Source organism: Callorhinus ursinus, unplaced genomic scaffold (genome assembly GCF_003265705.2).
Source record: "Callorhinus ursinus isolate GAN/ISIS: 27379988/994484 unplaced genomic scaffold, GSC_fseal_2.0 scaffold40, whole genome shotgun sequence".
Classification (NCBI taxonomy): domain Eukaryota; kingdom Metazoa; phylum Chordata; class Mammalia; order Carnivora; family Otariidae; genus Callorhinus; species Callorhinus ursinus.
The window spans coordinates 109,821-181,909 of record NW_027397102.1 but is presented as its reverse complement, the minus strand read 5'-3'; the positions used below and the strand labels follow the sequence as shown (position 1 = coordinate 181,909).

Sequence of the window (72,089 nt, the reverse complement as noted above, 5' to 3'; positions counted from 1 at the left end):
TCACTGACCTGTACCCCTGAAACAAATAATACATTATATGTTAATAAAAAGATTTAAAAAAAAAGAAAACCTAAAAAAAAAATAAAGTGCCTCTGTTGCACATTTCTCAATATTGGCAGTGAGATCTCTTGGCTTAGTTGATATTCTACATAAAGTAGCCTTTAAAAGTAAAAAAAAACCAAATACCTATGTTAGAAGTAAAGGAGGCATTATCACTACTGATTCTACAGACATTAAAATTATAACAAGGATGCTATGAACAACTCTATGTTCACAAATTTGATATGTTCAATAAAATGGACCAATTCCTTGAAAGACACTATTACGAAAATTCACTCAAGGATATATAGATCACCTGATTAGTCCTATATCTATGAAATACATTGAATTAAGTAATTTAGAAGTTATTTTTTTAAAAGATGAAAATATCTAGCCTAGATGGTTTTACTGGGGAATTCTAACAAATATTTAAGGATCAAATATCACGGGATGCCTGGGTGGCTCAGTCAGTTAAGCGTCTGCCTTCAGCTCAGGTCATGATCCCAGGGTCCTGGGATCGAGTTCCACGTCGGGCTCCTTGCTCAGTGGGGAGCCTCCTTCTCCCTCTGTCTGCCACTCCTCCTGCTTGTGCTCTCTCTCTCTCTCTAATAAATAAAATATTTTTAAAAAGGATCAAATATCACTAATGTTATACAATTTCTTCCAGAAAATATTTATTTTTGATATGGTATTAGATCTCTAATTTTTCATCAGCATAATTAATAAAAATGAAGAGAAGCTACAAGTCTCACCACATGGAGATACCTACCATCCACTTCCACATCCAAGTGATCTGGAGACTCTCACTGGCATATTCTTATGCCAGACATATGCCTTGTATGCATCTGTTGTATTACTCTTCCTACACTGCATTTACTTATCTGGTTCTGTGGCTGTCTCAGTAAGGTTCTTGAAAGCAGGGTCTCTTGTCTCATGTGTGTTTGTCTCATGGCATCTTACACAGCATATAATTTTGGTATGTATTTGGTGTTTAGCAAATTGTTGTGGAATGCACATGTAGGTAGTGTGTTGTTGATCATGTAAGTATTTGATGATCTTCTGGATTATGTGCAAGTAACTCTTCTCTCCAACCCTTAACAAATAAATAGAAGACAAAATGTTGGAAAGCAACAGTACAAGAGGGGTAGTTGAATATGTTTTATCTTTATCTCACATCATGATCTGTTTTTAAAAAGCCTAGTACAGTCCTTCTATGAGATTGTGAAGAATTATGGAAGTGTTCCAAAAAAATATGATGATAGTGAAGCTCACAATAGAGGTTGGCAAGATTGTCCCAGTGATCATTCAGACACCCTACCACCAGAGCGCAAAAAAGCAAAACCAATAAATGTGCTAAGGGCAGATAGAAGAAGAAAGACGTGAAACATTTCTGTAAACATAAAAATGTCTTAAACAATGGGACTCATTAGATGAAGTGGTGATGAAAAAACAATTCTACTAGGATTAACCAAATCTAAAAAGTTAAGTGGCAAAATTATTCGTTTATACTTTCTTTCAACAAATGTTTACTGGATGTCTCCTCTATGCCAATTACAGAAGAATTATATATAAGCTACAAATTTAACTGCATGGGCTCAAGGGCATATTAGACATTGCAGAAAAAAAAAACAAGTAGTGAATTTGAAGACATAGAAATAGAAAAATCCAAAATACAATAACCTTACTTTGCCCCCCCCAAATTCCAGGGTATTTGTAGGCATAAAAAGCATCTAGCACCCAACAAGGTAAAATTCACAATGTATGGCATCCAATCAAACCAGGCATACAAACATACAGGAAAATACTCCTGTATAATAATCCCTTATAATCAGTCAATTAGAAATGAACCCAAACTGACAAAGATATTAAAATTAGTAGGTTAGGACATTTAAAATAACAATATTCTGTATATTTCAAAAATTTTAATTGAATCATAGAAGACATAGAAAAAGACCAAAATTGGGCTTCAAGAGATGAAAACTACAGTATGTGAGATGAAAAATAAAATGGAAAATAAATGGATAGAATGAGCAGATCAGACCTTATAGAAGAAAAGAATAGTAAGCTCAAAAACACAGCAATAAACTATATAACTATAAAACACAGAAATAAATAAGTAAAAAAATGAACAGATTACCTGGAAGCTGCAGAACAACTTCAAATTTCCTAATATATGTGTAATTAAGATTCCTAAAGGGGGGGCATAAAAATAATGGTGTCCCAAACTTGCTGAAAATTATATACTCACAGAACATAGGAGGCTTAACAAAGTCCACTTATAAGAAACATGAAGAAAACTATCAATACTCATCAAAATCAAATTGCTCAAGAGCATTTGTAGAGTAATCTTAAACAGTGAGAAAAAAGCCAAAGTACATTAAGAGAAACACAGATAAGGATGGCAGCAAATTACCTGTCAAAATAGTGGACATGGAAAGAGAGAGAAACAACATCTTAAAGCAATGAAGGAATATGTTTATACACAAAATCTGCACTGGGCAATAAGAGCTTTCAAAAGGGAAGGCAGAATAATGTCTTTTTTACCATTCAAAATCTCCAAGAATTTATTACCAGAAGGCTACCAAAAAAAAAAAAATTAAAGAAAGTCCTCAGGCAGAGCAAAATGTTACCAGATGGAAAAATGGATTTATTCAAGGGAATAAAGAACACAGGAAATGGTAAATGCATGGGTAAATACATAAGATTTTTCTAATTATTTAAGTATCTTTCAAATACTGTTGACTGTTTTAAAAATAATAATGCATGTGCTGTTTTAACATATGTATGACAACAATAACACAAAGGCCAGTAGGGGAGAAATAAAGTATACTAGTGTAATGTTGTTATTACATATGTGAAGTTTATGTTATCTGAAGGTAGACAGTAATAAGATAAAAATGTATACTAGAAACCCTAAAACAACAGGCAAAAGCATAAAACATTGGAGGAGAAATGTGATATGGGAGTATGAGGACTTGGGGTCATGGAAGATGTCACCTGGGATGAGCCCAACAGTTGACAGGAGTCAACATGATGAATGAGTCCAATTCCGTTTGAGAGGCTGAGATCATCATAGGGAATAGGTCCAGCTGCAATTCTGATGTCATTGTTAGGGATGAGTTCAGCTGCTGGGTTAGACCATTAGGCCTTAACATATTTGGGTGACAGTGGGACCATGGTCCTCAATGTTTTTGTAATAATTTTGGGCTGAATTTAGGACCTTAAGTCATAATGCTTTGTTGGTCACAAAGTCACAGAAATGTATAAATGTAGTTGGATAAAGAGGATAAATGTAGTTGGATAAATGAGCTAAAAAATTAGGCTACGGTTTTATCATCACATAGGGGATATAATAATCCCCACATGAAGCTTTCCATTTCCCTTTCTTTAATGGTCTGACATGTACTTTCAGAGGCAATATCTGGGCATTAGGGCATTAACTCAAGAGGCTTAACAGTGAGACATTCCACAAGTGTACGTGTGGACTCCTTTGCAGTGCGACTTCTTTGTGAATTTCAAGTAGCCAATAGAGACTGCTTTAAACACTAGAAAATGTTGCCAGTGGAGTGGGAATGAAATTACCAATTAGTGGTTGGCTATAGCAGTGTTGTTGAAAAAGCCAAGTAAGTATCGGTGACAGCATGGCCAAAATATAGTCCAGTACGTTTTTTATTTCCAGGTGGGGTCCTCCCAATAACCTGCAGTTTCCCAGACCCAGGTTACTTCCCAAAGTAGGCATAGTCATGCTAGGATAAGACAGAAGTGTAACAAAAATATGCATGCTATGTGGGTGATAGAACCTGATGCACTGAGGAGCAACTGACCCGATAGACATAGTGGGGACTGATTGCTGCGTCCATTCCAGAATCTATCATATCTATGTGATAGGCAGAGCATGCGTTCCTTAGTGAAGGAAGCTTCTCGACAATAGCAATTTAATCATTATTGCCTGTTTCTACTATCCACACAGCTCTAGGTGTGGGTCCTGGAGCTATGATCTCTACTTTGTGAGTGACCTCACTATTGAGATTATTAAATATCTTTAGTAAGCACAAAATTTTGACAAAGCTTGTGATTTAGGCATATCATCATCACCATCATTATTTCTTCTCCTTCCCTTCCGTCTTCTCCTCCTTCTTCTCCTTCATGCCAGAATAGCTCTAAAATATAGCCAGAGGGGCATTTATTTAATAATAATAGAACACAACTAACAATTGATTCCTGTTCTACTTTCCATCTCAATTTGGATGGGGGAAAGAACAAAAAAGGGGTAGATGAGAGAGGAGGAGAGTTGGGGAAGAATGACTACTTTAGTGTGAGCTTCATAAATCCTGATATGCCAAGTGACACCACAGAGGACAAGGAAAGACAACTGAGGTGTTTTCATAGCATTTTGACATAGTGTAGGGGGCCCTAAAGGTGGGAATTTAGTATAATGAGGGCCAGTGGAAGAAGAGAAAAATCCATCTAGGATATCATATAGTTTTTCTTTCTTATTTCAGTGAACTTTTTTGAAACAAGTCATTGTAATACTCTAAGACTGGCAGCCTTGAGTCACAGAGAAGGTGAAAGTTCTATTGAATGCCTTGTTCAAGGGCCTGGTGTTGTGTATTTTGGAAAGTAAAGTCAGTGCACTGGACACTGTCATAAAGTCTGGAACTCCAAAGGAAATAAGGAATGCTTTAGTTGGGCCCTATTATCTTCAACAGTAGCATGTCTAGTGAGGTGGGTAAGATATTGGTATATGGGTTCACTATGATCAAGACATAATGAATGGCAACAGTGAAGGGGGATGGTGTTCCAATAAAATGAATTTGTCAACAACTATAATGGAAGGATCTCCATGAAGCGGTACCCAGCGATTATACTGCTAATGCCAAGTATTCCTGAAAAGAGTGAATTAGCTTGTCACCATGTGGGCAAAAGCAGAGGAGAGGTATACTCTGTACATTCAACCCAAGCCTCAAAAGCAAATGATCCTCTATTTCATGGGCCCATTGTGTCAAAATTAAGAGAATGGGATCTGAGGATGTTTGGTCCTAGGCTCTAAAATTTGTGTTAATCTATCAGCTTGGGCATTAAATTGGGCATCAGTAAGTTAACCCTTGGTGTGGGCAGAGATATCCATCACCTTAATATGTAGCTTTTTATTGCTGAAAGGCAAAGAATTTTCTGATATTCTTTACTGCAAAGTGGGTAGTCTTGAATGAGAAATTGTTGTTGTCAGTGGCCAAACCAAATGGCTAGACCACTGACAATACCCCAGAGAGTCTGTAAAGACGTGTACTTGGGCCAGTTATTGGTCAGGGTATCATCCAAAACCAATACAACTTCCTGGAGTTTGGTCAGTTGTGTTAATTGTCAGTGCCATCCTTTGTCTGGGGTGTCTTGGTTAAGAGAGAAAGAGCACCATACCTCCAACAAGCTCCATCACATTTGATGATGGTGCTGACATCATAAAGTAAGTGAACTTCCTTTGTTGTTCACTCTGTTGATCACAAGAAGATTCCAGGTAGCCAAGGGGTCTGAGAGAGAGGTGAGTTCCTCCAGCACTGTGGCATCTGGCAAGGGGCTGAGGACAGGGAGACCATCTCCTCCTGCCAGTGGGATAGGCTAGAGGGCCACATTTGGCCCTATTCTGTATGTGCCGTTTTTATTTCAGCAAGGAGTACTTGGTTGCAATGCAAAGCTTGTGGGGTGCTTCTTCCATGAGCCAGGGTATAATGGGCAGCTGGGTACAAAGGGCCACAAGTTCAGGTTCTGTGGGAGCCTCCATTTCCAAGAGGGCTCAGTATGCAAGCAGAAGTTGCTCTAATGACATGTAACACAGAGCTAAAATGGGCAGTCTATTGCAGCAGAAGCCCATGGTCGCAATCATGTGTAGTCCATAGACTCTGAAAAGCATAGGAGGTCATTGCCAGGGATTTCACCATAAAGGAATCTCCAGAAAGCACTAAATAAAGTGACTGTTATATGGTCCTTTGGATCGATACTAGAGCATTCTGCTTTAAAGGGCCTAGTTCAAAGTGGGCCAATTTGTGGGAGATTGCATAAATGGGCTGTAGTAGGTATGCAGATGGGGAATATGTTGCCTCCAGGAGCCAAAGAAACCTAAAAGATGTTGGGCCTTCTTGAGAGTGGATAAGGATGACAAATTTAGGAGTTTAACTACATCAGGAAATGGAGCAGCCCTCAGCAGGCTAGGCGATTCCCAAGAATTTATAACTGAGACATACGGGCAGGCATTAGCTCATCTCCTCTTGGTAAACGCAGTGGTCAGTGCTTCTATGTCCTCTGTGAGAGACTTGAGTGATTCTCCTCACAGGAGTATGTCATCGTTGTAGTTCCAAACCTGGGTATCTGAGGACAACTCGATCAGGTTAAGGAATTGCCAACAGAGGTTGTATGCTATGGCTGGGCTATTGAGGCACCCCATGGACAACTGAATAAAGGTGTATTTTGTCATTTCAAGGGTGTGAACTGAGGCCTAGAAACTGTTAAAGTAGACATTGAAAATATAATGTATTAGCCAAATCTATAGCAGCAAATATCTTGGGTGGAAGATGGAATGGCTTTGGTCATATCAATTGTATTAGGTGTAAGGACCTTAATGGGTGAGATGGTGGCATTAGGGTTGTGTTATTCCACTGTGAGGCACCATTCATTCTTTTCAGGTTTATGAAAAGACAAAATAGGGCTGTGAAACAGAAACAGTGGGGATAATTACCCCTTTGCTTCAGAGATCTTGTATAACGGGTCCCAGTACTTGAAAGTTCCATTTCAATTCATACTGGGTCACATTAACAGTTGTAAGGAGTTGGGGCAGCTGTACAGGGTCCCATTTGGTGAGGCTGATAGTATGGGCCTCAGCTATGTTATTCTAGTAGGCCACTGAGCTAGTTAGAAGTTACATCCCATTAAAGGGAAAGCCAAGGGGGGTGGTGTGTTGTGTGTGGGAGCTGTGACCACAGAAAAATGAGGCAAATTACTGTCAAATGGCTGATGTATGGCAGACTTGCTTGCTTTTCATCTTATGTCTGATGATGTCCTGAAAAACAGAGTCCTTCCTTTAAATTTAGTAGGGTTTCTGGGGATCAATGTAACTTGGGATCCAGTATCTGTTAAGGCCAAAAAGGTACTGTGTGACAACCAATGGCCTGGCATGGGAGATTTTCCTCAAGAAGGCACCGGGGACCTGGAAACATGTTCATGTTAGGAGGTAGAGCAGTTGGCCCTAATGACTTGGGGATGAGTTCCAGAGAGAAGGAGATGGGATGTTTTGTATATAGCTTGTCATAGAAGAGCTGGAGCTCCTCAGGGATATCACCCAAAATCAGATAGGTGGGGAGGCTCAGGTGTGATCACAGAGTCTGCAGTGGTGGGAGGTGGCCCTGGAAACTCTGAAATGGAGGCTTACCTCAGCAGTAGTGTTACCTTGGGAAGTGAAGACCTAGGTCGCAGAGCCCTCTTCAGGAGCAGTCAGTCGATTCTAGGGACACTTTAATAGCCCCTTGAATAATTAAAGGTAGTGGCGAAGCCCTATAACTTGGGGATGCTCCCGTGAGAAGTAACTGCCTGGCGTCGGTTTCAAATGGAACCTACCTGAGACTGGCTCTAGTCTCCCACCCATTGGAGTGCTCAGAATAGTGATATACCAATTGGAATATACCAGTTTTCCTTAATTGCCCCCACCAGCAAGTACTCCAATTCATAAAGGCATGCTAATTTTTTACTTCAATGGTATATGCTATGAATGCCCAGAGGAGCAAGGAAAAGGCCACAGGTTGTGCCCGTGAATGTTAAGCTGGGTGGACAACTTAGGTGTCTACGCCTATTTCCATAAGTCTCGTAGATCCCATAATAAATTACTAAGTTGAAGAACAGAAGATATATCAGCCAATTGGCTCTCCTTGGCAGAAGTTGAAGTTAATTTAAAGCCAGCATTATATCGGCACAGGAGCCAATCAGCACCCTCTTCACGTGCTAATTGTTTAAATCTTTAATATTTTTTGAATTTCCATTTATGTCAAACCTAGACCTCTATTCCAGTTCCCTCTTCCTTAAATTTTTTACGTTTGGGTGGTTATACCATAGGCTTCAAGGGGGATCTTCTCTACTCAGTTCATGTTGGTAAGCTCTTACATTAGTTTCATGAGGCTGCTGTAACAGATTACCACAAACTTGGTGGCTTAGCACAACAACAAATTAATTTTCACAGGCTTGGAGGCAAGAAGTCTGAAGTCAGTTGCACTGGGCGGAAATCAAGGTGTCTGCAGGGTTGTGCTCCTTGCAGAGGCTCTAGCAGACAATCTCTTCTTGCTTCTTTCAGCTTTTGGTGGCTGCTTGCATTCCTTGGCTTGTGGCCACATCACTCCATCTTTGCCTCTGTGATCACGTTGCTTTCTCTTCTATATGAAATCTCCCAAGACTCCCTCTTACAAGGTTGCTTGTGATTGCATTTAGGGCCCACTTGAGTGATCCAGCAGTTTCCAAATCTCAAGATCCTTAAGTGCATCTTCAAAGTCATTGTCATATAAGCTAGCATTCAAAGGTTCACCAATAGGATGTGTGTATCTTGGGAAGCTATTATTCAGCCTACCACAGCTTCTTCCTCCAGGGAGTCCCAATCAATATCATCAGGATTAGGAGAATCCTCCATGGTTGTTACCATATTAGCTTCAGAGACCTTGGGCCTAAGCCAGCAGCAGAGTATAGAGTATACCTTTGGCTTGTTGATATGTTTCAGCACTTAAGAGGACCCATCCATGTTCACTGTCTGACTTAAAATTAACCAGTAGGATCATGGTGTCTTCTGGTCTATTAGGAGGTTTGGGGATAAGGCATCCAGGGCCACTTTTTATAAACACTGATGCCACAGGATCAGGATGAGAATGTGTGTGAGAGAAGCATAGGGAGCATCATCATCAGAGGGATTTAAGGGTCTTAGTAAGCTGTCTGCTCTTACAAATATAGACCTCAGCATGGCTGCTTTGTTTTTTTTCACTCTTTTCCATCTTTGTGTTTTTCACTCTCTAATGACTGCTTTTTCATGAGCAACCACCTGATGGACCTGTTTATTGCACAGGGTATAAAACTTTCTTTTGAGCTCTATAGAACAGAGGCCAAGGCCTTGTTAGAAACACACACCAACCAGTCACAGGGTTAGAGTCTTTCCCCTGAACCTAGCATCAGCCACAGCTCATGCATTCAAAGATACAAACAGATAAGGAATTTAAAACACCTACAATGAATATATTAAGAGCTCTAATGGATGAAGCACCTGGGTGGCTCAGTCTGTTGAGCATCTGCCTCGGCTCACGTCATGATCCCAGAGTCCTGGTATCGAACCCCACATTGGGCTCCCTACTCAGCGGGGAGCCTGCTTCTCCTTCTCTCCCTCCTGCTTGTGCTCTCTCTTGCTATCTCTCTCTCAGAAATAAATGAATAAAATCTTTATTTAAAAAAAAGAGCTCTAATGGGAAAAACATAGAAAACATGCAAGAACAGATGGGTATTGTAAATGGAAGGATGGAAACTCTGAGAAAGAATCAAAACTAAATGGTGAAAATTAAAAATGCTAAAAGATATGAAAACTGCTTTTGATGTATACTGGACACAACTGATGAAATAATTAGTGAGCTTGAAGATATGTCTATAGAAACTTTGCACACTGACTGAAATACAAAGAAAAAATATTTTAAAAGTAAAATGCCATCAAAATATTGTAGGAGAAGTTCAAAACAAGTGACACAAATATAATCAGAATACCAAGAGCAGGAGAAAGAGAAAATGGAGCAGAAGAAAAGTTTGATGTAATGATGGCTGCGAATATTCAAAATGACAGGCACCAAAACGTGGACCCAGGAAGCTCAGAGAACACCAAGCAGTATAAATGCAAAACCAAAACCAAACAGAACAGAAGAAAAAAACTGGAATATTATATTCAGGCTGCAAAAACAGACAATGGACGAAATCTTGAAAGAAGCCAGGGGAGGCAGGGAAAGGTCATAAGTAGAGGAACAATGATAAGAATCACATTGGGCTTCTGGTCAGAAGCCATGCAGACAAGAAGAGAGTGGAGTGAAATAGTTACAATGTTGAGAGAAAAGAAAATCTACCAATTGAACAATCTACACCCAGTGAAATTGTTCTTCAAAAATGAAAGCAGAATAAAAACTTCCCCAGATAAACCCAAACTGAGAGAATTCATTGACAGGAGACCTGCTGTGCACAACATGTTAAAAGAGTTTCCTCAGAGAGGAGGATAATAATAAAGGTCAAAACCTCAGATCTACATAATGAAAGGAAGAACATAGAAAAAGAAATCAATGAAAGGGAAAGAAAATCATTGATTGTTTTTATCCTTAGCTGATCTAAAAGATAACTTTTCATTTAAAGTAATAGTAACAATGTATTCAATGATTATAGCATACTGGTAAATGAAGTGAATGACAGCACTGCCATGAGAGACAAGAGGGAGAAATCAGGAAAAACTCTGGGAAATCGGGAAAATCAGAGAAACTCTGTTTTAAGGTACCTGCACTACACATGAAGCAGCATAGTGTTATTTGAAGATGGACTTTGATCAGGTATTACAAATTCTAGGGCAATCGTTTTAAAAATATTTAAAGCATAATTGATATGCTAAAGGTGGAGACAAAATGGAATCATATAAAGTGCTCAGTTGATCCCAGAGAAGCCAGTAAAAGGGGAGAGAAAAAAAGAACAAGTGTAATGAATAGAAAACAGTTACAAACATAGTAGATATTACTCTATGTCAGTAGCCGTGTTAAATGCGAATGGTCTAAATACACCAATTCAAAGGCATATTTTTACAGTGGATAAAAAAATACAAGACCCAAATATATGTTGTCTATGAGAAACACAATTTATATATAAAGGAAAGAAGAAATGCCTCAAATCAATGATGTCAGATTCAATTTTAAGAAATGAGGGAAAATGCAAACCAAAGTAGAGCCAAATCCAAGCCAAAGTAAAGAAGAAAGGGACTAGTAAACGTCAGAGCAGAGATCAGTAAAACAGAAAACAGGAAAACAATAGAGAAAATCAACAAAATAAAAGCTATTTCCTTTGAGAAAATCAATAAAATTAATAAGCCTTTATGTTAACTCTTCAGGGAAAAGAGAGAGAAGACACAAATTACCAATATCACAACAAGGCTGATGACATCAGGACAGAACCTGCCAATATTAAAATGATAATAAGGAAATATTGTGAAAAACTCTATGCCAGTAAATTTGATAACTTGGTTAAAACGGACAGATTTCTTGAATTATACAAACTGCCAAAGTTCATTCAATAAGAAATAGAAAACCCGGGAAGAGTCTTGTATCTACTAAGGAAACTGAATTTATAATTACAAATATTCCCACAAAGAAAATAGCAGATAGCTCCACTGGTGAAATGCACCAAACCCTCAAGGAACAAATAGTACCAATTTAACATAAGCTCTTTCAGATAACTTCATTTTAATGTTCATGCTCATTCTATCATGCCAGCCTCGCTCTGACACCCAAAACCAGAAAAAGACATTACAAGAAAGGAAAAGTATAGACCAACATCACTTATGAACAAGACGGAAAATTACTGAAGAATACGTTAACAAATCAAATTTAAACAATACATGTAAAAAAAAATTCATCATTACCAAATGGGGTTTATCCTAGGAATGATGTTCACCTGACTTTCAAAAATCAGATAATGCAATTCACCATGTTAACAAACTAAAATCAGAAAAACCATATGATAGTCTCAACAGAGCATTTACAAAATCCAACACCATTTCATGATAAAATTCTTACCTAACTGGGAAGGGAAGGGAGCTTACTCAACCGGATCCTGGACACTTAGGAAGATCCAACACCTAACATTGTACTTAACAGTAAAAGACTGAATTATTCCCCCCTGAGATCAGGCACACTCACCTGATGTCCACACGCACCACATCTATGGACGTGCTAGCCAGGGCAAAAAGGCATAAAAGAGAAATAAAAGGCACCCAGGTTGGAAAAGAAGAAGTAAAATGATCTCTCTTTGAAGACGTTGTGGTCTGATAGACATAAAATCTTCAGGAACACTCACACACACATACATGCACAAACACACACACATACACCCAAGCAATTAGACTAAGTCAGTTTAGTCAGGTTGCAGGATACAATACAACATCAATATATAATTGGTGTATTTGGATATCCTGTAACAAGCAGTGAGAAACAGAACTAAATTCACAACTGCATCAGAACATATTGAAGTATGAAATACTTAGGGATGATACTTTCAAGGTATATACCCTGACACTACTGTTGGGAGGAACTAAAGGAAACATAAACAAATGGAGATATTTCATGCTCACTGTGTCAGGAGATGCAACATAGTTAACATGCCCGTTCTCCCCAGATTGACCTATAGGAGCAACGCAATCCCATTCAAAATCCCAGAAGGAATGTTTTGTAGAAATTGACAAGAATATTCTGAGTTCCACATGGGATTACAAAGGGTGTACAATAGCCAGTATAACCTTAAAAAACGAGGAACAAAGGTGGAGAGTTAACAATACCTGATTTCAAAACTTACTGTCAAGCAACAGTTATCAAAACACTGTGATATGGGCATGAGGAGAGACAAATGGGCCATTAGAACAGAAGAGATGATGCAGAAATAAACCCACCCATGTAAAGACAACTAATTTTTGACACAGATACAAAGGCAATTCAGTGTAGAAAGGAGTCTTTCAAGAAGTGGTGGTAGCACATCAGATATTCCTACTCCCCAAATGTGGGCACTGATCAATACCTCTTACTATATGTAGGCAAAAATGGACTCAAAATGGATTACAGACCTAAATGTAAGCTTAAGAAAATTCTAGAGGAAAACATACAGAAACCTCTTCTGAACTTGTGTTAGGCCAACTTTTCTTAGATACAACATAAATCTGATCAAGGGCTGTTATCCAGAATATACCAAGAGAACTTTCAAAACTCAATATTAAGAATACCAACAACCATGTAAGAGGTGGACAAAAGATTAGAACAGATGGTTCACCAAAGAAGATACATGGATGGGAAATATGCACATGAACACATGTTCAACACCTCAGGCCTTAAGAAAATACAACTAAAAACCACAATTTGATACCACATTTAAAAAGAGTCTCCATAAGTAGCAATACTTATATCAGGCGAAATAGATTTTAAAACAAAGACTGTAGCAAGAGACAAAGAAAGATGCTATATAATAATAAAGGGCACAATCCAACAAGAAGATATACCAATTGTAAATATTTATGTACCCAACATGGGAGCACCCAAATACATAAAAGAGTTGATAACAAGCATAAAGGAACTCATTGATAATAATACAATAATAGTAAGGGACTTTACCACCCCACACTGACATCAATGGACACGTCTTCTAAGCAGAAAATCAATACAGAAACAATGGCTTTGAATGACACACTGAACCAGATGGATTTAACAGATATATCCAGAACATTGTATCCTAAAACAGCAGAATACACATTCTTTTCAAGTGTACATGGAACATTCTCCAGAATAGATCACATATTAAGCCACAAAACAAGCCTCAACAAATTCAGAATGATCAAAGTCATAACCTCCATCTTTTCTGACCGCAAACTTTGAAACTTGAAGTCAACCACAAGAAAAAAACCTGAAAAGACCACAAATACATGGAGGTTAAATAACATGCTACTAAACAACGAATGGGTCAACCAGGAAATCAAGGAAGAAATTAAACACACACACACATACACACACACACACACACACACACACACACACACACGAAAACGAATGAAACTGAAAACACAATGGTGCAAAATCTTTGGGATGCAGCAAAAGAGGTTCAAAGTGGGAAATTTCTAGCAATAAAGGCCTACCTCAAGAAGCAAGAAAAATCTCAAATAAACAACCTAACCTTACACCTAAAGGAGCTAGGAAATGAAGAACAAACAAAACCCGAAGCCAGCAGAAGGAAGGAAATAATAAAGATTAGATCAGAAACAAATAGTATAGAAAATTAAAAACAATTGAGAACACATGTGAAACCAGGAGCTGGTTCATTGAAAAAAAATATCATTACAATTGATAAACCTCTAGCCAGACGTATCTAGAACAAAAAAGGACTCAAACAAATAATATCACAATTAAGAGAGGAGGAACAACAACCCACACCACAGAAATACAAGTAATCCTAAAAGGTTATTATGGAAAGCTATATGCTAACAAATCAGACACCCTAGAAGAAATAGATAAATTCCTAGAAACATATAAACTACCAAAACTGAGACAGGAGGAAACAGAAAATTTGAACAGACTTGTAACCAGCAAAGAAATTGAATCCATAATCAAAGAACTCCCAATGAACAAAAGTCCAGGACCAGATAGTTTCACAGGCAAATTCTATCAAACATTTAAAGAAAATTTAATACCTATCGTTCCTAAACTATCCCTAAAAATAGAAGTGGAAGGAAAACTTCCAAATTTGTGCTATGAGGCCAGCATTACCCTGATTCCAAAATGAGATAAAGACACGACTAAAAAGCAGAACTACAGGCCGATATTCCTGATGAACATAGATGCAAAAATTTTCAATGAAATGCTAGCAAACCAAATTCAACAATACATTTTAAAAAATCATTCACCACGATCAAGTGGGATTTTTTTCCTGGGTTGCAAGGGTGGTTCAACATTTGCAAATCAATGAATGTGATACCTCACATCAATACGAGAAAGGATAAGAACCACATGATCCTCCCAATAGATGCCGAAAAAGCAACTGACAACGTTCAATATCCATTCATGATAAAAAGCCTCCACAAAATAGGTTTGGAGGGCAAATACCTCAACCACAATAAAGGTCATCTATGAAAAACGCACAGCTAACATCATCGTTAATGGGGAAAAACTGAGAGCTTTTCCCCGAAGCCCAGGAATAAGACAAGGATGTCCAATCTCATCACTTTTATTCAACATAGTACTAGAAATGCTAGCCACAGCAATCAGACAATGAAAAGAGGCATCCAAATTGGTGAGGAAGAAGTAAAACTTTCATTATTTGCAGATGACATGGTACTATATATAGGAAACCTGAGAGCTCCACCAAAATAATGGCTAGAAGTGGTAAACAAATTCAGTAAAGTTGCAGGACATAAAATAAATGTACAGAAATCATTTGCATTTCTATATGCCAATAATGAAGCAGCAGAAAGAGACACTAAGAAAACAATCCCATTTACAATTGCACCCAAAATAATAAGATACCTAGGAATAAACCTAACCAAAGGGGTGAAAGACCTGGACTCTGAAAACTAGAAAACATTGATGAAAGAAATGAAAGATGCCACAAAGAAATGGAAAGACGTTCCATGCTCATGGATTGGAAGAACAAATACTGTTAAAATGTCTATACTACCCAAAGCAATCTACACATTTAATGAAATCCCTATGAAACTGCCAATAGCATTTTTCACAGAACGAGAACAAAACAATCCTAAAATTTGTATGAATCCACAAAAGATCCCAAATAACCAAGGCAACCTTAAAAAAGAAAAGGAAAACAAAGCCGGAGACATCACAATTTAGGTTTTGAGTTATATTACAAAGCTGTAGCGATCAAAGCAGTATGGTAATGGCACAAAAATAGACACACACAGATCAATGGAACACAATAGAAAACCCAGAAATGAATCCACAACCATATGGTCAATTAATCTTCGACAAAGCAGGACTGAACAGCTGGTGGGAAAATGAATGTCTCCCCAACAAATGGTGTTGGGATAACTGGAGAGCAACATGTAAAAGAATGAAACTGGACCAATTTCTTACACCATACACAAAAATAAATTCAAAATGGATTAAAGACCTATATGTGACACCAGAAACCATAGAACTCCTAGGAGAGAACACAGGCAATAACTGCTTTGACACTGGCTGTAACAAATTCTTTCTCCATATGTCTCCTGAGGGAAGGGAAAGAAAAAAAAAAACTACTAAGACTACATCAAAATAAAGAAAGAAAAGCTCCTGCACAGTGAAAGAGACAATCAACAAAACTAAAACTCCCAACCTACAGAATGGGAGAAGATATTTGCAAATGACATATCCCATAAAGGGCTAGTATACAAAATATAGAGAGAACTATTAAAAATTCAACTCCCCAAAGACAAATAACCCAATTTTAAAAATGAGCAAAAGACGTGAACAGACATTTCTCCAAAGAAGACATCCAGATGGCCAATAGACACGTGAAAAGATGCTCGACGTCACTCACCACCAGGGAAATGCAAATCAAAACCACAGTAAGAGGGGCGCCGGGGTGGCTCAGTCTGTTAAGCATCTGCCTTTGGCTCAGGTCGTGATACTGGGGTCCTGGGATCCAGCCCTGTGTCGGGCTCCCTGTTCAGTGGGGAGCCTGCTTCTCCCTCTCCCTCTGCCCCCACCATGCCTCTCTCTCGCTAGCTCTCTCTCTCTCTCAAATAAAAAAAACCACAATGAGATACCACCTCACACCTGTCAGAATGGTTAAATTAACAACACAAGAAACAACAGGTGTTGGTGAGGATGTGGAGAAAAAGGAAGCCTCGTGCACTGTTGGTGGAAATGCAAACTGGTGCAGTCACTGTGGAAATCAGTATGGAGGTTCCTCAAAACATTCAAAATAGAACTACCCTATGACCCAGCAATCACACTAATGTGTATTTACCCAAAGAATACAGGACCACTAATTCAAAAGGATACATGCACCCTTATGTTTATAGCAGCATTGTTTGCAATAGCCAAGATATGGAAGCAGCCCAAGTGTCCATCGACTGATGAGTCGATGAAGAAGAGGTGGTATATATACACAATGGAGTATTACTCAGCCATAAACAAGAAAGAAATTTTGACATTTGCAATGACATGGATGGAGCGAAAGACTATAATGCTAAGCAAAATAAGTCTGTCAGGAAAAGACAAATACCATATGATTTCACTCGTGTGTGGAATTTTAGAAACAAAACACATAAGCAAAGTGAAAAGAGAGAAACAGACTATTAATTACAGAGAAAAATCTGATGGTTACCAGCGGGGAAGTGGATGGTGGGCTGGGTTAAATAGGTGATGGGGGATTAAGGAGTGCACCTATTGTGATGAGCCCAGGGTAATGTATGGAAGTGTTGAATTACTATACTGTGTACCTGAATCTAAAATAACACGATGTTAAATCTCTGGAATTTAAATTAAAACTTAAAAAACAAAATAAAAATAAAAACTAAAAATCAAATATAAACAGAAAGAGCCTCATTGACCTGTGGGACATTATCAAATCACCAAATCTACATGTCCTTGGTGTCTCTGAAGAAAAAAGAGGGAGGGACAGACAGGAAAGTATTTGAAGATATAATGGTAGAGAGTGTTCCAAATAGGAGGCAAAACCAAAAACTCACAACTCCAAGATGGTCTTTGAATTTAAGGCCCACCAGAAACCAATTGCTTTGAAAACAAAAATTGAGTGTCAAAAGCAGGCCGAGAAAAAGACACCTTATGGAAAAGGGAGCAAAGGTAGGAATGACTTCTGTCTTCTTGTCCACAAAAATAAAACATGGAACAATCAGGGCATTGTTGCACAAATTTGTTTGTCATTAATGCAGACTTTAGTAAAATAGAAATAACTTGATCTGCATGTGTTTACCTGTTCTGTGAATGTAGAAAGTCACAGAAAAATGCAAAGTGCAGGATACCACTTTTGACAAGAAGAAGGAGAAAGAGAGGAAGGAAGAAAGGAAGCAAGACAGAAGGACAGGAAGGAAGGAAGAAGAAAGAAAGAAAGATAGCTATTCAGGAAAATGTCAACCTGTTTTTATAGATTTGTATGAGCTTGAGAACAGTGTAAAAGAAAAAACAAAAACAGACATTTATTGTTTTCTGTAACCCCCAGAGTCTGGAGTTGGTGGGGGTTGTGACAGGAAGAGGATGGATTGTCAACCACTATTCATATATCTGTGCACTGCCCCACCCGTTTTAACAGCATGGGGTATATTTGTGGATCCCGATAAAGCCAAAGGGAGACGCTTAGTGAAGCATAACATAGTGGTCGCCAGGACCAACTCTGGAATGAGACTGCCTTTCTTTGATTGGATTCCAGGCTCTGCCTCTTACACTTTGTGAGACCTCGGTGGTCAGGTTATTTAAAATACTTGCTACTGAAGTTGTCCTGGGTGTAAAATGAAGATTATAATAACACCCATTTTATAAGCTGTTATAAAACTAAATTGTTTAATGATCAATTGCCTGGCAGCCATTTAATATGCGTGTGTGTGCATGTGTGTGTGTGAGAGAGAGACAGAGACAGAGGGAGAGAGAAAGAGAAAGTGGGAGAGGGAGGGAGGGAGGGAGGGAGTTTGATGCCTAAGTCAAATATAAATGAAACTCAAATGCAGCAGACCCTTTAGAAGTTAATGGAATAAGGTAAAATGGAGGATTTGAACTTGATACTAGGATTAATCTCCTTCTAGTGGCCCAGTCTGCGTTTGGTGAAGAAATGTGGCTCTATGTTCAACATTATTAGAGATTCATTGAAAGGTAAAAGGCTGTATTATTGCTTTCCAAAGCAGAAAAGATTGGATTAGGTTTCCAGAAGTGGATATAAATGATTATGAGTCTGATTGGAAGAGGAGATAGAAAGGAGGTAAAGAAGTTGAGGGAAGGGAAGGATAGGCATGGCAATATACTCATTTTATAGAAAATCAAGGTAAACTGACTAAGGTATATGCAAAAAAAAAAATAGCTGAGGGTTACACCGTACAGAAAAATAAATTCAAAATGGATGAAAGACCTAAATGTGAGACAGGAAACCATCAGAATCCTAGAGAACACAGGCAGAAACCTTTTTGACCTCGGCCGTAGCAACTTCTTATTAGACACATTGCCAGAGGCAAGGGAAACAAAAGCAAAAATGAACTTCACCAAGATAAAAAGGTTCTGCACAGCGAAGGAAACAATCGACAAAACTAAAAGGCAGCCTACGGAATGGGAGAAGATACTTGCAAACAACATATCTGATAAAGGATTAGTATCCAAAATCTATAAAGAACTTACCGAACTCAACAACCAAAAACCAAATAATCCAGTTAAGAAGTGGGCAGAAGACATGAATAAACACTTTTCCAGAGAAGACATCCAGACGGCTAACAGACACATGAAAAGATGCTCAGCGCCACACACCATCAGGGAAATGCAAGTCAAAACTACAATGAGATAAAGCCTCAAACCTGTCAGAATGGCTAAAATCAACAACACAAGAAACAAGAGTTGGCAAAGATGTGGAGAAAAAGGAATCCTCGTGCACTGTGGGTGGGAATGCAAACTGGCGCAGCCACTCTGGTGGACAGTTTGGAGGTTCCTCCAAAAGTTAAAAATTGAACTACCCTACGATCCCGCAACTTCACTATTAGGAATGTACCGAAAGGATACAAAAATACAGATTCAAAGGGGTACATGTACCCCAATGTTTTATAGGAGCATTATCAACAATAGCCAAACTACGGAGAGTGCCCAAGTGTCCATCGACTGATGAATGAATAAAGAAGATGAGGGGTGTATATGTGTATATATGTGTATACACACACACACACACACACACACATACATACAGGTGTATATGTATATATATATTATTCAGCCATCAAAAAGAATGAAATTTTGCCATTTGCAATGATGTGGATGGAGCTAGGGTGTATTATGCTAAGTGAAATAAGTCAGTCAGAGAAAGACAAATACCATATGATCTCACACATATGTGGAGTTTAAGAAAGAAAACAGATGAACATATGGGGAGGGGGAAAGGACAAAATGGAGAGAAGGAAACAAGCCATAAGGGAACAAACTGACAGTTGATGGAGGGAGGTGGGTGGGGGATGGGCTAGATGGGGGATGGGTATTAGAGAGGGCAATTGTTGTGATGAGTACTCGGTGTGGTATGTAAGTGATGAATCACTGAATTATGCTCCAGACACCAATATTGCCCTGTATGGTAACTAACAAAATTTTTAAAAACTAAAAGTTACCAGAGTCACCAATAGAGGAACTAAACATCAAAAGAAGGTATAAAAGCCAAGAGAAAGAAGGTGAGGGCAGATTGAAGACACATGAGTGAGTTAAATTCTCCTCTGTAAGCAGAATGTGGTCAACTGATGATGTTTGGAGTTGATGAATTATTGAAATAGCAGATTAAGCACTTTATCTAGAGGTAAGAGGGTAACTGCCAGAACAGTGCAAACAGGAATTATTAAAATGCTCTACCCTGGGAAGCACAATAAGGGGTTGAGAAGTGATGGGGTCTTGAACCTTTGCTTTTTGTCATAAGCTCCTTTGTACTTTCTGGTCATCACTATTTTATTTACCATGTGCATGACTTCCTTTCAGTGAGAACAATGCTTTTCTCTTTCTTTTTTAAAGAACGGTTTTTTTTAAAAGACGGTGTGTATGTTCGGTAGGAGGTCCTATGGTTAACCACTATGACTTTAGCAAGACTTTACCATATGGAAGGAGGTTTCATTGTACGTTCATTATATAGAGTGGGAACTTAAATTGCTCAACAACTTATAGTACTGAGAACCAGCCATTCATTATCCATAACCCATGAATGTGTCAAAGCACCATTGTGAATGTTGATAGCAGTGTTCCAGAGATATCATGGAGACATCAAAATGCATTCAGTATCCTGCAGCAAAGAAGTTGAAGGAGTGTATCACCTAACAGTAATTTATGTCCAAATTGTCCCCAAAAAGGGTGCTTGAAGGGATGAGTAGCAGTTGAGGGAAACTTCACTCGTGACTCAATATCCCCATTTCATTGAGATTGTATTATCAAATCTTCTGGGTGGTTTTCTTGAGTACGGAAAATGGCATGCTTTCCTGTGTTGACTTGTAAAGTCCTTGGACCTCAGGGAAAATAAATAAATGGATTATAAAAAGGTCCTAAGGTTGGGAGAACTAAGGAAAACCTGAATGAGGGTGTGAGAAAAGTGAGTTCAGGCTGGGGAATCAGGCAGTTGCCTGGAGTAAAAATCCAGTCATAACCTGGGATGTGACTCAGAGGATCAGACTCCCTCTGAACTGACACTTTGCTCCTGGTTAGAGAGAAAAAGCCAGGCTTCCTTGGACACCAGAAAGGAAAGACACCGAGTCTTCAAAAACCAGCTGAACAAGGATATCCTCAAGACAGAGGGAAATGGCATTAATAAGGAGTCTCTTGTGTTGGGCATTGAATGCATGCCAGGCACTGTGACAAACATTTCCCATATATTATCACTTTTCATCCTTAACAACTATCCCCTTGTACAGATGAAGACTCCAAAGCTAAAGAAACAAACAAAAAAGGTAAAGCAACTCGGACAAGGTAAGCACAGCTAGTAAGTCATGGCCTGGGGCATATCTATAGGTATATTTTTATAAGATCACGTCTGTAAACTGCCTAAGATTATGACAACGAAGGGCATTAGTTAAAATTGTAAGCATATGTTGGAAGGAGAATCGGTCCCTAGGGACAAACATACCTGAAACGCTCTATAAAAATCATCAGTCGAGATAGCCCTTTGTTCTTGGTTCCTAAGCAGGGTTGGGGCAAAAAAACTACTTGTTATAAGGAAATCCCTAAGAACCTTAGTTAGGGTTTCTGAAACTCAAACTCAGAGCACGTACTGAGGCTCAGAGTGGTTACGTGTTTTGCTCTGGGATTCTGACGTTCCAAGTCCATTTGACTCCAAGACCCAACTTCTTTGAGGAATTTTGGCTCAGGAATTTAGGAATACACAGCGACTGCTACGAGTATAGGCTTCTTCATTTCTCATGACCATCCTGAGCCCAAATATCACCAGTTATGTTCCCTCTTGCAGACCCAGTCTGCTTCTGAGAGATCAACAAGCAAAGGGTCAAAGAAATGCTCAACCTCAGGGAAAGAGTGAGGGCAAAGAGACAGAGAGGAAAAGAAACAAGAGGGAGAAACCGAGGACTGGCTTGTCTCCTGCCTTTAATCACACCCCAAAGTGACCTAGGTATGTGCCCTATTGAGGTGGGGAGGAACAGAGGGGAATGGGACTGGGGACAGTTCCAAAAGAGATGGTAGCTGTATTTTGTATTGTTTTATTGTCCTAAAATCTAAATGTCTGAAACAAAAATAGGACAAATGTTGTGTTTTGGGGGGTTTTGTTTGTTTTTTTCATTCTAAGGGACATGTACTTGGGTGAGTGTTCTGTGACTTGCTGTAATTTTCTGTATGTTTAAAAACCTGTTTATGATTCCAAAAGGATCGAGAAAGACAGATTCAGGTAGGCAGAAGCCCTCAGGAAGAATCAAGCTTGGATCCTGGAGTGGTCAAGAGTATTCTAAGAAGGCCCACAGTGACCAGGATATAGAAAGGTGAGAATGGGGAGGTTGGCAAGGGCCAGGTCATGCAGCTCATTATATTTGAGCCACGTTGAGGAGTTTGTACTTTCGTCAAAGCGAGATGGGGAGACCCTCTGGGGTTTGGAGTAGGGGAGGCAAGAAGAGCCATTCATTTTTCCGAAAGATCAGTCTGGCTACTGAATGGAGAAGGCAGTTTGGTGGAAGCAGGCGACCAGTTAGGAGGCTATGGCAGAACCCATGAGAGACATAATGGTGGACTCCAGTGGAGTTGGAGAGGTTCAGGTGGTGTTTGGAAGCAGAGGTGGTAGGAATTGCTGAAAGATGAGAGAGTGGCCAGGGGAAGATGTGGGAGTGGGAGAGGAAGGAAATAGGGGTGCCTCTTCATTTTTATTTCGTTTTAATACCCAGATGGGTGGTGGAGCTATTCGTCAAGAAGGGGAAGACTTCTGTGGAAGGAGCAAAGTGAGGGAGTGTAGGAATCCAGAGATGAAAGAAGTTCAGGAATTCCATTTTTGCCATTTAAGGGTGAAATGTCCACGAGACAGCCAGGCGGAGATGTCAAATAGGCAGAAAAATAAGTATGAGATCACAACCTCCTATTTCCACCCCCCCCACACACACACATACAAATGGGACCTTGTACTGTCCCCTTCTCTGCAATCCTCTCTCACTTAATAATAGCATGTTTTGGAGGTCCCCCTAAATCAGTCCATATGGACATAATTCATACTTGCTAGTGTTTGCATATAATCCATGGACTGGCTGCTCTGCGGTGTCTTCAGTCATTCCCCAAATGATGAGTGTTTGCTTTGTGTCCTAGTTTGCCTAGGACCCAAAGTATGAACCCTCCTGTGATAAACATGCTCCTGCATATGTCCTGATGTCCTGGGGCTCTTATTTCTATAGGTCCGATCCCCACTCCTTCCCTGCCCCGCATATCTGTCTTCCCTAACATTTCACTTTATGAGGATCCAAAGGACCGTTTGCTCAATGTGCTGTATTTACTCAAGACAATGTAATAATCATTGTTATTATTTTTCTTATATAACAGGGGCACATCCAAACACTTTCCAATTCTTCCTAAATTAAAGCCTAAGGCTGCTTTTTGGTTGGCTTGTATCTCATAATTATTTTCATTTGGGGGGAATTTGAGGGGACAGTGTGAACTGACAGAAATGATTTCCCTACTCCAAAATACAGTTATGCTTTCATTCTCTTTTCCCTGGGCATCCTTCCTACAGCTATGGCAACGAGAAATTCATGGGAAGAGATTTCTTTATGTAGATCACTGTTTTCGGTGTTTTGATTCATTGTTGTATGTGGAGTTGATCTGTTCCTCTCCCCATTAGTACCCCACCCCCGTCCCCTACCTTCTTCCATTCTTTTCTACTCCTTTCCCTTGCTCTCTGAACTGCATTCCCACTCCTTTCCATTTCTCCCTCCTGATAGGAAGAAGGAAGTGGGCCACATGAAATGGAAGACCAGTGCTGGCTCCAAACACTCTCGAAATGTCTCCGGATCTGAACCTATCTCCTTTTAAAGCTCCACTGAGAAATAAACAGAAAGAGAAGCTAAACTCTAGCACACCAAGTCTCTTGCTGTCCCGTTTTAAACCAACTCCCATGCACGTGCTGCCAGGAGCACTGAAAGCAGGACCTGACTGAGGACACTGAGGCTGGACCATGCAAGTCAGGTTTGGGGCCAGCCCTTTTTTTTTTTTAACACCCAGTCCCTCTCAATCTCTTCTGCTGGCTTCTCATCCTCAACTTAACTTCTAAATGTGGGCGTGTTTCAGGGAATAGCCCTGCACCTTCTTCCCCTGACTATACCCTCTCTAGGGGGTCCTGCCCAGTCTCCTGGCTTTAAATACCATATCTGTGCCCTGTTCTCTCAATAATTCTGTCTCGCCAGCCTATATGGATGACAAACAGACTTCAGACACTTAACATGTGCAAATAAGAGCTCTTGACACCCCGCCAACTGTTTTTTTCTCCCTTCTCCAAACCTGCCACACCCACTCCCCATTTTGCCTATAACCATACACAACACCTCCATGATCAAGACTTGAAAGAAAATATTCTTATAGCAATCATTCATTTCTTAAGTTTGTTTACCAGCTGCCTTCAATGCATCAGCAAGTGATGTCTCTTCTCTTTCCAGAATGTCACGTGACCCCATGCACTAGTCTCCGAATTCATGCTGCCAGTCTTGGCCCAGTCACTGCCATCTCTCAGCTGGACTACTGCAAGAGGGTCCAAATTGGTCTCCTCACTTTCCTTTGTGCTCTGCCCACTTGCAATATTTTCCACAGAGAGCAGCCAGCGAGAAATTATTGAATATAATTAGGTCATGGCACTCCCTTGATTCAATCCTCTCTCTGGTTCCCCAGAACACTTTTGAGTAAAAACAAAACTCTTCATCATGGCTCCTTCCCACCACTGCACCCTCTTCTTGTCCCTCCACCCCACCTCTCACTGGGCTTCAGCCACACTGGCATCCTTTCTGCCCCTCCGGCACCCCAGTGTTCTGTCACAGGCCAGGGGGGGACTGTAGTTCTCTCCCTGCTGGGCAGGTTCTTTGCCTGGTTCCTGGCAGGACTGACCACCTGTCATTGTCCTCAGGAAGGCCATTCCTGACCTTTGCCACTTTTTTGGGGGGGTGGAGCGGGGGGGGTTCTAGGTAATACGTACCAAACCATCTTGTTTATTTCCATGAGGGCGTTCGTAGCAACCTTTACATGCTTTCATATTTTCTGATGTGTTTATTGTCTGTCTTCCCTACTAGAAAATAAGCTCCCTGATTACAGGGACCTTCTGCCTAGAAGAATGCCTGGTACAGCATAGGCCCTCCGTAAATACTTGCCAAATCATTGGATGAATGAGATGAATAACACTTCCTCCCACAAGAAAGAGACCTCTCCCTCCCTCCACTGATGCTCCACAGGGCTCATCATTTTTGCCTCTGTCACAGTGCCTAGTAGTCAGAACATTTTTGATTGTAGATGGCAGGGACTGGCCAGGAATGGACTAAAACAAGGAGGGGCCCCCTGGAGGCCTCTGTGGGAAAGGACTTGGAGAGCGTTCCCTAGCTGCTCTCCTTGTCACTTAGTGACAAGTCACTTAGTAGCCCTGTTCCTGTTGCTGGAGGTTCAGGGGCCTAGGGATTGTCTTCAGGTTTGACAGGTTTGGGAATTTGCTGACCATAGCATGACATCCTTGAGCCTCTTTCTCCTGCTGTTTCACTGATTTCTGTTGGCTCTGTGGGCTGGAGGTCGAAGTCAGAGAAAGAGATGTTGTTGAGCCCTGGTCCTTGAATGGGTCCTGCTTGGCATTTCTGTCTCCAACAACGGGCCAAGAAATTCTTCTCATCAACTGCACATCCGCTACCCCCCAGAAATCATGGCTTCCCCCTGGCCTCTTCCTCCTCGGGTCCCTCTCGGGTGGCCACTGGAATGGTGAGGCACCGCTCATCTGCCTCCTGCCTACAAGCAACCTAGACCCCCAAGAGATGGCTCTTAACAGCAGTGACAGTGATCACCTTGGTCAAGCACCGGCTATTCAGCAGGCTTTTCCTACGTCGCTGTCCTTTTCCTTTGTTGGCACTAGCCCTGTCTAGGGGCAGTAGGGGGCTGGATCTTGCAAGCTGGTGAGGTACATATCTGTGTGTCTGCTTCTCAGCCACCTTGGGATGCTTTCCAGCCAGCGATGGGAAAGTTCTCACTGCCTCACACCCCACAGTGACTCGGTCGGTTCCGCAGGCTCGGGGGCTGTTCTGTCATGTGCAACCGCCTAGGTCCAGCCAACACTGCCACCACAAAAAACGGCTTTATTTACCCAAAGAAGGTGGATGGGCAGGAATGAGGGGGAGGAGAGAACATGTGCTGGGCAGATGGAATTCCATGGCCACCATAGTCCAATCAGATAGCACCTATTGCCTTCTGCTGGCATATCTGTGATTGGTGTGGACAGCCAGAACTTGAGTGGAGTGAGATGTCCTGAGGGTTTGATCATTTTTTTCTTTATATCTGAGCCCAAATCCCACGCAGTTCAATGCCTGGCTCACAGTCAGTGAGAAACTCCTATTTATGGGAGGAAAGGAAGGACAGAGGGTGGGGTTGTTCCGACTCTTTTGGAACTGGTCACATCTGACTGTCTTTTTGTTCTACCATCTCTGTCTCAGTTGTGTGTAGGGGAGGGCACATGCACATTTATATATGCATTGATGGGGGCTTTTTCTGCCCAGTTTTATTGGGATATAATTGACATATAACATTGTATAAGGTTAAGGTGTACAACACAATGATTTGATAGATAGATGATACAGGTATACAGATAGAGATATATAGAGATATTACCACAGTAAGTTTAGTTAACATCTATCACCTCACACAGTTGCACATTTTTTTCTTGTCATGAGAACTTTTAAGATCTACTCTCTTAAGTACTTTCTGTATTGATGTTTAATTTGTACTCTTTCTAAAGATCTGATGACACCGATTCCCTCCCTGAACATGCTGAGTAGTGCCTGTGAGCTTGGGTACAGAGTCCAAGCACCTTAGCTTGCTTTTCAGGGCTCCACACCTTCCAGCTCCATCTCCTCCATGTGCTCTTGGAGACCATGATCTCTGTCCACGCCAGATTATTGGGCATGACCAGAAGTGGCTTTGTGTGTGCTAGCATGCCACAGGGCCTTGGCACAGACTGACCCCTCTGTTTGGAATGCCTTCTTTCCTGCCTCCACACGGTGGACTCATCTTTCAGAGCTCATCTTGGGGCTTTCATCTTCTGTGCAGCCTCGCTTGACTCCTACCAGGAAGAGTTAGTGGCTGGGTGCTCCTTTCTGGAGCAAGTGGGACCCTCGCTTCTGTTACACTCTACTCTAATGGTTGCTCACTTGTCCATCCCCTCAGCATTTGGCCCTGTGTGGCCTCTCTGCTTCCACAACACATACTGCTCACCTTTTCTCACCCAGCCCCACACCTCCAACACATCAACACTCCCTGCTCACTTATCACATGGCCTGTCCCTTAGCTCCCAGTGCCAAGTACTTGATGAGGCTTTCACAAGTATTAGCCGATGACCTGGGACCAGGCACCTCATTCTAGAGATTTCAGGTTTTGTTTTTGTTTTGAACATGGATGTGTATTTCTTGGTTCATGTTGGTAACCTTAGCACCTTGAGGGTAGAGCCAAGAACAAACAAGTGCTTGGCTCTGGACCAGGCCCTGTCCCCAGCCCTTGGTTTGGCTTTCCTCAGGGTATCATGGAAGACAGCACTAAGGACAGGGTGCTCTTGATTCCCCCTCTGTTGGGCTGCATGTATGGAGGCTGGGTGGGTGGGAAGAAGAATTGGGGACGGGGGGGGGGACGCGGAAGAACCCCAGGTCTCTAGTTCTCTGGTAGTCTGGAGCAGGGACAGGGTTTCCAGCCCAGACTGTCTGTTCCCAAGGACAAGCTCAAAACCAGCTTATGTCTCCTGCTTCCCAGACCCCTGTATCCCTAGGGACCGGCACAGGCTCCATAAATATTTGTGGCATGGCATTATGAATGAATGAATACGTGTTCTTTATTCCCTCTTCTGCAAGTGTTGCAGAGGAGGGAAGGAGCTGGAAAAAGGGGGGGGGATTCTCTGAGAAAATGGGTCAGCAGGCTGCAGGGGGAGCTTGCCCCACTGGTCCCAGCTCCTGCTCAGAGAAGGTGTTGTGTCTTTAGGGGTGGCGGTGATGTTGGGGAGTGTGTGTGAGCGGAATTGGGGAGAACCCCTGGATGTGAGAAACCCATTTTTCTCGGCTTTGTTTTAGGCCAGGCAAGTGTATTCTCCATGCCACCCACCCGCTCTTGCAAGGTACTTGATTTAATCACTTAAATGTTCTATGGGGAGAGGGGGGATAAAACAAAACCCTCTAAATCTAACCCGTATTCCCGCAGTCCACAGTGGAACCCTTTCCCTGCCTTCCTCTTCATAAATATCCAGGCAACCTGAGAGGCTGTGGACTCACCCCCGCCCCCTTGCCCCCCCCCCCCCGCCCCAAGGCTCCCGCTCCCGCCCCCTCCCACAGCCCGCGGCCCCACAGCCCCGCAGCAGCCGCAGGGGGAACCAAAGAGACAGAAGCCTTCCCAGCTGCCCGGACCACAGACGCCAACACCCCCCGCCCCCCACCACACGCCGCCCGCCCGCCCGCGCCCCGCACGCTAGCCCACGACCGAGCGGCGGCGGCAGCAGCAGGCTGCAGGCTGCAGGCTGCGGCGACTGGCACCGGCGCGCTCCTAGCAGCGCTCGCTTGCTATCCCAAGTGACTTGGACTCGCCAGATCGGCTGGCCCCGGGTCCCGGCCCCAGCTCCCGCTCGCGCCCCCGGCCCGGGTTCCAGCGCCCACCCGCCCTCCTGCACTTTCCCGCCTCTCCGCCCCCCAGCTCGCGGGAAGGGAGGTCGCGGCAGCGGCCTGGCGGCACCGGCGACCGTGGCGACAGCGGCGACAGTGGCGGCGGCGGTGGCGGCAGCGGCTGCGGCGGCGGCGGAGGCTGCGGCGGCGACCGTGGCAGAGGCTGTGGCGGAGGCCTCCGTAGCGGAGGCGGAAGCAGAGGTGGAGGCTGAGGTGGAGGCCGAGGCCTCAGTAGAGGAGGCAGTGGCGGAGGCCACCCGGGGGGAGGCGACGGCCGCCCTGGCAGAGGGGGAGGAGGCGGAGGCCGCCCTGGCGGCAGCGGTTGTGGAGGCCAGCGCGGCCGAAACCGCCGCCGCCGCCGCCGCCGCCGCCGCAGCAGCAGCGGAGGCTGCGGCGCCCTCCTCGGGGGAGGCGGATGCGGATGCGGATGCGGAGGTGGCGGCGGCGGTGGCTGCGGCGGCGGCGGCGGCGGCGGCTGCGGATGCGGATGCAGATGCGGATGCGGAGACCAGCCGGGGCTCCGAGGGGAACCCGGACTTTCCTATGGCCTCGCTGTACGTGGGCGACCTGCACCCTGAAGTGACAGAGGCGATGCTGTATGAGAAGTTCAGCCCGGCGGGGCCCATCCTCTCCATCCGCATTTGCAGGGACAAGATCACCCGCCGCTCGTTGGGCTACGCGTACGTCAACTACCAGCAACCGGTGGACGCCAAGCGGGCCCTGGAAACCCTGAACTTTGATGTCATCAAGGGCAGGCCCGTGCGCATCATGTGGTCCCAGCGGGACCCCTCGCTCCGCAAGAGTGGGGTGGGCAACGTCTTCATCAAGAACCTGGGCAAGACCATCGACAACAAGGCGCTGTACAACATCTTCTCGGCGTTTGGCAACATCCTGTCCTGCAAAGTGGCCTGCGACGAAAAGGGGCCCAAGGGCTACGGGTTTGTGCACTTCCAGAAGCAGGAGTCCGCAGAGCGGGCCATTGATGCGATGAATGGCATGTTCCTGAACTACCGCAAAATTTTCGTTGGGAGATTCAAGTCGCATAAAGAGCGAGAGGCCGAAAGGGGAGCCTGGGCCAGGCAGTCCACCAGTGCTGACGTCAAGGATTTCGAGGAAGACACCGATGAGGAGGCCACCTTGCGATGAAGACATGCCAGGAACGAGCCAGCCAGCAGAGCCAAACCTTGGCTCCCACCCGGTTTACAACCCCCCTCTTTGCCCCCCTAACCCACCAGCAGTGTATTGTATTGTACTGGGAGTGCAGGTCTCTGTCTGTCTGTCTGTCTCTGTCTCTCTGTCTCTCTCTCCCTCCCTCTCCCCTCCTTCCCTCTCCCCCCTTCCCCCTCTCCCTCCCCCTCTCTCCCCCTCAGTCCTTCTCCCTCTCTTCTTCCTCTCTTCTTCCCTTCTCCCCCCCTCCCTTCTGCTCTCCCCACCTCTCTCCTCCCCCCACACCCACCAAGGGCCTGCCAATAATCTTGCTAATCTGTGCCACTTGATAGATTACAGGCTGCCTCTTCTCCTTGTGGTTTGGTTTTAAAAAACATTTTCATTCTCGCTTCGTTGGCTACACAGGTGATACAGTGTCATGGTAGAAACATCAGAAAGGAGAAAGAAATCAGATGAGGGAAAACCAAGAGAGTAATTGTTCCCCATGATCCTACTACCCAGAGACAACCACTTTTTGGTGTGCCGTTTTTCCAGGCTCTCTTCTCTCCCTCTGTCTCCCTCCCTTCCTCACTCCCACCCCACCTTCCCTTTTAACTCACTGTTATAGAATGGTTCACGTGTGTGGTGTTTCTTAACCTGCTTCTTCAGAAACTAAAACCAAACAAAAATCAACCCATTGAACTTCTTCCCATGCTATTCAACAGGCTTCCGAAATGTCATCTTCAGTGCCTGCAGAGTGTATCGATGGATCTTTAACATTTCTGAATCAATCCCGCATTGTTGGACATTCAGGTGGTGCCTAGTTCTTTCCTTGTGTTTAAACCCAACACTGCATACTCTGATGAATGAATCCTTCCTTGTCAAGCCAAATCGCTAGCCTACCCGATGGTCTTCTTAACTGTGGACTTGCAGGATCCACAATAAAATATCCTTGCAGGATATTTTAAAGACTTTTCCTGTGTGTTGCCAAATGGCCCCTTCATAAGCATTGTACTGATTTGCATTCATGCCAGCCAGCGCAGCTAGTAAAAAGAGTATGTCCATTTCCCCTGCATAGTCTCCTGGTCACTGTAATTGATGTGTGTGTGTGTGTGTGTGTGTGTTGTGTGTGTGTGTCTGTGTGTCTGTGTGCGCGTGCGTGCATGTGCGTGTCTTGGCCAGCTTGATGGGCTGCAAATGGTATTTCGCTGTTTGGGGTTGTTTTACTGGATGTAAATGCTCTTTATCACCTCTTTTTCCTGTGCCCACTTCCTGCCCTTTTTTTCCCCATTCTCAGAAAAATCATTCAGCTTCACTGCAGGGAAAAATTAAAAAGCAGACAAGTTAACAGAAGAAATTTAATGTCCCCCCAATCAATTCTAATCACCACCCATATCATTCTGAAACTTTTTCATACATATGTCTGTAATATTTTCCAAGAACTACCTGAAACATTTTTGGCTATATCTCTCTAGTATTTTTTTGCATATATCATATATGTATATAAGAATGTATATACTGTTTTTATATCTGCTTTTTCACAGAAAAATGTGTGTGTATATATGTTTATACACACATACTCTTTATTTCATTTCATGTCATTAAAGTTACTTTTAAAAATATTTCCTCTGGCTGTTAATATAACATTGAATTGACGACTCAATAGATGGACAGAGGCATTAGGTATATGTGCATATATATCCATGTCTCTATGTCTGTTAGTGTCCATGTGAGTATATATATTTTAACTGTTTCCTAATTGTTTAACATCTAGTTTGATACTTCTTTTCCTTTATCCAAACAAAGTAGGCAAAATCATCATAGTGCACAATCTTTGCTGACTTTCAAGATAATTTTCTGAGAAAAAAATACTGCTAAAAGATAAACTGAAGTTGCAAAGATTTGGGCTGACCTTGTCAGGTTCACCAGTACTGTAACAGGACCTAGATAGCTATATTATTTTCTGCTCTTGGTATTGCAATCATTTCTGTATTTCCCTAATATTTTCTCAGGGAAGCAAGAGCATTTGTTTTTATTTATTTTAAATACTTTTAATGCAAATCGTATATGATTATAATAGAAAATATTTTTTAAATGGTAATTTAACAAAATAAAGTAAAAATTCTAGTATCATTCCTAATACCGCTACTTTACAAAATACATTTAAAAAATAGATATCTACATACTTTTTAAATACAATATGAACTCTCATTGGAGGGTATTTTCCCTATAACAATTTTCTGGGATCATATTTCTGAATCATTAAATATTCTCTTAATTCTATTGTTATGCAATAGTCCATTGTGGGATGAGCTATAATTTCTATAACCAATCTTCCTTGGGGTATCTTTTAAAATGATTCTTTTACTTGTAAGATCAATTCTATGATGAACACCTTTGTACCTGAATGTCTTGGAAAATTTTATTGCTTTCTAGTCCTTGCTATAGGAATTTCAGAGTGATAGATATGGACATATCAAATGTTTTCTTGGTTTTTGTCATATGTTTCTCCCTTAAAGATTTTATCAACCAGTAATGTAAAAGAGAGCACATATTCCTGCTGAGCTTCTTAAATTGGTCAAAATGCTTTTTTTAACTTTTATAAAATTTAAATGGATTGTATATTTTTTTATTACTTCATGTTACAAGTGCATTTTTAAGACATGAGATCAAGCACACTAAAATATAAATAAGAAGCAGTTGAGACATACTATCTTATATACTTTTACAAGCTGTATCTATCCATAAGCATTTTATTTTTAAAATTTTTATTTTAAATCCATTTAGTTAACATACAGTGTTATATTAATGCCAGGTGTACAATGTAGTGATTCAACACTTCCAAACAACACCCAGTGCTCACCACCGCAGATGCCCTCCTTAATCCCCATCACCTATTTAACCCATCCACCCACCCACCTCCCCTCTAGTAACTATCAGTTTGTTCTCTATAGTTAAGAGTCTGTTTCTTGGTTTGTTTCTCTCGTTTTTTCCCTTGGTAATTTGTTTTGTTTCTTAAATTCCACATATGAGTGAGATAATATGGTATTTGTCTTTCTGTGGTTGACTTTGCTTAGCATTATATTTTCTAGCTCCACGCATGTCATTGCAAATGGCAAGATTTCATTCTTTTTATGGCTGAAAAATATTCCATATATATATCACATCTCTGTCTATTCATCAATCAATGGACATTTGGACTGCTTCAATACCTTGATTATTGTAAATAATGCTATTATAAATATAGGGGTGCATATATCCATTTGAATTAGTGTGTTTGTATTCTTTGGGTAAATGCCCAGCAGTGCAATTGCTGGGTCTAGGGTAGTTCTATTTTTAACTCTTTGAGGAACCTCCATACTGTTTTCCACAGTGGCTGCACCAGTTTGCATTCCTACCAACAGTGCACAAAGATTCCTTTTTCTCCACGTCCTCATCAACACCTGTTGTTTCTTATGTTGTTGATTCTAGCCATTCTGACAGGTGTGAGGTAATGTATCATTGTAGTTTTGTTTGCATTTCCTTGTTGATGAGTGATGTTGACCATCTTTTCATGTGCCTATTGGCCATTTGTATGTCTTCTTTGGAGAAATGTCTATTCATGTCTTCTGCCCATTTTAAAATTAGATTATTTTGTTTTTTGGTTTTTAGTTGTATGAGTTTTTATATATTTGGAAACTAATCTTTTATCAGATATATCATTTGTAAATATCTTCTCCCCTTCCATAGGTTGCCTTTTAGTTTTGTTGATTGGTTCCTTTGCTGTGCAGAAGCTTCTTATTTTTATGTACTGCCAATAGTTTATTTTTGCTTTTGTTTCCCTTTCCTCATGTGACGTATCTAGAAACAAGTTGTTAAGGTAATGCCAGAGAAATTACTGTCTGTGCTGTTTTCTAGGATTTTTATGGTTTCAGGTTTTACATTTAGGTCCTTAATCCATTTTGAGTTTATTTTTGTATATGGTGTTACAAAGTGGTACAGTTTCATTCTTTTGTATGTAGCTCTCCAGTTTTCCCAGGACCATTTATTTATTTATTTATTTATTTTTACTGAAGAGACTGTCTTCCCTATTGTATATTCTTGCCTCCTTTATCATAGGTTAATTGACCATATAAGTGTGGGTTTATTTCTGGTGTCTCTATTTTGTTCCATTGATCTATGTGTCTGTTTTTGTTTTAGTACCACACTGTTCTGATTACTACACTTTCGTAGTATGTCTTGAAATCTGGTATTGTGATAGCTTTATTCTTCTTTTTCAAAATTGCTTTGGCTATTCAGGGTCTTTTGTGGTTCCATAAAAATTTTAGTGTTATTTGCTCTAGTTTTGTGAAAAATGCAGTTGGTATTTTTAAAAGGGATTACATTGAATCTGTAGATTCCCTTGGGTAATGTGAATATTTTAACAATATTAATCCTTTCAATCCATGAGTATGGAATATCTTTCCATTTGTTAGTGTCTTATTTCTTTTATCAGTATTTTATAGTTCTTGGAGTATAGGTCTTATCTTATTTAGTTAAGTTAATTCCTAGGTATTTTATTATTTTTGATGCAATTTTAAGTGGTGGTGGTTTTTTTAAATTTCCCTTACTACTACTTTATTATTACTCTATAGAAACAGTGCCAATTTCTATGTATTAATTTTGTATCCTGCCACCTTACTTAATTTGTTCATTACTTCTGGTAGTTTTTTGGAGGAGTCTTTGGGATTTTTTATGTATATTATCATATCATCTGGAAATAGTAACAGTTTCTTTTTCTTTATCAATATAGATGCTTCTTACTTCTTTTTCTTGTCTGACTGCTGTGGCTAGGACTTCCCACACTATTTTGAACAAAAGTGGTGAGAGTGGAAATTCCTGAACTTAGAGGAGAAGCTGACAGTTTTCACCATTTAGCTGTGGGTTTTTCATATACGGCCTTTATTATTTTGAGGTATGTTCCTTCTAATCCCACTTTGTTGGGTTTAATTTAACCCCATGAATGGATGTTGAATTTTGTCAAATGCTTTTTCTGCATCTGTTGTGATGATCATAGCATTTTTATACTTTCTTTGTTGATGTGGTCTGTGATATTGATTGATATGCAAATATTAAATAATTCTTTTATACCCAGAGTAAATCCCACTGGTTGTGGTGAATGATCTTTTTAATATTGTATGGGGTTTGCTAATATTTTGAGAATTTCTGTTCATCATCCATGTTTATCAGGGATATTGGTCTGTAATATTTTTTGTGTGTTATTTCTTTGTCTGGTTTTGGTATCAGTGTAAACATGGCCTCATAAAATGAATTTAGAACCTTTCCTTCTTCTTCTAATTTTTTGGAATACTTTGAGGAGAATAAGTACTAACTCTTCTTTAAATGTTTGGTAGAATTCACCTGTGAATTAGTGATTAAAGATGGAGTAATGGAAATTAATCAATCTGGACTTTTATTTTTTGGTAGTTTTTTATTACCAATTTAATTTTGTCACTTGTAATTGGTCTGTTCAGATTTCCTATATCTTCCTGGTTCAGTTTTAAAAGATTGCAGGTTTCTAGGATTTTACCCATTTCTTCTGGGTTGTTCGGTTTGTTGGCATATAATTTTTCTTGTTTCTTGAGGTAGGTCTGTATTGCTATATACTTACCTCTTAGAACTGCTTTTGCTGTGTCCCAAAGATTTTGGACTGTTGTGTTTTCATTTTCATTTGTCTCCATGTAGTTGTTTATTTCTTCTTTGATTGCTTCATTGACCCACTGGTTATTTAGCCTCTTTTTGTTTAATCTCCACACGTTTGTGTTTTTTCCAGTTTTTACCTTGTAATTTATTTTTAGTATCATATGTTGTGATTAGGGATGATGCATTATATGGTTTCTATCTTCTTAAATTTATTGAGGTTTATTTTATGGCCTAATAAATGATCTATTCTGGAGAATGTCCCATGTGCACTTGAAAAGAATGTGAATTCTGGTTTTTTTTTTTTTTTGAATAGGATATTCTGTGTATAACTGTTATGTCCATCTGGCCTAATGTGTCATTCAAAGCCAGTGTTTCCTTATTGATTTTCTGTCTGGATGATTTATCCATTGATCTAAGTGGGATGTTAAAGTTCCCTACTATTGTATTACTCTCAATTTCTCTCTTTATGTCCATTAATATTTGCTTTATGTATTTAGGTAATCTAGTGTTGGGTACATAGATATATAATGATGATATCCTCTTGTTGGATTGATCCCTTTATCATTACATAATGCCCTTCTCTGTCTCTTCTTGCAGTCTTTGTTTTAAAGTCTATTTTGTCTGATATAAATATTGGTACCCACCTTTCTTTTTGCTTCCATTTGCATGGTGAATATTTTTCTATCTCTTCATTTTCTGCCTGAATGTGTTTTTGGGTCTGAGGTGAGTCTCTTATAGGCAGCATATAGATCGGTCTTGATTTTTTGTCCAACCCACCACCCTATGTCTTTTGATTAGAGCACTTAGGCCATTTACATTTAAAGTAATTATTGATAAGTATGTACTTACTGCCATTTTGTTATTTGTTTTCTGGGTCTTTTGTAGTTCTTCTTTGTTGCTTTCTTCTCTTGCTCTCTTTCTTTGTGATTGATGAGTTTCTATAATGTTATGTTTGACTTTCTTTCTTTTTATTTTTTGTGTATCTATTATAAGTTTGGGTTTGTGGTTCCCATAGGTTTCATATATAACATCCTAAGTAAATAACAATCTCTGTTAATTTGATAGTCATTTAAATTCATACATGTTCTAACAAAAAAACAAACAAAAAAGCCAACCAACCAAAATTCTTTTTCTTTTCCCCCTTCTCTTCCCTTTATACTCCCTCCTCCATGTTTTATACATATATATAGTCATATTTTAATCTTTTTATTCATGATTTCATTATGTCTAATTATGGCCATTTCTTTTCCACCTAAAGAAGTTCCTTTAACATTTCTTATAGGGCTCATTTAGTGATGATAAACTCCTTTACCTTGTGTTTGTCTAGGAAACTCTTTCTCTGTTTTTCAAATCTGAATGATAACCTTGCAAGGTAGAGTATTCTTGGTTGTAGGGTTTTTTTTTGTTTGTTTTGTTTTTTAACTTTTAGCACTTTGAATATATCAGGCCACTGCCTTCTGGCCTGCAAAGTTTCTGCTGAAAAATTAGCTGACAGCCTCATAGGTTTTCCTTTGTGGATAACTTTTGTTTCTCTCTTGCTCCTTTTAAAATTCTCTCTTTATCTTTAAACTTTTACATTTTAATTATTATGTATCATGGTGTGGATCTCCTTGGGTTCATCTTGTTTGGAACTCTCTGTAGTTCTTGGATTTGGATGTCTATTTCCTTCCCTAGGTTAGGGAATTTCTAGTTATTTTTCATATAAGTTTTCTATATCTTTCTCTCTCTTCTTCTTCTGGGACCCCTATAATGCAATTGTTTTTTCACTTGATGTTGTCCAAGAAATCTCTTAATCTAATCTCATTTTAAAAATTCTTTTCTCTTTTTGCTGTTCTGATTGTGTGCTTGCTATTATCCTGTCTTCCAGATTGCTGTTATATTTTTCTTCATCCTTTAATATACAGTTGATTTCCTCTAGCTTTTAAAAAAAATTTCAGTTATTGTACTCTTCAACTCCACTTGTTTCTTTTTAATATTTTCTATCTCCTTATTGAAGGTCTCACTGAATTCTTCCACTTCTCCAGCATGGTATCCTTATAATTTTTAGTTTAAATAATTTATCAGGCATATTGCTTATCTGTGCTTCATTTAGTTATTTTTTCTGTTGTGTTTTCTTGTTCTTTCTTTTAAGAAATATTCCCCTGTCTCTGCATTTTACTAAACTTTCTGTGTTTGTGTCTATGGATGAGGCAGAATGACTATTTCTCCTAAACTTGATGGAATGGTCTTGTGTATGGTGTCCCCTATACAGACTGTGTGTGCTTGGTGACTTTTTTTGGGTGGCTGGAGCTATGGCTCTATATACTTGTTACTCTTTTAAATCACAGGTTTTACAGAATGAAGAAATAATAAGAAGAGGAGAAAGAAGAAGAAGAGAGGAGGAGGAAGAAAAAGAAGAAAAGAAGATAATACAATAAAAGAAAAAACAAAAGAAAGAACAAACAAAAAAGAGCAAAAATAAAAACAAGACAAGACAAATAGAATAATAAAATTAAAAAATAAAGTAAATTTGTAAATAAAAAATGTGGCTTATTTTCTGTGCCCCAGCACCACAAGGGCTGTTGTGAGCTTGTGGACCCCGGGGTCACTGAGGTCACTAGCTCACTGTTACATGGACTCTGTTTTGTTCTGAGATTTTAAGGTGGAGGAAGAGAAAGTGTCCCTGCAGCTCCTTGGCTCTTTTAAACCATGGATTTTTTTTTCTGCATCCCAGCATGATGGGAGCTGGTGTGGGCTTGCAGACCTTGGATTTACTGAGGTTGCAAGGTCACTGTGATGACCAGGTACACCTGTTATGGTGTCATGGTGTCCAGACTCTGCTCCAGTCTAGGCTTTTATAGTGGAGTAGGAATGTAAACCCTGTCATTCTCCAGCCCCTCTGACATGCAGAGCATCCCCACAGCTCCTTAGCTGCTTGGCAGAATTCTAGTGTTATCTCTTTTATGTGTTAGTTGCTTTGTAAAACCACAGCTGTTTTTTTTCTGTGCCCAAGGACAGAGGTATATATTTCTAAGCCCTCAGCACTATTCCTCCCTACTGCCATTCACAGTGTTGGGGGTGGGGCATTTTGGTACTGTGCCTCCATCTTTCCTGCTTCTTTTGCTGTTGTTTCAATCTTTGATTGTTCAGAAGCTGTTCAGTCAGCCCTCAGTTCTTATTCAGGAGGAATTGTTCTATAAGTAGGTGTAGTTTGGTGTGTTCCATGGATGACGTGTGTTCGAGGTCTTCCTACATTGTGACCTTGGACCAGAGCCTATTTCTGGTTTTCCTATTCTGTTTCATTGATTTATTTGCCTTTTCTTTCCCCAAAATCACACTGTCTTCATTCCTGTAGCATTATATTATGTCTTGAATTCAGATAGTGTTAGTTCTTCAACTTTGTTCTTCTTCAATATTGTGTTGGCTATTCTGGGTCTTTTGCATCACAATACAAACTTTGCAATCAATTTGTCAAAGCCATAAAATAACTTGCTGGGATTTTGATCATTGTCTAGGAAAGTTTTCTTGGACTACTAGAATTTCCAAGATAAGTTAATGAGATAGAGTCAGGGATAATCTTTCTCTTTTCTGGGAAATAAACCAGAATTTCTCTGTGGAGATATAAATATGGGTGAAGAAGTTGTGAATTTTGGATTTTAAATATCATTTTCATTTGATAACTTTCTTGATAATATTTGGTTACTAAGCCCATGATTCCTACATACATTGTTGGTAGGAAGGCAAATCAGTTTTTTGTTTTTGTTTTTGTTTTTAATGTAAGCTCTATGCCCAATGTGGGGCATGAACTCACAACCCCAAGATGAAGATGCATGTTATGACTTTGATCATTTTGAATTTGTTGAGGCTTTTTTTGTGGCTTAATATGTGATCTATTCTGGAGAATGTTTATGTGCACTTGAAAAGAATGTGTATTCTGCTGTTTTAGGATGCAATGTTCTGAATATATCTGTTAATCTATTTGATCCAGTGTGTCATTCAAAGCCGTTGTTTCTGTATTGATTTTCTGCTTAGAAGATGTGTCCCTTGATGTCAGTAGGGGTTTTAAAGTCCCCTACTATTATCGTATTATTATTGATTAGTTCCTTTACATTTGCTATTAACTGTTTTATGTATTTGGGTGCTCCCATGTTGGGTGCATAAATATTTACAATTGTTATATCTTCTTGTTGGATTTTCCCTTTTATCATTATATAGAGTCCTTCTTTGTTTCTTGTTACAGTCTTTGTTTTAAAGTCTAGTTTTTCAACATAAGTATTGCTACTCTTATTTTTGACATCCATTTGTATGATAAATGTTTCTTTGTCCCCTCACTTTCAATCTGCAAGTATCTTCAAGTCTAAAATGTGTCTCTTGTAGGCAGCATATAGGTAAGTCTTGTTTTTTCAATCCATTCTGTAACCCTATGTCTTTTGATTGGAGCATTCAGTCCCTTTACATTCAAAGTAATTAATGATAGATGTGTATTTATAGCCATTTTATTACTTGTTTTGTGGTTGCTCCTGAAGGTTTTCTCTCATCTTTTCTTGTCTTTCTCTCTTTCGTGGTTTGCTGGTTTTCTTTAGTGATATATTTGGATATCTTTCTCTTTATTCTTTGCATAGCTATTTGTGGTGTATGATATATGGTTACCATTAGGTTTGTATATAACAAATTCTACAAACAGCACGCTATATTAAGCTGATGGTCACTTAAGTTTGAACGCCTTCTTTTCTCCTCTCCTCCCCATGTTTTAGGTATATGTTATTATATTTTATATTTTGTGAGTTCCTTGATTGATTTTTCACAATTATTCATTTTTAGTGCTTTTGTGCTTTCTGCCTTCATGCTGTCATTTTTGGTCTCTCTTTTCCACTAAAATTGTCCTCTGTAGTATTTCTTGCATGGCCAGTTTAGTGGTTATGAACGCCTTATTTTTTGTTTGTCTGGGAAACTCTATCTCTCCTTCTATTCTGAATGATAGTCTTGTTTGATAGAATATTCTTGGCTATAGATTTTTCCCATTTGGCACTTTGAATATATAATGACACTCCTTTCTGGCTTGGAAAGTTTCTGCTGAAAAATCTGCTGCTAGCTTTCTAGAGTTTCTGTTATATGTAACTGTCTTGTCTTGTTTTGTCTTACTGCTTTTAAGATTTTTTTCACTCTATTTTGCAAACTTAATTACAATATGTCTTGTTGGTCTGCTTTTGTTGATTTTGTTGGGAGTTCTCTGTGCCTCCTGCATCTGGATATCTGTCTCCTTCCCCAGATTAAGGAAGTTTTCTGGTATTATTTCTTCAAATAAATTCCCTGCTCCCCTTTTTCTGTCTTCTTCTTCTGGAACTCCTATAATACTAACGTTATTACATTTGATGAAGTCACTGAGTTCTCTCATTCTATTCTCATTTTGCATACTTCTTTGTTCTCTCTTTTGTTCAGATTGATTAGTTTCCATTACTTTGTCTTTAATCATTAATTCATTCTTCTGCTTCTTCCAGCCTGCTGTTCATTCCATCAAGAATGTTTCTTATTTTGTTTATTGAGCCTTTTATCTCTGCTCTGTTATCCTTATCTATGTGTTAATGGTCTCACCGATGTCCTCCACTCTTTTCTCAATTCTGTGGAGTATATTTATGATCATTGCTTTAAATTCTCCACCAAGCATGTTACTTATACCTGTTTCATTTAGACCTCTGGCCGTGGCTTTGTCCTGTTCTTTCATTTGGGACAAATTCCTCTGTCTTCTAATTTTTTCTAAGTCTCTGTGCCTGTTTCTCTATGTTAGGAAAGTCCTCTATGTCTCCTACTCTTGAGGGTAATGGCTTTATGAAGAAGACGTCCTGTAGTACCCTCCAGTTTAGGGTCCCCTGTTTCCCAGTGCCTAGTGCTTCCAGGAGTGTCTACAATGTATGCTGTGTGTGCTCTCCTGTTGTGTCCTGAACACTTCATCCTTCAGGCCAGTTGTCTGCAGAGGCTCTCTTTGCCTTTTGTGGGCAGTGTTTGCTCTTTGGCCTAAATGTGGTGCATTTTAAGTAGATGTGCTCTGGTCTGCTTGTGAAAGGAGACCTGTCACCACTGACCTCAGAACCAAGATCTTGCAAAACTCTCCGGTCTGGAGACATGGTGTGGGTAGGTGTTTGGGCCAGTGTTCTGGAAAAGGGGTCCTGCTACACTGATACTGAGGCAAGTCTGACTGGGAAGGACAGTTCCCCTGGTGTGTTGGAGCATGGGGTTTTGTGTAAGCAAATTAGGTGGTAGTGAGTGTCCATGCTGCACTTCCTCCCACAGGTGCCTCTGTGCTTATGCTGAGGAGTAGGGGAGGGAAATGGCACCTGCCAGTTCTTTTGTTCCAGGAGGGGTCTCTCCATGAACACTGTCTCTCTGGGACACACTCAGAGATGAGCAACTAACGTCTTCACTGGGTGCTCCAGGCTCTCTTCAGATCACTGTTTCCATGCCATACATCCATGGGTTATTTGGCCTACCTTCTCTCCAAGAACAGCCCAATGTTCTCTGAGTTTTCCCAGAGCCAAGCATACTGACTTTTAGAACTCCAGGCTTTAAGCATACTGGTTGCAAAAACTCATGAAATTCAGGTGCTCTTGCTTTCCAAGCCAATTGCTATGGGGATTTGTTTTCCCTGTGCACGCCCCTGTGTGCTAGTTTGTCTCTCACCCTTTTCTGCAACTGTGGCTCCCTCCACACTGCAGCAGCCATGCTCTATTTCTCTCCCAAACCATGTCTCCCTACTTCCTACCTTCTTTAATGTACCTCTTCTCTACCTTAAGGTGGATCAGAGAGCTGGCACCAGGGCTCACTGCACTCAGCCGAAGTCCCTGCTCCTATGCCAAGTAGCAGTGCAGCATGTTGGTGCCACCCATTCTTCTTGCAGCCCAGGGGATCCTCAGACCATGGTGTCCACTCCTGGGTCTCCTCCTTCCTTCCCCACCTGAGCACCTTTAAGCCATGCATGACCCCCACAGTGGCAGAGTTCTTAAACTTCAGATTTTATAATCCATTGCTTATAATACCTTGCAGTAGTCTCCCTAAGCAGGGCTCCCTCCCCTCCACAGCACCCACAGTTCTTATCTCCCCCAATCAACTCTCTGTACCTCCTACCTTCCAGAAGGTGGTTGCTTTTCTACTTGTAAACTTGCAGTTTTTTTTTCTCTCAGTCATCAGATTGATTTCCTTGTTGTTCAGATTGATTCAATAATTATCTGTGTTTGAGGGACAAGGCAAGTTTAGGGTCCCTCTACTCCTTCACCATCTTAACTCCTCCCCCCTTGATAACTAATTGTAATCTGAAATGAATCTTATAGAACTAGAATTAAGGTGTCCATGGGGCTGCATTCCTTCTGAAAGCTGCAGACGTGAATCTGCTTCCTTGCATTTTTCAATTTAGATGTGCCTGCATCCTTGGCTCTTGGCCCTTTCCTCCATCTTGAAAGCCAGCAGCACAGCATCCTCTAATCTCAGAAATAAACTGTTTAATGTCTTCGTGGTGCATGTGGTGTCATCAGTCTTTTTAAAAAAATTTTATTTATTTATTTATTTATTTATTTATTTATTTATTTATTTGACAGAGAGAAAGCACAAGCAGGGGGAGTGGCAGGCAGAAGGAGAGGGAGAAGCAGGCTCCCCACTAAGCAGGGATCCTGATGTGGGACTCGATCCCAGGACTCTAGGATCATGACCTGAGCTGAAGGCAGACACTTAACTGACAGAGCCACCCAGGCGCCCTGTCTTCAGTTTTAATATCCAAACTATTCTCCTGGGAGAAGCTTTATCCCAACTTTTGCAGAATAATCATAAAAAATGTGGCATCGTAAACATGAGATCTAGGTTATGACCAATGGCACCTTGAGATCTTTATGTTCTTTCTTTTGGCTTATTGATCAGGAACAAGCTATAGTATGCAACACCAAGACTGACATCACAATTCACTTTTTGATGAGTGTTCACTCAAAGATGTGCTGTTTTGTGAAGCAATTGTTAGCCCTTTCTGAGTCTTTGCTAGGAATTAATAGCCACAAGATGGCACTTAAGGACAAAGGTACAGATTGGATTATTTTCTGAAATGGCCTTGGGTCATGTGTTTCAACCTCCATTCATCTGTATGTCTCAGATTGAATTGTGTATCTCAATTTCAGCATGGCTATGACAAACAGTAGGATCAGGGAAGTGTTAATGCTCTGTAGTTGTGGCTGTGTTTACCAGCCAAGCATTAAGCTCTATTTTCCAGAACATTGAATGTGAGTGCAGGGCTCCTTATGTGGCTGTTCATGTCTGGAAGAATGTCCCAATATGGCATGCTGTGGTCCATACCCCAAAGGATAGATGACTCACTAGGACTCTGTGAGCCTTAAAAATGCTTCTGCTGCTGCTGCTTCCCATGCTTTTGTTGCAAAAAAAAATGATCTTGGTTCTCAAAGTTATTGGAGAAAACATCTTGGCTTCTCTATGGCACCCATCTTTGTGAAAAACAGTAGTGGTTTCCCTCTGCCCCTCCTAAAGGGTTGGAGAGTAACATTACTTTATTAAATATCATAAAATAAACCAACAAATACTTTGGTTTCTATTGCTTTGGCATACCATGTCAAGAGGGTTAGTTCAAATTCTAGTTAGGCCCAAGGTCTCTAAACCCAATAAAGCAAAAAATAAATAAATAAATAAATAAAATAAAATAAACCCAATAAAGCTACAATAGCTTGAAGCGGGGGGGTGGGGGGTGGGCTAGACCATGATAATGTTGATTGAGATTTACTGAATAAAGAGGTTTAAAAGTATAAGCAGTGCAAAAGCCCCCCCCAGGTATACCCAGTAACCCCTAAATACCTTAATACAGGGGGAGGAAATAGAAAGAGAGTTCTGTGATTAGATCCAATTGAAAATTGAAATTTTACTGAACTTTATGCAACAGGAAATAAAAATCATGATTACTGGCTCATACACCTTTATAATACAGGCTTGAAATTAACTCTGACCACTGCTCATATGCACCATATGGAAAGTATATTGTAAGACCCCTAAGTCAACAATCTATTAAGAAACTAATTAAAGTTATTAAAGCAGGCCTACAACATCCACCCACCCCAACATTTCAGGCTTGATCCTCAAAATTTCATCTCCTCTATTGACTGTTCATGTCACAACAGATAGTCCAACCCACTGTACCATTAATTAATACATGTATTTTTCACTAGTCAAAATACCTACAATGAGGGACACCAATTAATAAAAAAAAATGGCATGTGTCAATGGGTATATTATTTCACCAAACACCCAAACAGTTGTAAAGCTTTTACTAACCCTGAACGAACTCCTTTTAACACTGATACTAGACAATTTTCCTCAGGGTGCACCCTCCCCTTAATTATAGGGATACTTTGATCCTGCTGATTACTCAAGCAGCCACTATAAAAGAAGCTTTAGATAGCTTTGAATTATGGCTACCCATTATGAATGACTCAAAACCACAAAATCTCCCTATGATGAAAATAAATCATCCTATCGAGGTAAGCCTCTATCTTGGAATTTTTAGGGTAGCTATCCATTATAAGAGGACTCAACCAAAAGATCTAGTATTGCAGATCTAGTATGGCAGGGTAACACTCCCTAAAACTTTTAAGCCTATCTTTAGCATGTTCATCCAAATCAACCAAAATCCCATTCTGTCCCCTCTGAATCCAAACCTTTAGAACATAGGACTCAGTATACTTCCTTTCTCTGATCTGAGAAAAAGCAGCCACCTCAACCCTGATAAAGGCTCAGCATGCTATTTGGTTTTCAAAGAGCACTTGAAGACAATTGCACCTATGTTTCCTTATTAATGCACTGGTTCCATCATATAAATAGACCTTTATAATACATACACCCAAATAACTATCCTTCCTAGGGACCTCACCACATTTAAATTGAGGACTTTTTACAGGGAATGACAGACATAGAAAGAGAACAAACAAATTCATCTCACTCTGACTATTCAATTACCTTGCCCAGCTTCCCAGTGGTCAGTCCTTCAACTTTCCTATAATTGCAGTGGATGCTCTAATACAACAAACTGCCCATTAACATAAAACCAAATCTCTTAACCTTACTTTTGAATTAGCCAAATAGAACTCTGTGAACGTACCTCCACCTATTGAGATTGTCAATATGGCTCAAAATAAATTAAAACAGGGTCATCAGGAGCTGACACTCATTAAACAGAACTTATTAAAGAAAAGAGTAATAACCTGTACATTTTCTCCCTTCAATGGTTACATATGGAATATTTATCTCAAATTCAGGAGAAACAAATGTTGATAAACTATGGACTACTGCAACTTCAGTGTGATCATATCACCCATTAAGGTCCTTCAATCTTATAATATTAAAATGACTGAGATCATGCAATCATCTATTAATCATCTACATCAGGGACTATATTATAGCCTCCCAGATGAAATTTGCTTTCACATTCAAGGGCACACAATACACTTTTACCCATATACCCATGGAGTATCTCAACAATCCTTCCATTTCACACACTCTGCTAACAATACCTTCATTGCATCTAATAATCCCTAGACATTCAGGTGCATTGTTAGTTGATGACATCCTCCACTGTACAGATTCATTTAGCACACTTCTTAGGACTTACAGACACCACAGGAAGGCTCAGAAAGAGAGCATGAGAAATTGCCCTACACCAAATACAAAACCCTGCCATTGAAGTTAAATTCCTGGGAATCGTTTAGTCATCAAAGGGTACTCTATCCCTGAAACTGTCAAGAAACAGCCTTTCAGAATCAATCAATCAGTCAATAAACAAAGCCCAACATGTCTTGAGTTTTTTTGGCTGGGGTCTTCCTGAGGCAATATATTCTCCACTTACAAATTCTACTTTAGGAGAGGGGTGCAACATGGCAGAGTAGGAGGACCCTAAGCTCACCCCATCCCACGTTTACAACTAGGTTTCACTCACATCTGAGTCAGTAAACTGGAGAGTGATCTGAAGACTGGTGGAACAAACCCCACAGCTAGATGTAGAGAAGAAGCCACATTGGAAAGTTTAGGAAGGGCAGAAACAGGGTCTGGGGCTTCCTGCAGGAGGAGAGGAGATGCAGTCCTGGAGACGGGGAAAGCACCAGGGAGCCCATATAGGGAAAATGAATCTCTATATTGTCTGGTCTTGAAAACTAGAGGGGCTAAACTCTGTGAGTTTGTATAACCAGTGGGACTTGAAGCCTGGAGTTTTGTTTGTTTGTTTGTTTTTTTAAGTTTTATTTTAGTTCCAGTGTAGTTAACATACAGTGTTATATTAGTTTCAGGCATACAACTTATTGATTCAATACTTACATACAACACCCAGTGCTCATCATGATAAGTGCACTCCTTAATCGAAGCCTGGAGTTTTAAGTCAGCTGGATCAGCATTGGGCAAGCTGGGGGGTGAGTGATAGCTGGGTTCCCACCCTTAAAGAAACAACAGCCTGAGGAGAGGCAACATAGAAGTAACAACTTGCACAGTTGGAGAGAGATCCGTTTTTACTCATTATGGAGCTTTTTTTTAATGTATTAATGGTTTATTTTTGCCCAGTTTTATTGAGATATAATTGACATATAACATTGTATAAGGTTAAGGTGTACAACACAATGATTTGATAGATATAGATAGATAGATAGATGATAGATAGATAGATAGATAGATAGATGATACTGATACAGCTATACAGATAGAGATATATGATTACCACAGTAAGTTTAGTTAACATTTATCACCTCACATAGTTACACATTTTTTCTTATAATGAGAATTTTTAAGATCTCATTATATGTTGGGGGACTTCTCTGGGAACAAAGGAGCTGGCAGGCACCATTTCCTCTCCTGCCCCTTGAAATAAAGACAGAGCCACCTGCAGGAGGTGCTGCTGCAAAGACACTTGCTACTTAACTTGCTAGCAGTGCACCCCACCCATGAGTTCTCTTGAATATTTTCCCACTCTAGTCCTGCTGACCTTGGCCCTGGGCTTAGCCAGATTTTGTTAATGCAGCACAAACCCAGCCCAGGCACTGCCTCTACACATTGCACCCTTGCAGCCACTGCACTTTGGGAGATTGGCCTAGGACAGGTGGCTCAGTGCAAATATTATAATGTCACATGAGCCCCAGCCAGCCACCATGCTCCATGCCTAGCTTCTGCACACACAGACACCATGCCACACCAAGTCGCGGTGTCCTTGTCACCACCTCAGCCACAAGCCCTGCCCCCAGCTGCTGCTCCTGCTAATGTGTGCCATGCCCCTGGCCACCACCACTTCAGGGAATCTAGCCTAGCAGTAGTAACTCAGTGCAAATTTTGCTACCATTGCCACCCTACCCCTGAGCCCTCCTAAGGTCATGCCCCCTCAGAACCAGCCTTCCTGGGTCTCACTAACACCACAGAGAGCAAACACAGCCCAAAACAGGCTGTTGGTACAGAAGTCTGGACTCAAAGGGAAAACTACTCAGACACAATGGCAGGATGCAAGCAGCACACATTGGAGACTCCCATGTAGTGCCGGGTCTTGGTGAACAGAGGACACTGCACTGCAGGACACTTCAGGACATCTTTTTTGTAAAGCCATTACTTTCAAGAATAAAGGACATAGTTGACTTTCCTAAAACACAGAAACAGACTCAGAGAGGTAGAGAAAATGAAGAGACAAAGGAATTTGTCCCAAATGAAAGAACACAACCAAATCACAGGAGGAGATCTAAGCAAAACAGAAATAAGTAGTATGCCTGACAGAGAATTTAAAGTAGTAATCATAAAGATACTCATTGGACTAGAGAAAAGACTGGAGGACATCAGTGAGACCCTTAACAAAGAGTTAGAAAATAACATATCAGGGATGAAGAACTCGATACATCAAATTTAAAATACAAAACATGAAAAAACAGTAGGCTACAGGAAACAGAGGAACTTATCAGTGACCTGGAGGATAGAGTAATGGAAAGCAATCAAGCTGAACAGGTAAGAGACAAATAAATGCTGTATAAAGAGAATAGACGTAGAGAACTCAATGACTCCATCAAGTGTAAAAACTCAGCATTAAAGGGATCTCAGAAAAAGAGAGCAATAAAGGGCAGAAAATGTATTTGAAGAAATAATAGCTGAAAATTTTCCAAATCTGGGGAGGGAAACAGAGTTACAGACTCATGAGGCACAGAGATCTCCCAAAAAATGCAACCCAAGGAGGTCCACACTGAGACACATAGTAACTAAAATGGCAAAACATAGTGATAAAGAAAGAGTTTTAAAAGTTGCAAGAGAAAAGAAGACAGTTACAAACAAAGGAAAATCCATACGGGTATCACCTGATTTTCCAGCAGAAACCTTGCAGGCTAGAAGAGATTGGATTGATATATTCAAAGTGCTGAAAGGGAAAAAATCTGAGGCCAAAAATAACTTATCCAACAAGGGTATTATTCAGAATAGAAGATAAGATAAGGAGTTTCTGAGACAAACTAAAACCAGCCCTACAAGAAAGCTTAAAGGAGACTCCCTGAGTGGAAAGGAAAGAGCCTAACGAGAATATAAAAATTAAAGAACACAAAAATAGTAAAAATAAATATTTCTGTAAAAATCAGTCAAGGTATTCATAAAATAAAAGGATGTAAATATGATACCCAAAATCTGAAATGTGGAGAGGAGAGGAGTAAAGAATGAGTTTAACATTAAGTGACCATCAACTTAATATAGACTGCTATATGCAAAATATGTTATATATAGACCAAATGGTAACTACAAATAAAAAAAACAGTAATAGATATGCAAAAACTAAAGAGTAAGGATCCCAAGTATATCACTAAAGAAAACCAAACAAATCATTAAAGAAAGGAGAATCAGAAAAAAACTACAAAAACAACCACAAAACAAGTAATAAAATGGCAATACATATCTATCAATAATTACTTTGAATGTAAATGGACCAAATGCTCCAATCAAAAGACATAGCATGTCAGAGTGGATAAAAAAACAAGATCCATTCATATGCTGCCTACAAGAGACTAATTTTAGACCTAGACACCTGCAGATTGAAAGTGAGGGGATAGAGAAATATCTATCATAGAAATGGATATGAAAAGAAAGCCAGAGTAGCAATACTTATATTAGACAAAATAGGCTTTAGAACAAAGTCTGTAAAAAGAGAAAAAAAAAGGACACTGTGTAGGGACACCTGGGTGGCTCAGTCAGTTAAGCATCTGACTCTTGGTTTCAGCTCAGTTCATGATCTCAGGGTCATGAGATTGAACCCTGCACTGGGCTCCACACTCAGTGCAGATTGTGCCTAAGATTCTTTCCCCCTCCCTCTCACTCCCTTTCTGCTCCTCTCCCCATACTCTCTCTCTCTTTCTCATAAATAAATAAATAAATAAATAAATAAATAAATAAATATTTTTTTAAAGGACACCATATAATAATAAAGGGGACAATCCAACAAGAACACATAATTGTAAATATTTATGCACCTAGCATGGGAGCACCCAAATATATAAAATAGTTAATAACAAACATAAAGCAACTAATCCATAGTAATACAATTAGAGCAGGGGACAATAACACTCCACTTACATTGGGGGACAGATCATCCAAACAGAAAATAAATAAGGAAACAGTGACTTTGAACAACACACTGGATCAGATGGACTTAACAGGCATATTCAGAACATTGAATCCTAAAACAGCAGAATGCACCTTCTTTTCAAGTGCACATGGAACGTTCTCCAGAATAGATCACATATTGGGCCACAAAACAAGGCCCAACAAATTAAAAAAAGATCCAGGTTATACCATGCATCTTTTCTGACCACAATGCTTTGAAACTAGAAATCACCCACATGAAAAAATCTGAAAGGACCACAAATACACGAAGGTTAAACAACATGCTACTAAACAATGAATGAGTCAACCAAGAAACCAAAGAAGAAATCAAAAAGTACCTGGAAACAAATGAAAATGAAAACACAATGGTCTAAAACCTTTGGAATACAGCAAAAGCTGTTCTAAGAGGGAAGTTTACAGCCATACAAGCCTACCTCAAGAAGCAAGAAAAATCTCAAATAAACAACCTAACCTTACACATAAAGGAGCTAGAAAAAGAACAACAAACAAAACCAAAAATCAGCAGAAGGAAGGAAATAATGACTAGAACAGTAGTAAATGATATAGAAACTTAAAAAAGTAATAATAATAATAGAGCAGATCAATGAAACCAGTAGCTGTTTCTTTGAAAAGATCAACAAAATTTATCAATTTTAGCCAGAATCACACAAAAAAGAGAAAGGACCCAAGTAAAGTCACAAATGAAAGAGGAGAAATAACAACAAACAGCACAGAAATACAAACAATTATAAGAGAATATTATGAAAACCTATATGCCAGGTACATTCAGCCTCAGCAGCTTTCAGCTCTCCAGTTCTAGACTATTATTTGGTAACCCAGAATCTAACCCATTTTCTTCAAGACTTTATTCTCATGCAGAAAATTCCATTTCAGAGCACAACTTTCCATTCAATACAACACTGTGTCTTCACATTCTCCTTCCCTCCTTGCTTCATCGTAGCATTTCATTCATGAGTGCACTATCCTCACACCCATTCAGAAAACACACTCTCCTTTTTCTTTCAGAGACCCCACTGCTCTCCAAGGACCTTGCTGCCAAAATCTATATAGAGCTCACTGAACACAAGGTCCCCATGCTAAACTATACTAGCCTTTGGGCATGCCATCTGCCTTCTGAGGCTGAGCCAGGAAGGGGTCTTTTGCCTTAAAGGACACTTTCATTGCTTGTGAAGAACTGGCAGAGACAAAGTTAAACAAATAAATCAGTAAGTGAGACATATATTAAAATATATTTGACAAATATATTTGACAGTCTAAATGTCCTGGGCTGTCACTGACATATTTTTCTGGCTTTTCCCACCAGGCTGGGTTGATACACTCTTCCAGAAACTACTTATAGTGCTCTGTTGCCTGGATATGGGACTCATCAAATTTTATTATATCAAATTCAAATTTAATTAGGTAAAGCATAGTACATTTCGGTCACCAGTCAAACTAAGGTTGAATTATTATAGAGTTTGACTCCATTTTTTATCTGAGCACTCAGAGGATTTTGATAATGCCTTCTTTTCTATTTATTAAGTTTTAATTTTAATTCCACTATAGCTAATATACAGTGTTATGTTAGTTTCAGGTATAGAATATAGTGAATCAACAGTTCCATACATACTCAGTGCTCATCACTAGTGTCCTCCTCAATCTCCATTACCTTTTTCACCTATCTCCCTACCCATCTCCCCTCTGGTAACCATCAGTTTGTTCTCCATAATTAAGAGTCCATTTCCTGGTTATCTCTCTCTCTTTTCTTTTTTCCCTTTGTTCATTTGTTTTATTTCTTAAATTCCACATATGAGTGAAATTATATGGTATTTGTCTTTTCTCTGACTTATTTTGCTTAGCATTATACTCTCTAGCTCCATCCTTGTCATTGCAAATGGCAAGATTTCAAGATTTCATTCTTTTAAATAGCTGAATAATATTCCATTGTGTGTGTGTGTGTGTGTATCCCTTCTTTATCCATTCATCTGTTTTTAATGATTTATTTATTTTAAAGAAAGAGTGAGTGGTGGGTGGAGGGGCAGAGGGAGAGAATTCTCAGGCAGACTCCTTGCTGAATGTGGAGCCTGATGCAGGGCTCAGTCTCATGACCCGTGAGATCATGACCTGAGCCAAAACCAAGCCGGATGCTTAACTGACTGAGCCACCCAGGTGCCCCTATCCATTCATCTATTGATGGATGTTTGGGCTGCTTCCATAGTTTGACTATTGTAAATAATGCTGCAATAAACAAAAGAGGGCATGTATCCCTTTGAATTAGTGTTTATATGTTTTGGGTAAATATCCAGTAGTGTGATTACTAGATCATAGGGTAGTTCTATTTTTAACTCTTTGAGGAAACTCCATACTGTTTTCCACAGTGGCTGCACCAGTTTGCAGTTCCAACGGTGTACAAAACTTCCTTTCTCTCCACATCCTCACCAACACTTTTTGTTTCTTGTGTTGTTAATTTTAGCCATTCTGACAGCTGTAAGTAATGTTTCACTGTGGTTTTGATTTACATTTCCCTGATGATGACTGATGTTGACCATCTTTTCATGTGTTTGTTGGCTATCTGGATGTATTCTTTGGAGAAATGTCTGTTCATGTCTTTTGCCCATTTTTTTAAATAGTGCACCTGATCTGTTTATCTTCTCAGCTAGTTCTTTTGTTTTATTTTATTTCTTTCTTAGGTTAAGTTAGTCACCATACAATACATCATTACTTTTTGATGTAGTGTTCAATGATTCATTAGTTGTGTATAACACCCAGTGCTCATCACAACAGGTGCCCTCCTTAATACCCATCACCCTGTTACCCCATCCCCCCACTCCCCTCCCCTCTGAAACCCTCAGTTTGTATCCCAGAGTCCATAGTCTCTCATGGTTTGTCTCCCTCTCTAATTTCAGTTTTCCCTTCCTTCCCTTATTCTCCTCCATTCTATTCCTTATGTTCCACATACAGTGAAACCATATGATAATTGTCTTTCTCTGCTTGACTTATTTCACTTAGCATAATCTCCTCCAGTTCCAACCATGTTGATGCAATTGGTGGGTATTCATCCTTTCTGATGGCTGAGTAATATTCCACTGTATATATGAACCACATCTTCTTTATCCATTCATCTGTTGAAGGGCATCTTGGCTCCTTCCACAGTTTGGTTATTGTGGACATTGCTGCTATGAACTCTGGGGTGCAAGTGCCCCTTCTTTTCACTACATCTGTATCTTTGGGGTAAAGACCTAGTAGTGCAATTGCTGGGTCATAGGGTAGTTCTATTTTTAACTTTTTGAAGAACATCCATACTGTTTTCTAATGTGGCTGTACCAGCTCTTTTGCCCATTTTTTAATTAGATTATTTGCTTTTGGGTGTTGAATTGTATCAATTCTTTATATATTTTGGACACAAACCCTTTATCAGGTATGTCATTTGCAAATATCTTCTTCCATTCCATAGATTGCCTCTCAGTTTTGTTGATTATTTCCTTCACTGTGCCGAAGCTTTTATTTTGATGTAGCCCATTTTTGATGTTTGAATATAAACAACTTTCGAGCCCCATCACTACCTTTTATCCCTTTTATCCCATATCTGTACAAACCAATAAGAAAACCTAAGCATTCTCTTCCTTGGCATTGTGAGGACCTAAAACCACAAAAACCCTAGCCCATGCTCAGATACCTTCCCCTACACCTCATGTCTCAAATACAATAAAAGCTAAAGCCATGCCTTTGCTTTGCTCTTGTCACCTTGAATGGCATACAGCAGACCTGCTCCTGAAAGAAAATCCCATAGTGTGATAAATAAAGTTTTTAACATCTTTTTTGCATGAGGTACCATCAATGTTGACATCTAAATTATAAAACTTCTTTGGTGTCCATTCCACACTCCACACAGTGACCATAAAACAAACTGAGTTTTCTTTAATGAGCCAATTTGGAAAAACAAAAAAATGTAAATGAGCAAGTTAATTCCATTTATTTTTATTGATATGACTGCTATGTTTAGTATCATTCTTATTATATTATCTATTAATAAATTGAGAAATAATTCATATGCCATAAAATTCACTCTTTAAGACTATACAGTAGCTTTTAGTTTATTTGTAAAGCTGTGCAACCATCATCACTATTTAATTTCAGAACATTTTTATCACTCTAAAAAGAAGCCCAATACCCATTAGCAGTCAGTCCTCATTCCCCCCAAAATCCCTCCTTGCAGGTGCTAGGCAACCTGTAATCTAATTTATATATAGATTTTTCTGTTCCAGACATTTAAAATATAGGGAACCACAAAATATGAGGTCCTTTCTGACTAGCTTCTTTTACATAGTATGATGGTTTTTTTAAATTTTTTTATTAACATATAATTTATTATTTGTTTCAGGGGTACAGGACTGTGATTCATCAGTCTTACACAATTCACAGCGCTCACCATAGTACATACCCTCCCCAATGTCCATCACCCAGCCACTCCATCCCTCCCACCTCTTCCACTCCTGCAATCCTCAGTTTGTTTCCTGAGATTAAGAGTCTCTTATGGTTTGTCTCCCTCTCTGGTTTCATATTGTTTCATTTTTCCTTCCCTTCCCCTATGACCCTCTATCTTGTTTGTCAAATTCCTCAGATCAGTGAGATCATATGACACTTATCTTTCTCTGATTGACTTATTTCACTTAGCATAATTCCCTCCAGTTACATCCACGTCGTTGCAAATGGCAAGATTTCTTTTTCTGATGGCTGCATAATATTCCATTGTATATATACACCACATCTTCTTTATCCATTCATCTGTTGATGGACCTCTAGGCTCTTTCCATAGTTTGGTTAGTGTGCACATTGCTGCTATACACATTGGGGCACATGTGCCCCTTCAGATCACTACATTTGACTCTTTGGGGTAAATACCCAGTACTGCAATTGCTAGGTCATAGGGTAGCTCTATTTTCAACTTTTTGAGGAACATCCATACTCTTTTCCAGAGTGGCTGCAACAGCTTGCATTCCCACCAACAGTGTAGAAGGGTTCCCCTTTCTCCACATCCTCACCATCATCTGTTTCCTGACTTGTTAATTTTAGCCATTCTCATTGGTGTGAGGTGGTATCTCATTGAGGTTTTGATTCGTATTTCCCTGATGCTGAGTGATGTTGACCACTTTTTCATGTGCCCATTGGCCATTTGGATGTCTTCTTTGGAAAAATGTCTGTTCATGTCTTCTGCGCATTTCTTCATTGGCTTAGTTATTCTTTGGGTGTTGAGTTTGATAAGTTCTTTATAGATTTTGGATACTAGCCCTTTATCTGATATGTCATTTGCAAATATCTTCTCCCATTCGGTTGGTTGTCTTTTGGTTTTGTGGGCTGTTTCCCTTGCTGTGCAAAAGCTTTTTACCTTGATGAAGTCCCAATAGTTCATTTTTGCCCTTGCTTCCCTTGCCTTTGGCGATGTTTCTAGGAAGAAGTTGCTGCGGCTGAGGTTGAAGAAGTTGCTGCCTGTGTTCTCCTCAAGGATTTTGATGGATTCCTGTCTCACATTGAGGTATTTCATCCATTTTGAGGCTATTTTTGTGTATGGTGTAAGAAAATGGTCCAGTTTCATTCTTCTACATGTGGCTGTTGAATTTTCCCAGCAGCATTTGTTGAAGAGACTGTCTTTTATCCATTAGACATTCTTTCCTGCTTTGTCGAAGATTAGTTGACCATAGAGTTGAGGGACCCTCTCTGGGTTCTCTATTCTGTTCCATTGATCTATGTGTCTGTTTTTGTGCCAGTACCATACTGTCTTGATGATGACAGCTTTGTAATAGAGCTTCGGGTCCGGAATTGTGATGCCACCAGGTTTTCTTTTCTTTTTCCACATTCCTTTGGCTATTCGGCATCTTTTCTGGTTCCATACAAATTTTAGGATTATTTGTTCCATTTCTTTGAAAAAAGTTGATGATATTTTGATAGGGATTGCATTAAATGTGTAGATTGCTCTAGGTAGCATTGACATCTTCACAATATTTGTTCTTCCAATCCATGAGCGTGGAAAGTTTTTCCATTTCTTTGTGTCTTCCTCAATTTCTTTCATGAGTATTCTACAGTTTTCTGAGTACAGATCCTTTACCCCTTTGGTTAGATTTATTCCTAGGTATCTTATGGTTTTGGGTGCAACTGTAAACGGAAGTGACTCCTTAATTTCTGTCTCCTGTCTTGTTGGTGTATAGAAATGCAACTGATTTCTGTGCATTGATTCTATATCCTGCCACTTTACTGAATTCCTGTATGAGTTCCAGCAGTTTTGGGGTGGAATCTTTTGGGTTTTCCACATAAAGCATCTTATCATCTGCAAAAAGTGAGAGTTTCACTTCTTTGCCAATTCAGCAAAGTATGATATTCACTGTGGGTTTTTCATAGATGGATTTTATGATATTGAGGTATGTATCCTCTATCCCTACACTCTAGAGTTTTAATCAAGAAAGGATGCTGTACTTTGTCATATGATTTTTCTGCATCTATCGAGAGGATCGTATGGCTCTTTTTCTTTCTTTTATTAATTTGTTGTATCACATTGATTGATTTGCCAATGTTGAACCAACCTTGCAGACCAGGAATAAATCCCATTTGGTGATGGTGAATAATCCTTTTAATGTACTGTTGGATCCTATTGGCTAGTATTTTGGTGAGAAATTTTGCATCCATGTTCATCAAGGATATTGGTCTGTAAGTCTCTTTTTGGATGGGGTCTTTGTCTGGTTTGGGGATCACAGTAATGGGGGTCTCATAAAATGAGTTTGGAAGTTTTCCTTCCATTTCTCTTTTTTGGAAGAGTTTCAGGAGAATAGCTATTAATTCTTCTTTAAATGTTTGGTAGAATTCCCCTGGGAAGCCATGTGGACCTGGGCTTTTGAATGTTGGGAGATTTTTGATGACTGCTTCAATTTCCTTAGTAGTTATAGGTCTGTTCAGGTTATCTATTTCTTCCTGGTTCAGTTTTGGTAGTTTATATATCTCTAGGAATGCATTCATTTCTTCCAGACTATCTAATTTGCTGGACTATAGTTGCTCATAATTAGTTCTTATAATTGTTTGTATTTCTTTTGTGTTGGTTATGATCTTTCTTCTTTCATTCGTGATTTTATTTATCTGGGTCCTTTCTATTTTCTTTTTGATAAGTCTGGCCAGTGGTTTATCAGTCTTATTACTTCTTTCAAAGAACCAGCTCCTAGTTTTGTTTATCTGTTCTACTGTTCTTTTGGTTTCTATTTCATTTATTTTTGCTCTGATCTTTATTATTTCTCTTCTCCTGCTGGGTTTAGACTTTATTTGCTGTTCTTTCTCCAGCTCCTTTAGGTGTAGGTTTAGTTTGTGTATTTGAAACCTTTCTTGTTTCTTGAGAAAGGCTTGTATTGCTATATACTTTCCTCTCAGGACTGCCTTTGCTGCATCCCAAAGATTTTGAACAGTTGTGTTTTCATTTTCATTTGTTTCCATGAATTTTTTTTAATTCTTCTTTAATTTCCTGGTTGACCCATTCATTCTTCAATAGGATGCTCTTTAGCCTCCATGTATTTCTTTCTGACTTTCCTTTTGTGATTGAGTTCTAGTTTCAAAGCACTGTGTTCTGAAAATATGCAGGGAATGATCCCAATCTTTTGGTACTGGTTGAGACCTGATTTGTGACCTAGGATGTGATCTCTCTTGGAGAATGTTCCATGGGCTCTAGAGAAGAATGCATATTCTTTTGCTTTGGGATGGAATGTTCTGAATATATCTGTGAAGTCCATTTGGTCCAGTGTGTCATTTAAAGTCTTTGTTTCCTTGTTGATCTTTTTCTTAGATGATCTGTCCATTTCAGTCAGGGGGGGTGTTAAAGTCCCCCACTATTATTGTATTGTTGTTGACGTGTTTCTTTGCTTTGGTTATCAATTGCCTTATATAATTGGCTGCTTCCATGTTAGGGGCATAGATATTTACAATTGTTAGATCTTCTTGTTGGATAGACCCTTTAAGTCTGATGTAATGTCCTTCCGTATTTCTTATTACATTCTTTGGTTTAAAATCTAATTTGTCTGATATAAGGATTGCCACCCCAGCTTTCTTTTGGTCTCCATTAACATTGTCAATGGTTTCACACTCCCTCACTTTTTACCCATTAAATTTTTTTATTGTTATGTTAATCACCATATATTACATCATTAGTTTTTGATGTAGTGTTCCATGATTCATTGTTTGTGCATAACACACAGTGTTCCACAGAGAACGTGCCCTCTTTAATACCCATCACCAGGCTAACCCATCCCCCACCTCCTCCCCTCTAAAACCCTCAGTTTCTTTTTCAGAGTCCATCGTCTCTCATGGTTCATCTCCCCCTCTGATTTCCCCCCTCCATTCTTCCCCTCCTGCTATCTTCTTTTTTTTTTCTTAATATATATTGCATTATTTGTTTCAGAGGTACAGATCTGTGATTCAACAGTCTTGCACAATTCACAGCACTCACCATAGCACATACCCTCCCCAATGTCTAGCACCCCCCACCCCATCCCTCCCACCCCCTACCACTCCAGCAACCCTCAGTTTGTTTCCTGAGATTATGAATTCCTCATATCAGTGAGGTCATATGATACATGTCTTTCTCTGATTGACTTATTTCACTCAGCATAACACCCTCCAGTTACATTCACGTCATTGCAAATGGCAAGATCTCATTCTTTTTGATGGGTACATAATATTCCACTGTATATATATGCCACTTCTTCTTTATCCATTCATCTGTCGATGGACATCTAGGCTTTTTCCATACTTTGGCTATTGTGGACATGGCTGCTATAAACATTGGGGTGCATGTACCCCTTCGGATCCCTACATTTGTATCTTTGGGGTAAATACCCAGCAGTGCAATTGTTGGATCGTATGGTAGCTTTATTTTCTACTTTTTGACGAACCTCCATACTCTTTTCCAGAGTGATTGCACCAGCTTGCATTCCTACCAATAGCGTAGGAGGGTTCCCCTTTCTCTGCATCCCTGCCAACATCTGTCGTTTCCTGACTTGTTAGTTTTAGCCATTCTGAGTGGTGTGAGGTGGTATCTCATTGAGGTTTTGATTTGGATTTCCCTGATGCCAAGCGATGTTGAGCACTTTTTCATGTGTCTGTTGGCCATTTGGATGTCTTCTTTGGAAAAATGTCTATTCATGTCTTCTGCCCATTTCTTGATTGGATTCTTTTTTCTTTGGGTGTTGAGTTTGATAAGTTCTTTATAGATTTTGGATATTAACCCTTTATCTGATATGTCATTTGCAAATATCTTCTCCCATTCTGTCAGTTGGCTTTTGGTTTTGTGGACTGTTTCTTTTGCTGTGCAAAAGCTTTTTGTCTTGATGAAGTCCTAATAGTTCATTTTTGCCCTTGCTTCCCTTGCTTTTGGTGATGTTTCTAGGAAGAATTTGCTGTGGCTGAGGTCGAAGAGGTTGCTGCCTGTGTTCTCCTTTAGGATTTTGATGGACTCCTGTCTCACATTTAGGTCTTTCAACCATTTGGAGTCTATTTTTGTGTGTGGTGTAAAGAAATGGTCCAGTTTCATTCTTCTGCATGTGGCTGTCCAATTTTCCAATGCCATTTGTCGAAGAGACTCTTTTTTCCATTGGACATTCTTCCCTGCTTTGTCGAAGATTAGTTGACCATAGAGTTGAGGGTCCATTTCTGGGCTCTCTATTCTGTTCCATTGATCTATGTGTCTGTTTTTGTGCCAGTACCATACTGTCTTGATGATGACAGCTTTGTAATAGAGCTGGAAGTCCGGAATTGTGATGCCGCCAGCTTTGCTTTTCTTTCAAACATTCCTCTATTTGGGGTCTCTTCTGGTTCCAAACAAATTTTAGGATTATTTGTTCCATTTCCTTGAAAAAAGTGGATGGTGTTTTGATGGGGATTGCATTGAATATGTAGATTGCTCTAGGTAGCATTGACATCTTCACAATGTTTGTTCTTCCAATCCATGAGCATGGAACTTTCTTCCATTTCTTTGTGTCTTCTTCAATTTCTTTCATGAGTATTTTATAGTTTTCTGAGTACAGATCCCTTGCCTCTTTGGTTAGATTTATTCCTAGGTAGCTTATGGTTTTGGGTGCAATTGTAAATGGGATCGACTCCTTGATTTGTCTCTCTTCTGTCTTGTTGTTGGTGTATAGGAATGCCACTGATTTCTGTGCATTGATTTTATATCCTGCCACTTTACTGAGCCCCCAGAGAAAAGCAGTCAATTACTCCTGTCTCCCTGCTCTCCAGCTGCACTCCGTGCTCACCTGGCCTGTGACTGAGCATTTCTATCTCTGGCACCCAACCCCTTTTGGAGTCTCCAAACCCAGAAGATCCCTGTGGTGCGCTCCCATGCCACTCCTACCGGGGGAGGAAAGGGAATCTCCCTGGATCTTCCCCTTGTTGGGTCCCTGCTGGAAGAGCAGTGGCCTGACTGTGCCATGGAGCACAATTTATGCCAACCCCAAGCTGAGAGCCCACTCCTTGGCTCCGTCTTTGCAGCCAGCTTCCCCACTCTGATACCTGGGACCCCTGCCACACTGAGGCACACCCGGTCTTTCTGTGATTCCAAGGGTCCTGAGACCACACTGTCCCAGTGAGGGTTCCACCCCCCCCGAGGCACTAGAGTGGCGTCCCTCAGCATAGCAGACTTCTAAAATTTCTGATTTTGTGCTCTGCTGCCCCATCACTTGCCAGTAGCGGCTGACAGAGGTCCCCTCCCCGCCATCTATCTTCCTGAATACCTCCTCAGATTCACTTCTCCGCACGTCCTACTTTCCAAAAAGTGGTCGCTTTTCTGTTCAGAGAGCTGCTGCTATTCTTTTCTTTGATCTCCTGTTGAGTTTGTAAGTGTTCAGAATGGTTTGATCCCTATCTAGCTGAATTCCTGGGACCAGACAAAATTTAGGTCTCCTACTCCTCTGCCATCTTGCTCCTCCCTGCTTCTTTTGTTTTTACGTCTTATGATTTTTGCTCCTATGTATGTCCTTGCTATTTTCTTTTGCAAGTAGATAGTTTCTAGTGTGTGATTTTAATTCAATTTTTTTTCTTTTACCATCCTTTTCTGTTATATTTACAGTCACTACACTGGGTGTTACAATTGGCATTGTAACTAAAAACAATCCAGTTCAATTTAATAGCAACTTCATTTCCATAGTATCCAAAATTTTGCTCCAATACAGCTGTTTCTTCTATCCTTATTTATATTATTGTTGTACAAATTTTATCTTTATATATTAAAAGTCATTCAAAATAGTTTCATAATTATTGCTTTTATGCAGTTTTCTTTTAAATCATATAGGAGAAAAGTTACCAAAAATTTGTTTACACTGTCTTTGATAGTTACTGTTGTACTTTTAATGGTGCTTTTTATTTCTTTGTGTGGATTCAAGTGATTGTCTAGAGTCTTTTTTTTTCTGCCTGAAAAACTCTTTTTTTGTACTTATTGTAGGAGAGGCCTGCTAATCATAAAATCTGTTTCTTTAAACCTGAGAATGTTTTAATTTCTCTTTTGTTCTTGAAGGATAGTCCTGTTGTATACACAATTAGTGGCCTTCAGTCTTTATCTTTGTCTTTAAGCAGTTTTATCCCATTCCATGAATTCTGATTGGAAGTCAGCTGTTATTCTTACAAAGGATCATTTTTATGTGTTGAGATGTTCTCTTCTTGCTGCTATGAATATTCTCTGTATTTGGCTTGTGACAGTTTTGACTGTGAGTGTCTAGGTCTGGATTACCTTGAATCTATCCTTCTTGGAATTTGTTGAGCTTTTTAGATGTCATCAAATTTGGAAAGTTTCTTGCCATAATTTGTTCAAGTATACCTTCTGCCAATTTTTCTCTACTATGTTTTCCTGGGACTTCCATCATAAATGTTGATATGACTGAGAGTGTCCAACAGGTCTCTGAGGCTGTGCCATTTTTCTTCATTTTTTTTTTTACATTATCTCAGGCTAGTTGTTTTTAATTTTTTTATTGTGGCAAAATACACATACAATAAAATTTATCATCCTTGTGCTCATTTTAATATCTTTTTTAATACTCATTTTAATAACATTTTTGTGGCATTAAATACATCCACATTGGATGTACTCAAAGTGATCCAAATGGTGATATAGGTGACCTCAGCCTCTCTGTCCCCTGAGAAAGATCAACAATTAGACAGCTGTCCATGAACAAAAACAGCTTTTGGAGAGTTCTAGAGACCACTTAAGAAATTTTAGCTGCAACATAGAGCAAAAAATCTGAGAATAGCACAAGAAGAGAAAGAAGACTGTTTCATTTTACCTGTCTCAGCCCATCCACCAAGTCAGCATTGTTCAGTTCCAAGAGGGAACTTTTCAGCTAGAAAAATTTCCTCCCACCAGGAAAGATAGAATGATGTGAGCAATCAGCAGCTCCAGCATTTCAGGGCACCATGGGAAGGTCCCTCTTTCAGTCCACCCAGATGAGCAAAGTTGACATAAATAGAAATAGCTAGAAACAAGGAATAAAAGCAGTAGTTATAAATAGCAGACACAAAATTGGAATGATCATGGTTCACAGAGACATGCTCTGCAAACAAACTCAGTAGGTTTTGACACTGAAAAAGTAACCAACTGCCAGCTCAGTCACCATGGACACCCTGCAATTTTCACTGGCTTTCACTCCACATGTATTTGTGTTTGTGGATACCAGCTTCCTGAGCCCTTCCCCTCTTCCTCCTCCCTCTGCTCCTGCCAGGCCCGGGACCCACCCCAGCAGCCAACTCAGGCCTCTTCAGCTGCATGGGTTTCCCTCCCCACTCCTGCTGAAGCCCAGAATATGCACAGAATCCATCTCAAGCCTATGAACTTGTGTGAGTATAAAACACCAGCCTAGACTTCACTGGCTGAACCCCACAACAGTGTGCACATTCAAGAGTAGGCACTCCAGTGGTGCACCTGCACACCACTAGCCAGAGGCTCATTATTGCCCTCCATTGCACTGCACATACCTAAGGGGAGAGTGAGCCAACACAAGAGAACACACCCAACACCAGGGCTTCCAGAAGCTTCCAGTGTAGATTGCCCTGGCCCTTGCTGCCTGCCCTAGCCCCTACTACTACATGTGTGTCTCAGTTGGCTCTTGCCATTGCATAAACACCTGAAGTTAATCACTGTAGCCAAGTGTGCACACATCACCACCTCTGGCCACCACCTTTGCCTTCCATGGTCCATAGCCATTGGACCCGGAGGTGTCACTAACAACCCCAACAGCCCTTGTAGCCACTGCATGGCAGGTGGTGTACCTGCCGTGCACATCATGGGCCACATAGTTGTCAGTGTTTTGTACCCCATTGGTCTGATCCAAAAAACATCATGCCTACCTGGGCCCAGTGACACTACATGTTACGCCCACAGTTGGTGCCCAACTAGACTTGGGGTGACAGCATGCTCCAAGGTGCTCCCACCCACAGGTAAATGTTATACCTAACTCAAGTCAGTCCATAATTCTGGAAGAGGCAAGTGCTTCCTAAAATGTGCAGAAACCTACAAAAGCCCAGAGAGATCATGAAGAATTAGTGAAACATGATCCACCAAAAGAGCACAGGAAACCTCCAATAACTGGCCCCAAAAAATGGAGACCCAGGAAATGTCAGACAAGGAATTCAAAATAATTGTCCTAAAGATTCTTAGGACAAGAGAACACAGATAGAAAATTCACTGATATCAGGGAAACAAGAAAAAAATGAGAATTTCAACAAAGATATAGAAAACATGAAAAAGAAACAAACAGAAATTTTGGAGCTGAAAATTACAATCACTAAACTGACAAATTCAGTAGAGTTTCAACATCAGACTTGACTAAGAAGAACAACTAGTGAACTAGAAATCATATCAGTAGAAATGATCTAATCAGAGGAGCAAAAAGAAAAAAAAACAATGAAAAGGAATGAAGAAAGCCTGCAAAACTATGGTGATGCCATCAAGATAAATGGTAAACACATCTTTTGAGTCCCAGAAGGAAAGGAGAGGGAGAAAGGGGTAGAAAGCTTATTTAAAGAAATAATGGCTGGGAACTTCCAAAACCTGGATTTGGACATTCAAGTTTATGAAGCTAATACTCATCTAAATATTCAATCCTAAATGATCTTCTCCAAGAAACATAATGAGAAAACTGTCTACAATCAAAGAGAATTTTAACAACAAGACAATAATATTTCACACAAAAGAACATTCATAAGACTATCAATGGAATTCTCCGCAAGGGATCTTGCAGGCCAGGAGAGAATAAGATGATATATTCAAAGTGCTGAAAGAAAGAAACTGTCAACCAAGGATGCTTTGCACAGCAAAGTTCTCCAACAGAAATGAATGCAAAATATTATCCCTAATAAACAAAAGCTGGGAGATTTCATCACCACTACTAAACATGCTCTACAAATAATCCTGAAAGAAGTTCTTCAAACTGAAATGAATGGATGCAAAACCACACAATAGCATACACAGTATAAAACTCACCAGCAATGGTAAGCATAGTGAGATTCAGAATATCCTAATGCTGTGATTTGGTGATGTGCTAAACACTTAACTCCAGTATAAAGGTTAAAGAGCAAAAGTATCAAAAATTACTGTAACTACAACAATTTGTTAATGGATACACAGTATCAAAGATATAAATGATGACATCAAAAATATAAAAAAAGAGAGCTTATGTATGTAATAACAGTTACATTGTTATCAGCAAAAAATAGACTGTTATACCTGAAAGATGTTTGTATAAGCCTCATAGTAATTAAGAGCAAAAATCTACAGTAGACTCTCAAAAGATAAGGAGAAATGTATCAAAACATAACATTACAAGAAATCACCAATTTACAAAGATAAGCAGTAAGAGAGGAAGAAAGAAACATGGGAACTATAAAATAGCTGCAAAATAATTAATAATACGGTGTTAGTAACTCCTTACTATCCATAATTACTCTAAATGTAAATCAATTGAATTCTCCATTCAAAATACAGAATAGCTGGGTGTATGAAAAAACAAGATCCAACTATATGCTATCTAAAAGACAATCACTTCAGCTTTAGGGATGTACATGGGCTCAAAGTGAAGGGATGGAAAAAGATATTTCACACAAATGAAATCATAGAGAACAGAGGTAGCTTTACTTGTATTAAACAATGTAGACATTAAACCAAAAATATATATAACAAGAGACAAAGACGGTCATTATGTAAGGACAATGGTAAATTCAACAAGACATAGAAAATGTAAATATACATATGCACCCAACATTGGAGCACAAAGACATATTAAGGAAATACTAACAGATTTAAAGGGAGAAATAAACAACAATACATTAATAGTTGGTGACTTCAATACCCCAGTTTGAAGAATGGATAAGTTTTGGTAGTTTACATGTTTCTAGGAATTTATCTATTTCTTCTGGGTTGTCCAATTTGTTGGAATATGGTTTTTCATAATATTCTCTTATAATTGTTTGTATTTCAGTGGTGTTGGTTGTTTTCTCCTCTCTCATTTGTGACTATTATTTGAGATCTTTCTCTTTTTTCTTTTCTTTTCTTTTTTTTTTTTTTTGGCTAGGAGCTTATCAATTTTATTATTTTTTCAAAGAAACAGCTTGAGGTTTCATTGATCTGTTCTATGGTTTTTTGTTTTGGGGTTTTTTTTTTTTAGTATCTATATCATTTATTTACACTCTAATTTGTATTATTTCTTTCCTTCTGTTGATTTTAAGCTTTGTTTGTTGTTCTTTTTCTAGCTCCTTTAGGTGAAAGTTTAGGTTATTTATTTCAGAATTTCCTTGCTTCTTGAGGTAGTCCTGTATTGCTATATACTTCCCTTTTAGGACTGTTTTGCTGCATCCCAAAAGTTTTGAAATGTTGTGTTTTCATTTTCATTTGTTTCCATGTATTTTTTTTATCTCTTCTTTGATTTCCTGGCTGGCCTATTCATTCTTTAGTAGGATGTTCTTTAACCTCCATGTATTTGTGGTCTTTCCAAATTTTTTCTTGTGGTTGATTTCTAGTTTCATAGTGTTTTGGTCAGAAAAGGTGTATGGCATGACTTCAGTATTTTTGTATTTGTTGAGGCCTGATTTGTGACCTAATATGTGATCTATTCTGGAGAATATCCCTTGTGCACTTGAAAAGAATGTGTATTCTGCTGTATTAGGATGGAATGTTCTGAATATATCTGTTAAGTCCATGTGGTCCAGTGTGTCATTCAAAGTCTTTTCCTTGTTCATTTTCTGTTTAGATGATCTGTTCAATGATGTAAGTGGGGTGTTAAGAAATAAAAACCTTGAACAGACTAATAACCAATAAAGAAATTGAATCAGCAATCAAAGAACTCCCAGCAAACAAAAGTCCAGGGCCAGATGTTTCATAGACCAATTCTACCAAACATTTAAGGCAGAATTAATACCTCTTCTTCTCAAACTATTCCAAAAAAAAAATAGAAAAAGAAAGAAAATGTCCAAAATCATTCTATGAAGAAAGCATAACCATGGTACCAAAACCAGATAAAGTAAACACAAAAAAAGAGAACTACAGGACAATATTCCTGATGAACTTGGATGCAAAAATTCTCAATAAAATACTAGAAAACCAAATTCAACAATACATTAAAAAAATGATTCACCATGCTCAAGTAGGATTTATTCTTGGGTGGCAAGGGTGGTTCAGTATTTGCAAATCAGTCAATGTGATACACCACATTAATAAAAGAAAAGATAAGAACCACATGATCTTTTCAATAGATGAAGAAAAAGCATTTGACAAAGTTTAACATCCATTCATGATAAAAAATTCTCAACAAAATAAGTTTAGAAGGAATATACCTCAACATAATAAAGGCCATCTATGAGAAAAGCACAGTTAATATCATCTTCAATGGGGAAAAATTGAGAGCTTTTCCTCTATGGTCAGGAGCAACACAGGGATGTCTACTTTCACCGCTTTTATTCAACATAGTACTGGAAGTCCTAGCCACCACAATCCGAGAACAAAAAAAATAAAAGTTATCCAAATCAGCAAGGAAGAAGTCAGACTTTTACTGTTTGTGGATGGCATGATACTAGATGAACCGTGAGAGACTATGGACTCTGATAAACAAACTGAGGGCTCTAGAGGGGAGGGGGTTGGGGGGATGGGTTAGCCTGGTTATGGGTATTAAAGAGGTCATGTATTGAATGGAGCACTGGGTGTTATACGCAAACAGTCATGGAACACTACATCCAAAACTAATGATGTAATGTATGGTGATTAACATAACAATAAAAAAATCAGTTAAAAAAAACACAGGATGACCAGGTTAATTTGAATTTCAGAAAATAAAATTTTCTTAGTAGAAAAAAAACTAATGATGTAATGTATGGTGATTAGCATAACATAATAAAATAAATTTTAAAAAAGAGATACATTATAATCAAAAGTTAAAAAAAAACCTAAAAGACTCCATCAAAAAACTGCTAGAACTGATAAATGAATTCAGTAAAGTCACAGGACACAAAATCAGCATACAGAAATCTGTTGCATTTTATACACCAATAATGAAGCAGCAGAAAGAGAAATTAAGGAATGAATCTCATTTACAGTTGCATCAAAAACCATAAGATACCTACTAATAAACCTAACCAAAGTAGTGAAAGACCAGAACTCTGAAAACTATAAAACACCAATGAAATAAATTCAAGACAACACAAAGAAATGAAAAGACATTGCATGCTCATGAATTGGAAGAACAAATATTGTTAAAATGTCTATATTGTTGGTGAGGATGTGGAGAAAGGGGAACCTTCTTACACTGTTGGTGGGAATGCAAGCTAGTGCAACCATTCTGGAAAACAGTATGGAGGTTCCTCAAGACATTAAAAATAGAGCTACCCTACAACTCAGTAATTGAATTACTAGGTCTTTATCCCAAAGATACAGATGTAGTGAAAAGAAGGGACACATGCACCCCAATGTTCATAACAGCAATGTCCACAATAGCCAAACTGTGGAAGGAGCTGAGATGTCCTTCAACAGATGAATGGATAAAGAAGATGTGGTTCATATATACAATGGAATATTACTCAGCCATCAGAAAGGATGAATATCCACCATTTGCATCGACATGGATGGAACTGGAGGAGATTATGCTAAGTGAAATAAGTCAAGCAGAGAAGACAATTATATGGTTTCACTGTATGTGAAACATAAGGAATAGAATAAAGGACAATAGGGGAAGGAAGGGAAAACTGAATGGGGGGGTAATCAGAGAGGGAGACAAACCATGAGAGACTCTGGACTCCAGGAAACAAACTGAGGGTTACAGAAGGGAAGGGGTGGGAGGATGGTGTAACCCATTAAGGAGAGCACGTGTTGTGATGAGCACTGGGTGTTATACACAACTAATGAATCGTTAAAAACTATATCAAAAACTAATGATGTATTATATGTTGGCTAATTGAACATAATAAAAAATGATACTACCAGATTTCTGATTTAAAGATAAAAATGTCTATATTATCCAAAGCAATCTACACATTTAATGAAATCCCTATCAAAATACTAACAGCATTTTTTTTCACAGAGCTAGAAAAAAAATCCTAAAATTTATATGGAATCACAGAAGACCCCAAATAGCCAAAGCAATTTTGAAAAAGAAAAGCAAAGCTGGAGTCATCACAATTCTGGAGTTTCAGTTATATTATAAGGCTGTAGTGATCAAAACAGTAATGGTACTGGCACAAAAATAGACACATAGATAAATGGAACAGAATAGAAAACCCAGAAATGAACCTGCAGCCATATGGCCAATTAATCTTCAACAAAGCAAAAAAGAATATGCAATGGGAAAAAGATGGTCTCTTCAACAAATGGTGGTGGGAAAACTGGATAGCAACATGCAAAAGAATGAAATTGGATCACTTTCTTACACCATACAGAAAAATAAATTCAAAATGGATTAAAGATCTAAATGTGAGATAGGAAACATCACAATCCTAGAGGAGAACACAGGCAGCACTTCACTGATGTCGGCCATAGTAACTTCTTTCTATGTATGTCTCCTGAGGCAAGGGAAATAAAAGCAAAGATAAAGTATTGGGACTTCATCAAAATAAAAAGTTTCTACACAGTGAAGGAAACAATCAACAAAACTAAAAGGCAACCTTTGGAATGGCAGAAGATATTTGTAAATGACATATCTGATAAAGAGTTAGTATCCAAAATAGATAACAAACTTACAAAATTCAACACCCAAAAAACAAATAATCCAATTAAAAATGGGCAGAAGACATGAATAGACATTTTTTTTTCAAAGAAGCCATCCGGATGGCCAGCAGACACATGAAAAGATCCTCAAAATAATTCATCATCAGGGAAATGCAAATCAAAACCAGAATATCACTTTACACCTGTCAGAATGGCTAAAATCAACAACACAAGAAACAACAGGTGTTGGCAAGGATGTGGAGAAAAGGGAATGCTCTTGCCCTGTTGATGGGAATGCAAACTGGTGCAGCCACTGTGGAAAACAGTATGGTGTTCCTCAGAAAGTTAAAAATTGAACTACCTTATGATCCAGGAATTGTGCTACTGGGTAATTACCGAAGGGAATACAAAACACTAATTTGAAGGGATACATGCACCCTGATGTTTATTTATTTTTTTAAAATTGTATTTATTTATTTGAGAGAGAGAGGGAGAGAGAGAGAAACAGAGATAAGGCATGAGCAGGGGGAGGGGCAGAGTGAGAGGGAGCAGCAGACTCCCAACTGAGCAGGGAGGCAGCCTGATGTTTATAGCAGCATTATCTACCATAGCCAAATTATGGAAATAGCCCAAATGTCCATTGACTGATGAATGGATAAAAAGAAGTGGTATATAAATACAACTGAATATTATTCAGCCATGGAAAGAATGAAATCTTGCTATTTCCAACAATATGGATAGAGCTAGATAGTATTATGCTAAGTGAAATAAGTTAGTCAAAGACAAATATCATCTAGTTTCATTCATATGTGGAATTTAAGAAACCAAACAAATGGGCAAAGGGAAAAAAAGAGAGAAGGAAAACCAAGAAACAGACTCTTGAGTACAGAGAACAAACTATGGTTACCAGAGGGCAGATTGGGGGAGGGGGATGGCTTAAATAGGTGATAGGAATTATGCAGTGAGTTTGTTGTCATGAGCATCAGGTGTATGAAATTGTTGAATCATTGTAGTGTACACCTGAAACTAATATTACACTGTATGTTAACTAACTGGAATTTAAATAAAAACTTAAAAAAATAATGGGTCAATCATCCAGACAGAAAATCAACTGGGAAAAGTTGGACTTCAATCACACTTTTGACCAAATGTACCTAATAGACATATATAAAAATTAATCCAACACCAGAATAATATATACTTTACTAAATTGTTCATGGAGCATACTCCTGGGTAGATCATATGATAAGTCAGAAACAAAACTTAGCAAATTTAAGAAGTTTGAAGTCATACCAAATATCTTTTCTGAGCACAGTGGTATGAAATTAGATCAGTCACAGGAGGAAAGCTGTAAAATTTGCAAATATGTGGAAATTAAACACAAGCTCCTGAACCAATTGGTCAAAACAAATCAAACAGGGAATGAAAAATACCTTGAAACAAATGAAAGTGGAAGCAAAACATAAAGCATATGGGATACTGTAAGAACACTTTGAAGAAGTTGATAGCAGTAAATGCTTACATTACAAAAAAAAAGAGAATGCTTTCAAACAAACAACTGAACATCTCAAGAAACTAGTAAAAGAAGAAGAAATAGCCCCAAGTTAGCAGAAAGAAGGAAAAAAACAAAGATCAGAGGATATATAATTGAAACAGAAACTAGAAGAGCAATAGGAAATATTAACAAAAGTGAGAGCTGGTTCTTTGAAAGGTTAAATAAAATTGATAAACCTTTATCTAGAAGAGGAATCAAGAGAGAAGATTCAAATAAATAAAATCAGAAATAAAAAGGAGATATTACAATTAATACCACAGAAATACAAAAGATCATAAAAGACTACTATGAGTAATTATACCCCAGAAATATGGAAGACCGAAAAAATGAATAAATTCCTAGAAATATACAACCTACCAAGACTAATTCAGGACGAAATAGAAAATCTGGATAGAGCAATAATGAGTAAGGAGATTGAATCAATAATTAAAATACAACACAGAGAAGGCCAAGACTGCATGATTTCACTCATTAATTCTACCAAACATTTAAAGAATAATTAACACGAACCTTTTTCAAATGTTTCCCCCAAAATTGTACAAGAAGGAACACTCTCAATTCATTTTAAGAGGCCAGGTTTACCCTGATACCAAAGCCAGACAATGACACTATAAGAAAACTATAGACCAATATCCCTAACCAATATCACTGATGAATACAGATGCAAAAATTCTGAACAAAATACTAGTAAAATGAGTTGAACAGCACGTTAAAAGATAATACACTGTGATCAAGTGAGATTTATCCCTGGGGATCAAGGATGGTTCAACATACATTAATCATTAAATGTGATACATCACATTAATAAGGTGAAAGATAAAATTATGGTTGATTCAATAGGTGTAAAAAAACACATTTCAAAAAATATAACACTCTTTTATGATAAAAATACTCAACAAACTGAGTATAAAAGTAACATATCTCAACACTATAAAAAGCATATATGACAAACCCACAGGTAACACACTCAATGGTCAAAGGTTTTAACCTTTTTGTATAACACTAGGATCAAGACAACTGTGCCTCCTCTCACCACTCCTATTCAATATAGTACTAGAAGTACAACTCAT

The 72,089-nt window shown here is 39.3% G+C and overlaps 1 protein-coding gene across 2 annotated transcripts; it reads left to right on the top strand.

Moving 5' to 3' along the window:
* Positions 1-29,249: 29,249 nt before the first annotated feature.
* Positions 29,250-38,171, top strand: PABPC1L2A (poly(A) binding protein cytoplasmic 1 like 2A). 2 transcript variants are annotated; one of them, XM_073880885.1, is made up of 3 exons: positions 29,250-30,047; positions 34,767-34,928; positions 37,984-38,171. In XM_073880885.1, the coding sequence occupies exon 1, from the start codon at positions 29,393-29,395 to the stop codon at positions 29,993-29,995; it is 603 nt and encodes a 200-aa protein (XP_073736986.1). In that variant the 5' UTR covers positions 29,250-29,392; the 3' UTR covers positions 29,996-30,047; positions 34,767-34,928; positions 37,984-38,171. The 2 variants fall into 2 exon arrangements, with proteins under 2 accessions (XP_073736986.1, XP_025723051.1); XM_025867266.2 differs by lacking the exons at positions 34,767-34,928; positions 37,984-38,171 and adding an exon at positions 30,721-31,940.
* The last annotated feature ends 33,918 nt before the right edge of the window (positions 38,172-72,089 follow it).

What these genes read in the sequence shown, in the direction of transcription:
- PABPC1L2A (XM_073880885.1), top strand. Translation starts at nt 29,393, where the DNA reads ATGGCCTCGCTGTACGTGGGCGACCTGCACCCTGAAGTGACAGAGGCG.